Source organism: Sodiomyces alcalophilus, assembly GCF_042370955.1.
Source record: "Sodiomyces alcalophilus JCM 7366 unplaced genomic scaffold ACRALscaffold_9, whole genome shotgun sequence".
Lineage (NCBI taxonomy): Eukaryota > Fungi > Ascomycota > Sordariomycetes > Glomerellales > Plectosphaerellaceae > Sodiomyces > Sodiomyces alcalophilus.
The window spans coordinates 366,324-438,412 of NW_027263540.1; the positions used below are offsets into that span (position 1 = coordinate 366,324).

A 72,089-nucleotide genomic window follows, 5' to 3' on the forward strand; every position below is an offset into this window, starting at 1 on the left:
CTATAGGCGGCTAAGGAAATCCTTTTATTTTCGTGCTAACTATACTGATTTACGTATACGCTAGGGCTATATAGCCCGCAGGGCTTCTATTCTTACTAGTTCGAGATTAGATAATATTAGTCCTTCTATATCGGTTATGCCTTCTAAAGGAGTGTTCGTTATTAAGGGAGATAGTTCTTTAGCCCTAGCCTGGCTCCGCTATAAGGCTAAATAGGTCCCTTTAGTTCTTTAAAGCTTGCCGGGCTCTGGTCTTTTAACCTCTTTTATTCCCTTTAATACTAAACAAAGCACTTCTAAAGCCCTTGAACGTTCCTCGAATTCCTTTACTAAATCCGGAGCTTCTATAACGTCTACTAGTATCTAAACGTTCTACTAGTCCGGCTAGTCCTTTTATCGAATAAGGTACTTAGTACGTGGCTTGCCTCTTCACCTACGGGTAATTCGTTTATCTAGGATAGCCTTAATCTCGTAATACTTATATAGGTCTCGCTATTACCCTCGGTTCTTATCCTGTACGTCGACGGGTCTTATAGTGTCTAGTATCTCCGCGAACCTAACTATTTAGAGTTAGGCGATACTAATAACAGGGTGTATATTAAGAGTCTTAGGCAGATCTAATCGGTACGCTAGCGGCGATACTTATTTAAGGACCTTAAAGGGGCCTATCCGTTAAGCACTAAGCTTAGGGCTAGCCTTACCTAGAAGCGAGTATCCACGGCTAAGGCGGATATATACGCGGTCGCTAGGCTAAAACCGAATATTACGCTATTTCTTATTATATAGGCGCTTTATATATATCTATGCTATTACGATAATAAGTTTTATATCCTCTTAGAATATCTTATATATAAACTTAGGGTTAATATTACTAATTAGGTCGAGTAGGCTATTCGTTTTAGTACCGTATAGTATCTTATTTAGTATATAGCTAAGTATCTTTTTAAAGGCGTTATTTAAGTGAAACTATAAAGGTATAATCACTTTTAGCTATAGGGCGTTTAGGTTATCCGCTAGGTATATACGTATCCCGATCTTAACGGTTTAGTTCTTCCTTTTAAAAATACTATTGGTTTAGGGATACTAGGCCGTTAAGAACTTTAACTTAGTTCTAGCTACCCTTTATAGAGTGATCCAGAAGTCTAATAAGAACTTAGAGTCTTAATCCGAGATAATAGCGCGGGGAATACCTTAGTTACCTATCTAAAGGGCTTAAAAGAGCATAGACGCCTAGTCGTTAGCGGTATAGGTGCTATAGCCAGGGATAAGCAGGGAGGCCTTTAAGAACTTATCCGTGATAGTTAGGAGGGTATCGAATAAAGGGAAGCCTTCGCGCTGCTAGGGAGTCCCTATAGAGGGCACTTCGGGTAGCCCGATAATAAAGTCTATAGCGATAGTATAAAAAGGGATTAGGGGTGTTAGGATAGGCTATATTTCGTTAAGGGGAGCCTGCCGATCCGTTAAGTAGGTACGATATATCTTATATTATACGATATATAAGTCGACCTCCTTACGGAGTTATAGGATTACGAAGCGGCTAACTAAATCGTACTATATCCGTTTAGCTCCGAAATAATATCGGTTATCGTGGGCGGCTTAGAGGAATTTCTTATATAGGGAGAAGGGGATATAAAGATATTTTCTCCTATTTAAATCCACTTAGTATAGGAGACTATTATCTACCTTAAAAGGGACCTTAACTAGTAAGTTATAGTTAGTGGTTTAGGTAAGGATAGGTACTTACTTCGAGTCGTTAGTATATCCTTAAATAATCCTTTATCGTATATTATCCTTTATTTAGATCTTATTAACATAGTGTATAGCCTAGTCTTCCTAAATACGGTCTAATTCGCCTAGACCTTCGGCTAGGGGGCCATTAATAATAGGTAGCTAAGATAAAGCGTCGGCTACCACGTTTATCTTACTAGGGATATATCGATAATCTAACTAGAATTAGCTAAGAAACTCGGAGGAGAGGGTAAGCTTTATATTTAGCCTAGTCTTATCGGTACTAGATAGGACTATCGACTTTATAATACCGACGGTAGCGGCGAGGTCTATAAGGACTATAGTCGGGTTATAATAAACGGACTAAATAATAGTATAGGTTTTATAAACGGCCTATACTAGGCAGGCAACCTTAAGTTCTATAGGCCAGTACTTTTCTTTAGCGGCGTTAAGCCCCTTACTAATATAAAGTATTAGTTAAATATCGGTTTTCTTAAAGGTTCTTTTAGTAAGCTATTTAGTCTTATCGACTAACTAAAAGAGTATAGCGGAGAACCTATGCTTTTTAAAGGCGTCTAGCTAAATAAAGAGGATCTTAGTAGGGATATAGTGGAATAAGTAAGCGTCTAAGGTAAAAGCGCCGGTGATATTATAAAATATAGCTAACTCTTTAGTAATAGCTTCGAATATCGTGCGTCTAGTATACGCCTTATAGGTCTATCCCTTATCCTTCCTAATTTAATAAGCCTCGGCGAGAAGGGTCGTTTTCCGTTACTAAAGGGGAGCGATTAGGTAGGAGAATCGGGGAATAAGATAGCGAAGCCACCCTATTATCCTAATCTAATATTCTAAGGACTAAAGAGAAGTCGGAGGGCGAATCTTTTATAGAGCCTTAGTACGTTCTTTAGTATTCGATAGCCTAAGGGCGTTAACCTTAAATCCTAGTAGTTAAACTAACGGATATCTAATAAAGGACTTATCGGGAGAGATACTAATCCTTTTTTTACTAAATAAGGAGAGCACTATATTTAAATACTTAGTATAGTCGTCCTTAGTATCCGATATAATAACCATATTATCAATAAAGGCGGAGATAAAGTCCTAGTATAGGCGAAGGAGCTAGTCTATATAGCGTTAGATATACGCGGGCGAATTATAAAAGCCTATTAAGGCGACCTTTAGTCGTTCCTATCCCCGTTAAGAAATAATAGTAGACTGCTCGCGGTATAGTTTATATATAAGAAATTAATAGAAGAAGGCCTAGGCGTTAATAACAGAGATAAACTTCTTCCTTTAGAGTCGCTTAATAACCTTATCCTAGAGCGGTATCGGGTATATATTTAGGATAAGAACCTTATTTAGGGTATAAAGGTTAACTACTATACGGCCTTTATATTTACCTTTTACCTCTTACTATATAATAAAAACCGGAGTATTAAAGGCCGTTAGTACTAACGTCTATTCTATACGGTCCTAGTCATAGAGTCTATCCAGGGTTTAGTCTAGAAAGGCTTAGTCTTTACGGCTAAGCGGATATAGCTTCTAGCTAATCCTTTAGGTATACTACCCGTTAATTAGGGGAACGCGTATATAGTCCTTTTTATCTATATTAATAACGCCTTAGTCCGTCTAAACCTTAGGGTAGTTACCGATAATCCTAGTAAAGCGTCGCGCGAAGCGGGCTCTATAGTCGTAGATAGTTACGCCTTCTAGAATCGCTTTAATCGGGGTATCTAGGCTCTTAGCGATTCCAAGCTTCCCGCTAATAGGTAAATACCCTTTAAAGATATCGCCTTATCCTTCCGGACTTAGGGACTTCTCTATAGGCTTTAGCTGTTTTATTAGAATATCGCGGGCGTTATCCTGCTTTATATTAAAGTATCCGTCCGCGTAAAAGGGATCTCTATACCCTAGCTTACTACCCGGGGAAATAAGTAGCGGCTAGTTACTAGCGTTATAAATTAGGACGGATATCCCTTCGCTAAGGATATAGTTTAGTAAAACCTTAATATCCGGCTAGAATTCTATAGAGTCTAAGGTTATATTCTATTCTTTAAATAGGACGAATCCGTACTAGTACGGCGGAATAATAACCTTCTTAGTGGCTTTTAATCGGTATTTAATTAGCGAATATTTAGCGAAGATATATACCGGGATAATAAGACCTTCGTAGGACCTAATCTAGATAGCGTCCCGCTAGTTAAGGATATTAACCTTATTCGGATAGTTAAATTCCTGCCTAAGGAGTAGACCGGCTTCTAGGTTAGGAACCACCTAAGCCTTTACGTATAGCTATCCGACTCCGGGCTAGTCTTGTACTATGCCTCGTACTAGTAAGGTAAATAAAGCCTATCCGATAATATCTAAGGTACCTACGCCGCGAAGCGTTAATCTCTTAGACGTATCGACTTCTATATCGGGGAGGTAAGGGAGAAGATGCTAGCTTACGATATATTATAAGGCACCTAAATTAATATAAGCTTTAAAGGGAGCGCTATCTAGGGTTACACGGACTTAGACCCTTATATATATATATATAACTATACAGGCCGGCTACGGGGTCTATTACTTCTTATAAAGCGCCTTTAATTAACGGGGAGTCCTAACCGCCTTATTCCTTTATTAGGAATAGATAGGAACAGGACATCTCGTAGCGGAGGGCTTTATTATTAGATCTTATTTATTACCTATACCTAGTATATTATTATCGTACCTAGTAAAGATTATAGTACTTAGGTAGGAATCCGGGTCTATTAGCGACCTAGTATAGTTAATCACTACCTTTATTAGTCTCGGCTTTATCGTTTATAAGGTACTCGGAACTATTAGACTCCTTTTCGAAATAATATAGGTCCCCTAGTTCCTTATCGTTCTTATATCCTTTATCGGAGACCTTATTATCGATAATAGTATTTACTAGATCCCTGGATTATTCCTAGCGAAAGTTCCGGTTTCCGTGCACTAGTTAATCGGATATATTATTAGCTAAGAGCCGTTAACTGTATTCGTTTATATAGCGGTTTAGCGTTCCTAGGGCTAATAGGGCGCGGTTATTCCGGCGGAATTATCCTAGTCCTAGTCCTAGTAAGCGACGTTCAGAAAATAGCGGATAATAGTCCGGCGCTAGGGAATATTATTCGGGCTACGGCGAGTAGCGTAGAGCCGGGCTGCCGTGTCGATCCGGGTACTAGGGAAAGAGCGAATATACCTAGGAGGATTAGTTTAATATCGATATCCGCTTAATCCATGGTAGTATTTATTAGGTAATAAGTACCTTCTAGGCTTTATTAGTATAACTCCGGTACTATCCTAGTATTATACTAGCTAGGCTATTTATAAAATCGGTCGCTATAATCTCCGGTCCGGGATAAGGAATAGTATTCGCTAGGTTAGCGTCTAAGCGATCCTATATAAGGGCTAAATACTTACCTCTAGGTTTGTTAACCGCCTTCGCTAATCGGATTACCTTATTTATAAAGACACGGATATCGCGGCGGATAATTATATCGTTTAGGGTATATCGCTTACGCCTTAGCTTATACTCGGCTTCCTCTTAAGATAATCGGAACCTTTCCTATAAGGCGGTCGTTTATTCTATAATAATAGCTATTATAGTAAGGTACGAATATCGTCCCTTATTAAGACTTATAAACTATACGGAGGCCTTACTTAAGAGATAGCGGGCTAGTCCGCGGGGAAGGGACTCGCGGTGTTAGGCGCTTAGGCCGGTATACTAGTTTATTATATCGGTAAAGCGGAAAACGTTTATATAGATTAGTTTAGTTCCTTTAGTTTCGAGATCCTAATCGGCAGCAAAGTATAAAGGAGGCTTAAAGTAGCCTAGGTTATTAGCCTTAAATCGGTGTGTCCGATTATCGCGCTAGCTAAGGATAGCGAGTAAATCCGACTATTATATATATAGGTATAGTTCCGGGTAGCTAGCGCCTAATATATTCCTTAGGGGAGGACCTACCCCGGGGGGATTATATCCAGGGGGACTATTACCCGGAGGGGCTACCCGGTGCTATTAGTATTCCGGATGCCTACTATTCCCGGATTCGATATCCTCCGTCTTATTATAAGGGTAGTATATAATATCGGAGGGCGTAGGGCTTATACACTTATCGCGGTTACTTATAGTATCGGCTTAGTAACTTTCCTAGTTAGAGAATAGTATACGGTTATTAGGCGTTAGGGTATAGTCGGGCGTTCCTTTAGAAGGTTTAGCGTACTTTAACGAAGGGCTTTCCGCTATATCTTCGGGGAAACTTCCGACTAGCTATTCGACTATACTTATAGCGGGGCGGATTAAAAGCGATTCCGATCCCTTAACCTTAATCTTAAGTTCTACCGGTAAAGAACTATAGCCGGCGGTAAAGGGGGCTAGGTCTTTTCCTGTTACTACGCTACTACGGGGTATAACTATAGACTTATAAAGGTTAATATATTCGGGCTCCTTTTTTAGCTAATTATAGAATGCCTTTATAAAAAAGTCGTGATAGGTAACCCACTTAGTAGGATAGGTTAGCTAAGGGGGCAGGATAGCTTTAGAGACTCTTCCTCTTAAGGTTATAGTATAGCTAGCTCTACTAGTACCAGGGAGGTTCCCTGCTTACTCGGCTATAAAGAGGAGTAGCCGATATTTAGGTGGAAGAACCTTTTCGGCTATATCTAGATAGGCGTTCGCTATTACGGCGAGCGGATATACGCCTTTTAGATCCCTTAGCGTAGGGGGAGAGTCTAGGAGAACGGGGTAAGGAGCGTCGGTTATTATTAAGCGGGTTCTATAATAGTGCTATATAGTATTCGATAAGTCGTTTTAGATATAGGCCCGTCGGATAACTAATACTCGTAGACTCTTATACTTATCGCTTACTCGCCTAGTCCTATTAAAGGGGAGGCGCTTTACTTAGTAGACTATAAGTAATTGGTACCGCTTTAGCTACGTGTTCGTTTAGTACGTTACGTATAGCTATTTAACTAAACAGGGTTTTAGTACGCAGACCTCTATACCTCAAGCTAAAGGGCTAGTAAACGTAGTAAGGGGCGCGTGGGTAAGCAGTTCCTTATCGGTACTATTAGGCTATAGCTCGATAGTCGCTGCTTATCGGCTAGTCCTATTTAAGGGGAGGCACTTTATTAATAACGGATAGTTACTTACCCTAGGATCGTGTAACTAGAATAATCTACACGGTCGTTTAATAGGATTAGTACGCGAATCTTACTAAGATTAAATAATCTTATTCTAGTTATTACTATTTAATATACACTAACCGTATATATCTATAGCTAGCTAGTACTATAAGACCTATAAAAGGATTTAAGTTAGGTAATCTTAGGGTATAGTAAATAATATATTAATAGGATATATTATCTAAAGGAGAGGGCGAGGTTCCCGCTTTATATAGCCACAGGGAAACCTCGGTCTATCTAGGGCTTAGCTAGTATAGGCACTAGTTCAGCGTTATACAGACTTTAGTATTAGTATAATACTAGCACTAATCCAGCGCTATACGGGCTTTAGTGCCGGTATAGTGCTAGCACTAATCTAGCGCTATACGGGCTTTAGTGCCGGTATAGTGCTAGCACTAATCTAGCGCTATACGGGCTTTAGTGCCGGTATAGTGCTAGCACCAATCCAGCGCTATACGGGCTTTAGTGCCGGTATAGTGCTAGCACTAATCCAGCGCTATACAGGCTTTAGTGCCGGTATAGTGCGAGCACTAATCCAGCGCTATAGGGGCTTTAGTGCCGGTATAGTATCGGATAGTGGTGCGTAGCCTAGGTCTTAATTATCCAGAAACGTTTTTAACTACCTGCCGGCCAGAAAGCTATACATTAGCTTTTATACCAGGCGTCTTATATAGCTGGAAATTCAGGCACTTCGACATTAAAAACGCGTTGGTTTATGCCGATATAGATACCCTGATATACGCTATATAATGTATAGGCTTTAAGAAAGAAAACGGTTTGAAAAATAATAATATAACTCTCTATAAGCTTAATAAAGCTTTATACGGATTAAAACAAAGTCCTAGACTCTGGTATAATTACCTGGTTAACATATTATGTAAGCTAGGTTACCGGGTCTCTGAATATAATAACGGACTTTTTACCTTTTCTAAATATAATAAAATTAAAAGAATAGCAGAACGAGCTATTCCTTTATGCCACGTTAAGAATATAGTAGCTCTAAGCCCTTCCAAGAACACTGTAACCTATTTCTTTAAGGAGATATCTAAAGATATTATACTCAAAGACTTGGGTAAAATAAATTATAACGAGATAATATGGACCTATCGGCATATAGTCGGCCCGATAGCCACGTATAGACCGCCGAGCCGAACCTACCTCCATATATACGTTAAGAGACTAGTTTAATCCCTTAAGTTAAAGTCTTGGTTTAAAGTTAGCGCTTAGTTAATAAATATACTACGATTACTCTACGATACTAAGCTATCAAGCGTTTTCTATAATATCTTTTCCTTAACTAAACTCTACGGACTTTCCTTTTATTATAATTCTTTAACTTCCACACCTTTAAAGTAGTTAGGCCGAAGATACCACTAAGAAGGACTTAAGGAATAAGCGTCTCCCCGCCGGGGGGGGGGGGGGGGCTAGCGAAGCGGACGCCGGGCAGGAGGCGCCTATCGTACCTAAACTAATAATAACGGTGCCCGAGTAGGGACCGGATAAAAATAAGGGGTTATTAAATATACCAGTTACGCGTAGTCCTAAAGATTGTGGTTTATAGGTCGATCGGCGATCCGTCGCCGGCTTCTTAACGTTAACGTAAAAGGCGTTAATTATAATATTCTTATAGTATCTCTAATAATAAAGCGAGATTAATCGAGTAATTATAACGAAGCTTACTGAATAACCGGCGCCCCGGCGTCATTATAAAAACCCGCCGGTATATAATTATAAGCTAATTAAAGAGTTATTTATGGGTATAGAAATCGACGATTAGTTAGTAGTAATTAAGGCTAGGAATTAGTTTAGACCTAGTCTCCTAGTGCTATAGTAAATCGAATAGGCTTTACCGAAGCTCGAATATACCTTTTAGATATTCTAGCGGCACTATACTAAGAAGGTCGCTAACCCGAATTACAACGACTTTATGGCGTTTATTCGGCGACAGTATGTATCCCGGGATATATAACGGTATTATTACTATAAGGAACTTTATAAGCTACGAATAACCGGCGATATAACGCCGATAAAGCTATTTAAATAAGAGGATAACGTATATAGGCTATTAGGCTAAGAAATAAGCGGAAGCGACGAGCGTGCCTATAATTATTTTAGTTAGCTACTTTTACGTATTAAGGATAGCATATAAAAGCGGAGAACTAAATTAGATAAGGCCGTAACGATGGCTTAGGAGTTATAGCTATTCTAGGATACGAGCCTTATCGAGAAGGCGAGTAATAAGCGATCGGATAGCGGCTATAAAAGGACCTTATTAAACTTCTAGTATACGGATAGTCGCTTAAGCCGGGGAAGCACTCCGGCGACTAGTCGGCGTACGCCTGCTTAACTAGGTAAGGCAGACTTAACGGGGGCGCCGTTAACGGGTTAAAAGGCCTCGGGCCTAGAGCCTTCGTAAGCATCGCCTAGTACGCGTGCCTTTATAGGCGAGTACTATAACTATAATGAAAAGGGTTACTATTCTAAGGACTATTATAGTAATAAGGAACGGCGAATAACTGATAATAGGGCGGCGCAGGCTAGCGCCCGCGTTAATAATATACACGCTAGATATAACGACCTCGATAAGAATATTCGGGTTAGGGAACTGTATTTATTAGGAAACGAGTCAGTATAGATAAGGAGGCCGAGCCTATGCCGGATAACCGGCTAGGAATCGTAATTGGCTGGGTGGCGAGATTTATACCGATAATAATCTGTTACGGGAAGGAGATTAAGTTTAGTGTGCATTTAGATACTTATACGTAGGTGGATATTATTAGCCCTGTGTTAGTAGAACGGCTAGGGTTAAAACCGCTCCTAGAGGTCAAGACTCTAGAGATTAAAGGCTTAAATAGTAGCCCGGTAAGGGTTCGCGGAGCGTATAGCTTAGCTTTCTATTTACTAGACGTAGAGGGACGGCCACGGCTATTAAAAATGGTCTTCCTATATACGGATCGACCTAAGGGTACCCGATAATTACTGCTCTTAAATAATAGTATAGGTTAAGAAGGTATTATACTTAATACAGCTTACTAAATGTTTATCTACGGGCCGATCTTTATTATAGACCCCGAGCTATAGGCTTACCTGGTTATTAAGAAGCGGGTAAAGGTATATATTATATACATCGCTACCGCTACTATTATCGTACCGGGGAGGCTAGACGGGACTATTCTATTTATAGATAGCGATAAGGTAATATACGGACTAGTCGTCGAGCTACCCCTAGAAATGGCCGATTACTAGGATGTGTTTTCGGAGTAGGCCGCGAAGGAGCCGCCCTTACTAAAGGACGCCGAATACACGATTAACTTATAAGACAGGAAGGAACCGCTATTCGGGCCGTTATATCCCTTATCTTAAGCCTAGCTAGAGGAGCTAAAGAAGTATATCGCTAAAGGGATAGCGAGCGATTATATCTAATAGTCGATAAGCTCCACGGGCTTACCGGTACTATTTTTGCCTAATAAGGACGGTAGCTTACGAGTCTACGTCGATTATTAAGGGTTAAACGCTATAACGATTAATAATAGGTACCCTTTACCCCTAGTCGGCGAGCTATTAGATAGGCTTACCGGGGTAAGGTACTTTTTTAAGGTGGATATCTAAGATACCTATTATAGGATCCGGATTAAAAAAAGGACCGTTAAAAGATAGCGTTTATAACGCGATATAGCTATTATAAGAAGACGGTTATACTATTTAGGCTAATACATACTCCGGCTATATTCTAGGCGTATATTTACTAAGCGCTTACTAGTTTACTAGATATATATTATATTGCTTACCTTAATAATATCCTTATATATTCTATATTAAAGGACTAGTATATAAAGAACCTAAAAAAGGTTTTATATTAGCTTTATAGGGCCTAGCTATACGCGAAACTATTAAAGTACGAATTTAACTATAACCGAGTAGACTTCTTAAGGCTTATAGTAGCCCGCGAGAGTATCGCTATAAACCCGGAAGGGGTATATACGGTCACTAAGTAGCCGGCGCCCGAGTTATTCCATACTATCCAATTTTTCCTTATTTTTACTAAGTTCTATAAGAGGTTTATTAAGGGGTACTCTAAAGTAATAACGCCGCTAAGTATACTACTAAAAGGCGAATAAGCGGGTAAAAGGAAAGGACCTTTTAAGTTCCTGGATAATGCTAAGCGGGCGTTTGAATTACTAAAGGTTTCCTTTACGTTAGCGACTATTCTAGGATACTAGAATCTAGTACTAGATATAAGGGTTAAGACGGACGCCTCGAATAAGCCTATTTCCGGGATCCTGAGTTAGAAGTATAAGACTAAATAGCGACTAGTCGCCTATTTCTCGCGGAAGCTTTGTAAAATAAGGTAATAATAGGGTATAAGGTAATAGAAGCTATTAGTTATAGTAGAGAGCGTTAGGTATTAGCGCTACTATCTTAAAGGTATAGGATAGGCGTTCACGGTGCTAACAGACTATTGGACGCTTAAGGGCGTGCTAAACGCGCCGGCGCGGGACCTATATAGAAGGCTTAGTAGATAGATATACTAATTATCGTTATTTAACTTTAAGGTTTAATACCGCTAGGGTAAGATAAACCCGGTAAACGGCCTATTAACATAGCTGGATTATATAATAGATAAGACGCCGTATAATAATATATATCCTGCCTTATTATAAAGATTACGACTAGTTGGCGACCCCCTAATAAGCGTCCGTTAACGGATCGCGAGTATCCACCTTACCTTAACGAGTAACGCAGTAAGGATTGTATACGTTTAAGCAGCTCGGGCAACGTTACCCGAATATAGGCCTAGTATATATAAACGGGTATAGCGTCTATAAAAGAGGGCCCTGCCTAGCTTATAAGAGAAGGATAAAGGAAGGCTATAACCTCTATATTCTATTAATAATACCCGGCGTGTTATTATCGCTGCTATTACCCGCTCCTTAAGGGCGGAGGTCCTATAATAACACCATAATAACCCTAGGGCGGGGTATATAGGAGCGAATAAGATACTTAAGCTGATTTTAAGGACGTTCTACTAGGTAGATTTAGCGGCGGATATTCGCGATTACGTCGCCGTATATTCGGCGTGTTAAGGGGTATAGGTGCCACGATATAAGCTATACGTTTAGCTATAAACGCTCCTATTACCTATACATCCGTTTTAAAAGATTAGCATAGATTCTATTACGGGTCTACCGCCTATAAAAGGGGCCGACGGGCAAATATATAACGCTATTTTATTAGTTATTAACTAGTATATAAAGTACGCCCTATTTATTCTTATAAGGAAGGACTTAATAGCACACTAGTTAGCTGCGCTACTATATAGGGAAATTAAGTGCCGATTCAGTAGCCTAAAGGGTATAGTAATAGACCGGGATAAGCTATTTACTAGTTAGTTTTAGATAGAGTTTTACTATAAGCGGACGAACGCTTAGTAACTATCCACCGTATACTACCCGTAAACGGATAGTTAAACGAAATAAATGTATTAGTTATTAAAACCAGTGTTCGCCTATAATAATAGCGAGTATTCCTTACTTAGTATCTCGCTATATAAAGCGTTATATAGGTACTATCTATATATAGTGGAGTATATTCGACCTAAGGACGATACCCGGGTATAAGACGTTTATGAATATATTAAAAAGCTAGCGGAGGTTTAACGGAAGGTCCGTGAATACTTGGCGCGTGCCACGGAGTATTAGGCTTAGCACTATAATAAGCGCTATTAACTATAAAAATATAAGGTGGGCGATATTATTAAACTATCCACGAAGAACTTTCGATTCCGCTAAGGGTTAAAGCTAGCACCGCGATATATCCGGGTATAGGTAACTAAAAGGATTAGCGAGTAAGCGTATAGGGTTCGCCTTCCTACGTAGTATATAAGGATATACGATATATTCCCGGGATCCTTATTAGAACCGTGGAAAAGCCGAGTAGCCGTAAAGCTATCAGCGAAGGATCTCCCGCTTCTAAAGGCGGAGTAAGACAAATAGGAGGTAAAAGATATTATCAGTTACAACGAAAAATAAGGTAAGACGTTCTATTTTATAAAGTAGGCGGGTTAGCCGGTAGACTAGAATACCTAGGAACTAGAGGACCACTTAGAAAACGCTTTAGAGATCCGGAAAAGGTACTAAAAGTATAAAAACTATATATATATAACATAAGACGACTATAAGATAGTATAAAGCGCCGAAGGTTTATCGGATATAAAATAAAAGAACTTAATTATATGTTATAATACCCTTTTTCTTAGTAATAACTTAATAGACGGGGTTAAGCCCCGACTAGCTCTAAAATCCTAAAACTATTAGTATAAAGCTTAACGCTATTATAGGCGATTATTACCGATAAAGGCTTAGCGAATAAGAAAAAATTAATTATTAACCCTATAATTCGAAGTGACCAGATAATAAGGCGCTGGACGCATGACGCTGGCGGTTAGGCCGGAAGGGGCCCGAAACACCCTCGGTGTCCTTATCGGTGTTAACGGTAACTGTAGAGGATAAGGCGGCGGACGCGCGATGGCAAGGAGTACGAGTAGACTTATTAGACGGCGTTAGCTTAGTATTAGGGAGTTAGCGGACGGAACCGCTACAAGGAGTATAGCCACGATAAGTAGCTACCGGCTAGCTAGCGAAATAACGCTTAAGAAGAGGATAGCGAGGCTTATTAATAACCGCTAGCAGGGCGGCGAGACTAAGCAGGGCTAGGAAGGCCTTAATACCCTCCTAATTATCCTTATCGGGATAGGGGCGATAATATTATAAGAGGCATCAAGAGGTCTTGTCAATTCGTGTTGAGTCTCTGGGCTTCCTAACCAGTGTCTAGTACGAGCTTGTCACGTAAGCCATAGAGGCCTCTCGTGAAGAGGTTCTAGAGGCTTACGTATTGACTACCAGGTGGCTTCGTGTTTACGCAACGATTGGGCTAAAGTCAATTACCCTAATCCGAGGTGGGATGGCAAGTCCTATGATTAGTTCCAGACCTTCGTGGAGGAGCTATAGGAAAGGTTTGATTTGGATTATCGTTACTTTACTACTAAGAGGCAGAAAGTATACTTTACTAGTGGGTGTCTCCCGCCTTTAATAAAGTCTAGGTGGCGTGCCTACCAGCGGAGGGTCTATAACCCTATAAAAGGGGGGAAGCCCGCTCGATAGGTCGATATTCGTAAATTCCTTACTAGCTAGCTAGTAGACCACGATACTCGTGAGATATCTATCACGGAATAGCTCTTTTTAGATTAGTCTATATAACGCCCTAACTAGTCCTATAGCCAGTTCCTTGATCGACTAGACTCTCTGTTTAATAAAGTCTCCTTAGAGTTCCCCGATAAGTGGCGTATATGGCTTATTCTTATAAAGCTATAAAAGCCCCTTCGCGATTAGATCACTATTAGTAGCCTCCCTCGGGACTACGAGTACCTTAACGTTTTAGCTTATTAAGCCGAAGTTAATTTATCCCGGTTAATAGAGGTCGAGTTACCTGCCTCTAGCCGCCCCTTAGCCTATCGTCTAGCTTCCCGTTAAGGCGTAGCTACTAATAATAGCTCGCGGTTCTCTTAGCCCTTTACCTTTGCCCCCGCCGCCTCGTCCTCCTCTGCCCTATCTGCCTCTACTTCTGCTTAACCTTTTTCGAATAGTCCTCCTACTACCTTATTAATAGAAAGTCCCTCTTAAGACTCTGCTAAACGCTAACCGCTCTTAGAAGTCGAATATTACTATTATTATTAGTTCGGTTATTATACGTCTGCGTGCCCTAAATTAGCTAATTCGGCCTCCGCTAATACCTCCGCTTTTAATACGCCTAGTAGCAGTAATTATTGGCCGTATAATACTTATACTCCGCCTACCCGCTATATACCTCCGCCTTAGTTTAATACTAATAATTAGTATGTTAGTTTAAAGAAATAAGTCGTTAGTTAGGTCTAAGCTAATAACCTACTAGTAGCCCCCTAGGATTAGTCCCCGCCTAGCTCGCCGTCCCTAGAAACTAGGACCCTTAAGACTAAACTCCTAGTACGGCTAGGTGGTAATTAAAAATAATATCTTGCGTCTATGGATTATAGAGCCAGTGTTAACCTTATTAACCGCCACGCCTTACCTCTAGGTGTTAGCCTAACTAGCCCCCTAGAATATCTAAATTAGGGACTTTCCGAAGTCGAAAAAGATACCTATAGTTCTATTACTTTGTTTATTAAGGTAACCGATAATTAGGGCCGTACTCGTATATATCGCACTTTATTTCGTATTATCGACCTTACTAAAGGTTCTTAAGTCCTTCTAGGTATCCCCTAGTTAACTACCTATAATCCTTATATCGATTAGTCCGACCGCCTTTAGAATTTTCGTATCGATAAAGAAGACTTTGGATTAGCCACTAATAAAAGAGGGATAGTCTAAAGCCCTAAAGAAATCAAAAAAGAAAGAAAACACGCCCGCGTAATTATCCGATTAGTTAATTTAGTAGTGGCCCCCTAGGAGGGTGCCCTCTATATAGGCCGTGTTACTATTCCCGATTCTGACCTAGTAGCCTGTTCTGATTCTATTCCGCCCGCTAGTTCCGTTTCCGTTTTGCCCGAACCTAATATCCCCCTAGAGGACGTCACCTTTAACGCCCTCCCGAAGTTACCCGAGTCCTTTTTGCCCGAATAGTATCGAGATTTTTTAGACGTCTTCGATATCGTCGAGGCTAGTCGCCTCCCGGTATACTATAGGTGGGACCACGCTATTAAGTTAGAAGACGGTTAGACTCCACTATTTAGTCCTATCTATGCCCTTGCCGAAGAAGAGTTAGAGACTCTATAATAGTATATTAAAGACGCCTTAGCTAAAGGTTGGATTCGAAATTCTACTAGCCCTGCCGGTACCCCCGTACTCTTTATCCTAAAAAAAGGAGGTAAGCTTCGTCTTTATATCGATTATAGAGGACTTAATAAGATTACTTATAAGGATCGTACCCCTATCCCCTTAATTTATAAGATTTTAGATCGCTTATCTAAAGCGAAGGTATATACTAAGTTAGATTTAAAAGATACCTATTATAGGCTACGTATAAGAGAAGGGGATAAGTGGAAAACTGCGTTTCGTACTAAGTATAGTTACTTTAAGTATTTAGTTATGCCCTTTAGACTTTATAATACCCCTGCTAGTTTTTAGCGATATATTAATAAGGCACTACGCGGCCTTATAGATACTATTTATATTATTTACTTAGATAATATTTTAATTTATAGTTTAGGCGAGGAGACCCACCGCGTATATATACGCGAGGTCCTTTAAAGGTTAAGAGATTAGTCTTTATACACGAACCCGGAAAAGTGTGTCTTTAAGTATTAGGAAGTAGAGTTTCTTAGTTTTATTTATAAGCCTAATAGTATCTATATAGACCCTATACGGGTAGAAGCTATTCGCGAGTAGGAGGAGCCTAATTCCGTTAATAAGGTATAGGTTTTTATTAGTTTTACTAGGTTCTACCGCCGCTTTATTAAGGGGTACTCTAAAATAGCTAGGCCGCTTACCGACCTATTAAAAGGGGGTGGTTAGCTAGGGGTATTCACCCTTTCTAATAAATAAAGAGCGTTTTTCGAGAAGCTCCGAGATACGTTCTAAGACGCCCCCGTCCTTCGCTATTTTAACCCCCGTCTTCCTATTCAAATTAAGCTAGACGCCTTTAACTTCGTAATTAGCGTAGTTATTAGCTAACTAGAGGACCGTACTTAGCGACCCGTCGCGTTCTTCTCTTATAAGCTTCGAGGAGCTGAGTTAAACTACCTAACCCCTAATACTAAGCTTATAGCTATTTATAAAGCATTCTGTTATTAGCGATACTATATAGCCTATACCTAGACCCTAGTCGAAGTCCTTACTAACTATTTAAACTATCGCTACCTCTTAAATAAGCCTTATATTAAGGTATAGTATACCCGCTAGTTAGAAGAGTTAGCTATTTACGATTTTAAAATTCGTTACTATCCGGGTATCCAGAACCCTGCTAATAGGCTATCCCGAAAACCCTAATACGCCGCTAACCCCGCCGAAATCTATTAAGAAAGGCGCCGTCTAGTTAAAGATTTCACGAAGAAGTTCGTTATTAGCCTCCTAAAGCTCGCTAATAGGGAGAAGCCCACTCTGTTAAGTCTAAAGGAGGAAGTTATTAAAGCGTAGAAAGATAACCCCTTTTATTTGGCCGATAGTAAACTACTTACCTAGTAGACTCGGGACGCTAATAGTATAGTCTATTTTCGTGATCGCCTTTTTATCCCCGACGAGTCCGGTCTTTAAGAAGCAGTTATATAAGCCCTCTACGACGCCCCTACTACTAGCCACTATAGTATAAGCAGAACTAATAAGCGTATTTCCGATACCTTCTTTTAGGAGTTTATATCCTAGGATATTAAGAAGTTTATCCCGAGTTATCCTATCTATTAGCGCACTAAGCCTAGGCACTATAAGCCTTATAGCCGTCTTACTAGTGTACCTATTCTAAGCCGTCCTTTTTTAAAAAACTGGGTATAGGCTGATTGAAGCCACCGCGGGCCCTGTAAATACAGGGGCTTTCGAGAGAAGCGGAGGCTATCCTGGACTAGGCGCCTATATAGACGGCCTAGCCGGACTGTTTTACCCCTTTAAGAGATTTCTATTAACTTTATTACTAGCCTCCCCCCGGTTACTTACTAGGGCAAAAAAAGAGATATAATATTAGTTATTATTTACTGTCTAACTAAGTACGCCCTGTATATCCCTTATAGTAGTGGATTATTAGTAGATAGACTCGCCGACCTCCTATAGTTATACGTCTTTAGTATTTTCGGTCTCCTTAATAGGATTATCTCTAATCGAGGCTCCCTCTTTACTAATAAGTTTTAGACCACTCTTTATCGCCGTCTTAATATTTACTACCGGTTATCTACCGCTTTCTATCTATAGACCGACGGTTAGACGGAACGTTAGAATTAGAACTTAGAACACTACCTTTGGTCCTACTATTACCTCTAGCAGGACGACTAGGTAGAAAAGTTATCCCTCGCGTAGTTTATATATAATATAGCCTGGTATTCCGCTATTCGCTAAACCCCCGCCTTCGCCCTTATAGGATTTAACCCCCGAGGTCCCGATAAGATTAAGTTACCTAAGACCGGAGAAGTCCGCGCGGCCTAAGCCGAATAGCGCGCTAGTCACCTAGTGCAAAATCGTTAAGCTATATAAGTCCTTATCCAGCGCGCGTAAAGGACCTATAAACGTTATTATAATACCGGACGTATATATCAGCACTTCTAAGTAGGTGACTACGTGTTGCTTTCTTCGAAGAATATTAAGTAAGGCCGACTAAGTTATAAGATTTCCGATAAGTACCTTAGTCCCTTTAAAGTTATTAGTCTTATCGGTAACCACGGGTTAGCCTACCGGTTAGAACTCCCTTCGTCTATAAAGATTTATAATATCTTCCCTATTTCGCTTTTAGAACCTTAGGTCTCTCGCGATAGTAAGCCTTTACCCGTCCTTATAGAAGTTAACGTTAAGCCTTAAAAGTCGGACGAGTATAAAGTCGAAAAAATCCTTAGTTACCGTTATAATAGGAAACGCCGCGAGTATCTTATTAAGTGGGCCGATTATAGATTTAAAGATTATACTTAGGAACCTAAAAGTCACCTACCGGACTCCCTCTTAGAATAGTACTATAGTTAAACGCCGTATTAAGTTAGTTAGTCGTTATTAGTATAGGGTTACTATATAGTAGTAACACCGTTAATTATTAGTATCTTTGCGTCCTAGAAAAATAAAAAACAAAGAAATATTCCCGTCGTTTATTATATAGCACTTATAGTGCCTAATCCCTTACTCCCTTACTCCTAATACCTATCTTCCTCCTCGGCACGTCCCACTAAGTACTCTAGACTATAGGCGATACGTTAGGCGTAATCGGATATTTAGTCCCGCTATTCTTACTTAATTTAAGCCTTTTTCTCCGCCTCCTTAGCGGCCTTCTGTTCTGTATAGCGCCGCTTATTAGCCCTATCCTTAGACCCGTCCTTATTCTTTTCCTTAAACTTAGATAGCGCCTTACGTAGTTTTGTTTAGTTAGTCAGGGCTTTAAGCTGTTATATAGTTAGCAGTAGTAGGGCACCACGTTTAAGTTTAATATACCCGTTTATAGTTAGTTAAACCGCCGTCTTCGACGGCCTTTAGTAAAATCTTCTATAGCCCGGTGGCTGCCTAAGCGGTATTAACGGAGAGCTAGTTTCCTTTTTATTAGCACCCACCTAGTAGTCTATTAGAGTAATAGACTTATAACTTAGTAATACTTCGATTTACGAATTTAATAATATTAGTATTTAAAAGATACCGCCACGCTATCCCGGTAGGCTAAGAACTTAATTACCCGTTAGGCCTTATTATCTAACTTCAGCTTTAGCCACTAACGGGCGTAGCGGCCGTATAAAGTTAAGGGCTCTAGCCTATCTACTAGTTTATGCATAATACGAGGCTCGGGAGCCTTATTAACGATATTATTATCGCTATTATGGGTGGTATTCTAGTGGCCACCCGCACCGTTATCTTCCTTACTAATAGCGGTATTATTATTAGTATTAACCACGGCGGCATCGCCGCCCCCGCCCACGACACTATCCTTATAGTGCTCGTCGTTATATCCTCTATTAGCGCTACTTATTATAATATCAACATCCTCCTACGTAATTAGTTTATTAATGCTATTGCTGATATTATCGTTGCCTACCACGTAGGACTTTTTAATCGCCTTGGCGACCTTACGAGCCTTCTTTTTAGCTAGCTTACGAGCCGCTTTCGCGGCCTTACGATTAACGTCGGTGACGTTAGGCATAGTGACTTTTATTATATTAGTAACGGTCACGTATAGGGCGCTATCACGGCACTTATATTAAGGATATTAACGGAGATATTATTATTATTATAAGAAACTATCTCTATGTTAGTTCTATCTATTATATTCTACTACCCGGCTACTAGGAACGAATTCGAATGCGATAACCGAGTCCGCAAAGTCAATAAAAGACTTTAAGCTATATATATAGCTTTATACTACTAGCAGGGAATTAACTTATATATATAGTTATCTATCGATAAAAAATTATAAAGACGGACGATAACTAAAAAGAAGAAGAAAAATAATAAAGTTAGGAATTAACGAAATATTCTTATAGATAAGTTAGGATTTGCCTATGGGTGCCTGGCAGCCTGATCTCTTATAGAATTAGCTTTATTTATATATTATGGCTTCCCTTTTTAGATGCACCTTCTCTTTTTAGATATTATAAGTTATAATTATAGGCCTTTAGTAGGTAAAGGAGTATTATATAGGTTATTTAAAGATCAGACGATAAGTTAGGAGTTTATAATAGAATCCTTTAGAATAGTTCTTAGTGGTGGTCTCTTTGCTATCACAGGATCTTTATGTTTATAATATTAGCCGCCAGTTAGGATCTCTTAGAACAATCTTCTTTATTAAGTCACTTTATTCTCTATAATCACGTTTATCTATATAGTGTTAAGGGAATCTTTATATTTATAAGCTTTATTCTATTTTCTTTTTATCTCTTGCTTTTATCTCTTATTCTTTAATGCTTGCTTTAAGAGTAGTGTTACTCTATAAGTGGTATAAAAGGAGGTTCCTAGATTAGGCGGAGTTCTTTATATGGAAGAGTGGCCGGGCTAAGGGAGTCGTTCTTTTATATCACCTCTAGACCTCTATTACTCCTAAGGGCAGGAGTTAAAGAAAGGGGGGGTTAATCTATAAGAGGCATTAAGAGGTCTTATTAATTCATGTTAAGTCTCTAGGCTTCCTAACCAGTATCTAGTATAAGCTTATCACGTAAGCTATAAAGGCCTCTTATAAAGAGGTTCTAAAGGCTTACGTATTAACTACCAGGTAGCTTCGTGTTTAGAGAAGGCTTATCGTATATTCAGGATACAAGAGCTAGCTTAGAGTATATAAAGGGGGTGGTAGTCTTTATAGCAAGGCTATCTTATTTATAAAGGTCCCTTAGTTACTCTAAGAGGAGATTATATAACTAATACCTTCTTATTAAGTGGCACCCAGAGGTCTATAAGTAGAGACCTCTATGCCTATATCTTCTCGAAGGAACTTAACGAATAATCTTAGTATAATACCCCCTCCCTTAGTCTACTAGTAGGCCTCCTTGTTCGTCTTATGATAGCTTCCTTTACTCCTTACTTGAATCCTATAATAAATATATACTATGTAAATCGGTAAGATAGTGCTAAAAGAACGTGATATCCTATAAATTATTTTCGCGGGGAGGGCGAATTTAGTCTAAAAGGACTATAGGATTCTTATTAGTAACGCGGCTAAGGCGATACATAGACTTTAATATCATAACTATAAGCGGCTGGTTATAAGTTGTTTATAGAGTGAGGCCAAATAATTAAAGTATCTAAAGCTAAGGAGAAAAGAAGGAAAAGGGGAAAACTCTATAGGTGCTTACGATCTAAATATAATATCGTGGCGACCCACTAGGAATATTATATAATTGGTCGGAAGATCCGGTGCTTTACCGGATTATCTTTACGGGGTTAACCCGTAATATTAACCCCCTCCCCCCTCGGTAAGCTGTTAATATTTGGTATATATTCGTGAAGCGTTATTATTTAATGAAATAACGCCTTTTTATCAATTAAATAACGACCTCTGGTAGGTCTTTAACCTTAAATAACCTCTCTGTTCGTTAAAGAACGCTTAAGGCGAGCCTGTATAGTTATACAATTAATTAATATTCCCTATAATAATATTATTATTGTTTATAGGCGGGTCGTAAGGTCGTTCGTATAATATAAGGAGCCCCTATAGCGTACCTTTCCTAACTAAGTAACTTACTTATACTAATAATACCGACTTCGGCGTTACCTCTATAGATTAGTTTTTCTTCTCTTCTTTAATAATATCTATTACTATCCATAGTACGCTTTCCATCGTCCACCACTCCTTTAGATATTATATCACCGCGCTAACCTCTTATCTTTTTTATAGGAGATATTTAAGTTTTTAGGATTATCTCCGGCCCCTAAGGTACGTCTTTTCGTTCTTCTTATAAGCATTATATAATATTTACTAACTTATATATATAATATAGGGGGCTGATAATAATAATAATAATAATAATACCGGCGAGGAGGTACCTACTTCCGCCCCGGCTAGTAAGGAGATTACCACTCCTGCCTCGGCTATAGACCGCCGCGCCTAGCTAGCCTAGGCGGCTAAGGCTAAGAGTAAGGGTTCCGCAGGCAAAGCTTCCGTGGTGGTTAAGAGCCCCGCGAAACACGCTAATAGAATAAAATATTCTTCTAAAGGAACCTATAAGGTCTTCTGCTACGCTTATATAAAGGTAGTTACTAATAGCTAGGATAGGCGGCGTTACTGTAACTAGTCGGGACCCGGAGCGAGGATAGGCGATCCTAAATACTATAACTACTTAAAGGGCGGTTATAAATACCTTCCTCCTCCGCCTAGGATAACTAGTCCGTTGGTAGCACTCCTAGAGGCAGCGAAGGTAGTTATCGATAACCCCGTCTATAGTCCTAAGGCGATAAAGGCGCTCGTAGCAGCTTATTCGGTCTTTTAGAAGGCGTCTAGAGTCTTAAAAGAGGCTTCTAGCACTCTATAGGAGGATAGGCCTATCTCGACGCCTATTAACTTAGGAGCCGATAAGCCTTACTTATCGGTATATATCACCGCCCCCCCCCCCCCCCCCCCCCGGGGCCCCCCGCGGGGACTCCTATATTATAGTAGGTAGACCTGCACCTATAGCGGCGCCTTCTATTATCGTTACGCCTATTCCCAGCGTGACGATTGCCTATACGGGGGTAGAAGGCCTACGCCGGCTTAACCGGTTGCTATAGGTAGTTAAGAACGTTATAGGGGTTATAGCCGTTAAGGTAAAGGACGTTAAGTCCTTTAAGGGAAAGAAGACGGATAGGCAGGCTAAGATCGCGAGGATATTCGTAATAACGTTAATCTTAACGCCTAAACCCGGTAGCTAGGGGCGGGGCTTATCCCCCCCGACTTAGTTAATATAGACGGTTTTACTATTATTCTAACCTTTATTTAATCCTTACCGCCTTTCTTATAACTGTTCTTCCTTTTATAATATTCGCGGGGTCCGTTATTAGTTTTAATTAGGCTATACTTCTCTTTATAGCGATCTAAGGCGCTTAAGTCCTATAGAGACTCTATTAGTTCCCAAGATATCTAGGCGTATTCTTCTAACTTTACTAAGGCTTCTCTTACTATACCTCTATTGATATTATACTCATAATAAGTAATAATGATAATAATCATAAGTATAATATCTAAGTCAAAATAAACAGTATATAGTTATAGCTACATAACTAGACGTCTACTTTATAACCAGCTTAACCTATACCATAATACTATACGTATTATACATGTATATATACTTAGGTTATGATATATATTATATATATACACTAGGCATCGTAAATACGATATCTCGGTTATTACTTAAGCTAATAACGTGGCGTGATAACCGTCGCGTAGGCTGTTGACGTAATAGTCGCCACCCAATCTTTTAGGGTCTTTTGCTAGCCCCGGATCCAGGAAGAAATCCCAGAAGTCAGTTCTATACACATATATAACCTACGCGTTTACGTAAATAAGCAGTAATCCTACGATTCTACGAATTTAATAGCTTTTACTTAATATTCCTCTCTTCCGCGCGTACAGCCTACTACTCGTAGCCTAATTTATTAAAAGGTTATAAGCCCGGGTTAGTAAAGAAGGAAATCTACTCTTTTCTACCCTATTATTCTACTTAAAATACTAAAAAAGACTCCCTGCCTTTTTAGGCCACCTGCCTTTTTAGGCTATCCCTTTATCCTCCCCCGGTCGTAGATCCTTATCTCCGAATATACGAAATCCCTTTATCTTCCGAAGACAGCTAATCGAATCGAACCGTTTATTCTAATACCACGGTTCAAAGCTCTTTATTCTTCCTAATACGGTCGCCAAGAGTCGTGCTAAGAGGCTAGCTCTTTATTCCTGTTCCGGAAGCACTATACGATCGGAATAAGACTCTTTATTATAATCGGATATACTAGTCCTTTATTTATAAAGGGACTTTTTAAAAAAGAAGGATAACGAATACGTGGATTAAACGTAGCTGCTTTTATAGTTATTATAGCTCCACGAAAAATAGCTATATTAATTAAGCCATTTAACCTACCGCGCTGCCTATAATAATAGGATATCGTAATATGGTATATAAGCTTTTAGTAAAAAGTCCGCCCGTGGAAATCCTGTTATTCGCTTTATACGAGCATCGCTTTTCTTCGCGCCACGAGATCTATAAATAGCTTTACCGTTTAGACCCACTTTTGGACCCACTTTTCGAAGCTAGGCTAATTAGAATCAGACCTTTAGCTTAGTATTCTTTGTTTCTGTCCTTTATCGATAACGTAACAGAGAAAAAGGAAAAAGCAATAAAGAAAATAATAAAAACAAATCGTTAAATAACTTTGTTAATTTTAACCTAAATAAATAATAAAAATTATCGTTCTGCTACTTAAAAATGGCTTTATAAGAGACTATCTAAGATATCTTAGTCCGGAAGTCACAGAGCAGTTCTATAACTAATAATAATAATAATAATAATAATAATAATAATAATACTAACCTTAATATTAATTAGTTAGTAGAAAAGATCTATAAAATATAAGCAGAAAACAGTATTAAGCTTGATCTGAATTTCTATGTTAATAGCGGGGCTACGGCGTATATAATAATAAATAAAAGACTCTTTTCTACTTATAATATAAAAGAAAGAACTGTTTGTTAGGGTTGGGTAAAAGAAATAAAAATATAAGGTAAAGGAGACTATATAATAAAATTCCGGGATCCTAGGAAGCTTCTGCTTTTAAAAGAGTGTCTTTATATACCGGAAATAGGTACGAATATTATTAGTCTCTCTTATCTTAATAGTAAAGCTCGCGGTCTTTCTAAAAGCAAAAAGCTCTTATTATTTAATAATAAAGAGCCCCTCTTTCTTTATATAACGGCTCTGCTTTATAACGGGCTATACTAGGCTATAGCACGGGCACTATTATACGGGGGGGTTAAGTCTTAGAAAATAAATATACTAAATACTAGAAAAAACATAAAGAAACTGTTATAAAGAGGTATTCTACCTAAAGAATAGTCTTAAGACTTAACTAGAATAAAGAGGTTTTAGAGGTTTAAAGAATAAGTTTTAAAGAAACTAAATAAATAAAGAAATATAAGAAAGGGGTTAGTTAAATCTTAATAAAGAAATAATATAATAAAGAAACCTTAACCTCTTTAACCTTAAGAAGAGCTTTATAAACAAAGAGACCGTAATAACCGTAAAAGGACTACTTCTATGACTAAAAACATAACGCTATGGCCTAACAGGATGGGTTATATTAACCCTATTACCTTAAAAAGTCTTTATACTAATACTCTTTAAAAAGATTATAATATAACTAATAAAGAGTTAACTAAAATATAGAGCTATAATGCCTATAAGAACAGTAAGTCTATTATACTTACGAATAAAGATTTAGTTAATAAATATAAAGACTTTTCCTATTTAGAAAAGGTTTATATAGATCTTTATGGTCCGATCGAACTTCTTTCTTATAATAAAAAGCGTTGGATTTTATTTATACTAGACCGTTCTACCCGGTTCCTATAGGCATAACCGCTCTTAGATAAGTCTGAAACGATGGTAGTTATAGCTATAAAAGAGTGGAAAGTCTAGGTAGAAAATGATAATAATAATAATAATAAATATCTCTTCTTTATTAAAGAAGTAGATATAGATAGTGGAAAAGAATTTAATAACGCCTTTTTTAATGCCTCTTCATAGGTATAAAGCATAATATAAAGCCACCGTACACTTATAAAGCTTAAGGCTCTGTTAAACGAGTTATAAGAACTATAATAGAAAAGGTTTAAGCTCTTCTTTTCCACTTAGGGCTGCCTCGATACCTTTAGGGTAAAGCTATGCTTTTAGCTGTTTATATATATAATAGATCACCTAATTCAGCTCTTAAATATAAGAGTACCTTTAAGCTTTTATAAGGTCAGAAACCTAATATTAATAATATACGGGTTTAGGGTTCTATTATTTATTATAAAAATAACGACACGAATATAAAGAAACTAGATATAAGAGCACTTTAAGGTGCTTTAATAGGTTTTAATAACTATAACTATAAGGTTTATAACCTAGTAACTAGAAAAACTAGTTGGTTTCGAGACGTTTATGTCTTAGAGAATCAGTTTCTTTACTCTTTTTTAGATAACTATAATAATAATTATACGCCTAAAAATAATAATAACCTCCCTCCTTATATTAATACTTAGGTATATAATAATCAGGTTTCTAACCGCGGGCCTTATTAACCCGTTAAGTATAATAAAGGAATCACTTTTAGTGAAAATACCGCTTAATTTTTATAAAATATTCCTTTACGCGTTTCGAAACGTTCTGTTAAGTCTATTTAACCTAAAGAAGAGAATAATAATAATAGATATAAGAGTCTTTGTCTACGGGTAGCGGGCTGTTAAGTTCTAGCTATTAATAATAATAATAATAATATAAACTATAGGCCGGCTAATAATAATAATAGTAGCTAAAGTACTAGGCTAGAAGTCTAAATACCTTTAAAACCTTTAAAACCGGACTATAAGGATTTAATATCCACTAATAATAGGGTATTATACCTTATAAAAGATACTATACTTAGAAACCTATAGTTTTAAGAAAATTCCCTATTTCTTTTAACTATAAATTCGATTAACGAACCAGCTGCCTATAAATAGGCTATAAACTGCCTAGATAAAAATAAATAAATAGACGCGATAGTAGCAGAAATATCAGGACTTAAAAAAAGGAAGACCTAGGACTTAATAAGTATAAAAAATATGCCTAATAATTATAATAAAATAAAAAAAGACTACCACGTACTAGGAGGTCGTTAGGTCTTTAGAATCAAATATAATAGCTCTAGCAAAGCTATTTAATATAAGGCTCGGTGGGTTATTCAGGGGTTTAATCAGGTTCTAGGTCTTAATTATCTAGAAACCTTTTTAACTACCTACCGGCCAGAAAGCTATAAACTAGCTTTAATACTAGGCGTATCACGCGGCTGGAAATTCAGGCAGTTCGACGTTAAAAACCCCTTCGTTTATGCCGATATAGTTACCCTGATATACGCTATATAACCTATAGGCTTCAAGAGAGAAGATAGCTTAGAAAATAATAAAAATAATAATTATATAACACTCTATAAGCTTAATAAAGCTTTATACGGGTTAAAACAAAGTCCTAGACTCTGGTATAATTACCTAGTTAAGATATTAACTAAACTAGCTTACCGGGTCTCTGAATATAATAACGGACTTTTTACTTTTTATAAATATAATAAAATTAAAAGAATAGAAGAACGAGCTATTCTTTTATGCCACGTTGACGATATAGTGGCTCTAAGCCCTTCTAAGGATGCTTTAGACTATTTCTTTAAGGAGATATCTAAAGATATTATACTTAAAGACTTAGGTAAAATAAATACCTTTCTAGGTTATATAATAAATATAAATAAAGAAAACAAGACTCTGTTTATAAATTAGTTAACTTATACTAATAAGATACTTAAAAGGTATAATAAACGAAGTCTAAAAAGGGTTAACACCCCTTGTATACACAAGAAGGTCCTAGTACTAAATCCTGAATAAGCGTTAACTAATAATATAAATAAATACCAACAGGAAATCGGGGCTTTATTATATCTAGCCTTACATTTAAGACCAGATATAACTTACGTAGTTAACTAGTGTTCTCGCTATATAAGTAATCCCTCGTAAGACCACTTTACTGCGTTAAATCGAATCTGGGCTTATATAAATATATATCCTAATATCGGTCTTTTATATAACTATAATAAAGAAGACCTTAGTATTTACGGTTATTCTGATACCAGCTTTTCAGATATAATCGAGGATAGAACCTCGACTTTAGGATATATTTACTATATGGGAGTAAATAACCCCGTTAGTTAGACCTTAACTAACCAAAAAGTCGTTGCTTTATTAATAACAGAGGCCGAATATATGGCTCTTACAGAAGCTTCTAAAGAAGGAATCTATCTTTATAATCTATATAAAGAAATACTTCAGAATCTAGGTCTAGATTCTAGTACAAGAGGCATTAATAATAATAATAATAATAATAATGATAATAATAATAATAATAATAATAATAATAATAATAATAATAATAATAATAATAATAATAATAATAATAATAATAATAATAATAATAATAATAATAATAATAATAATAATAATAATAATAATAATAATAATAATAATAATAATAATAATAATAATAATACTCTCGAGATTCCTATTATCTTAATAGATAGTGAGAGTGTAAAGAAGCTCGCCAAAAACCCTGAATTTCATTAACGGGTAAAGCATATCGATAGGCAGTATCACTACTACAGGCAACAGCTACAAAATAATAAAATAAAAATCGTATATATAAATACGAAATTTAATATAGCTAATATAATAACTAAAGGTTTCGCAAAAGAGACTCATAATACTCTTTATGGTTATATAAACCTGGGTTATAAGGATAATACGTTGCCTGAGTATGATTTACCGCCTTATAATAATATTAAAGAATTAAAATACTAGGTTTTAATACTTAGTATTCTTAGTTCTTTATAAGGGGATATAACTAGGTTTTTTACCTTCGGGTTTTCCTAGATATTAAAGGTTTTTCTGAATTTTCCTTTGCATAATATACTATAACAATAACAAGGGTTTTTGAATTTTCCCTTGAATTAAAATCAAGAGGTTTTTTAAATTTTTCCTCTATGTATTCTAGTCTTAGATAGACTAGGATTACTGCGCTATAATATAACTATAACCATAACTATAATCTGACTAAGCTGCACTTATTATATAAGAGTCAGCTTACGGGGGGGTGTTGATATTATACTTATAATAAGTAATAACCATAATAATCATAAGTATAATATCTAAGTCAAAATAAACAGTATATAGTTATAGCTATATAACTAGACGTCTACTTTATAACCAGCTTAACCTATACTATAATACTATACGTATTATACGTGTATATATACTTAGGTTATGATATATATTATATATATATACTAGGTATCGTAAATACGATATCTCGGTTATTACTTAAGCTAATAACGTGGCGTGATAACCGTCGCGTAGGCTGTTGAGGTAATAGTCGCCACCCAATCTTTGAGGGTCTTTTGCCAGCCCCGGATCCAGGAAGAAATCCCAGAAGTCAGTTCTATACACATATATAACCTACGCGTTTGCGTAAATAAGCAGTAATCCTACGATTCTACGAATTCAACAGCTTTTGCTTGATATTCCTCTCTTCCGCGCGTACAGCCTACTACTCGTAGCCTAATTTATTAAAAACCTCTACCCACCTACCTATTCCTAGCATATAGGATTTCTTTTACTATCTATTCGTCTTCTTCTAGACCGTCACGAATCAAGCCAGGTTAGGAGTTATATAAAACTTAACTAGGGAGCGGGTCCTCGCACGCGCGTTATAAGAGGTCTACATAGAACCTTAGGTATATATTTAAAGGTACGTCTAGTTCTACTATATACGGGTTAATAACCTTAGTTACCCTATACTTTTAGTATAGCTAGCTTAATTTACGCGAAGGTTATAGGGTAGAGTAGTTTATACGCGAGAGCTATATAAGGTCGCCTTCTCGGAACCGCTTAGCGGGGATACGATACTTATTCGCTAACTCTTATTATAGCTATATAGCTGCTATCGCGGCTTAGCCGAACTCTATAGCTTCTTAGAGACGGCGGAGCAGGTTATAAGCCACAAACTCCCGAGTATCGCTACCTAGTTCTTTATGAATGTGGATCGTGTCGATATAGTATCCGTGTTCTAGGAAGAACGGGCTTATCGTTATAGTCGAGCTCTCCCGGTTATTTAATACTAGTTAGGCTACGGGTAATAACTTATCCTAATCGTCTTAGATATAGTAAACGAAGGCTTAAAGGTATACCTATACCTCTTAATTCGCTTACTCGCTACCGTTATCGGTCTAGAGGTAATAAGCTATACTTAATTATTATTCGGTTCTAGCTAATTTATAAAACTATCGCTAAAAGCGATTTATCTAGTTAGAACTCTTATTACTTATAATTAAACGAGGTATACAGTGGAACCGAAAGTAATAGTATAGGAACCGTTTAGCGTAAGCTTCCGCTTTTATAGAATCTATCGCTTTAAGGGTAATAGCCTTTATAAGTTGATCGGTTATAACCTATAGGTACCTACAGATTTTCTCTTTAATCGGAGTTAGATCCGTTATAAAGTCTATTAATAGGTCGCTCCTTATTAATTTAGGAATTATAAGCGGTTTTAAAAGCCCTCGTTAAGCGTTCCTCTATATATAACTCTAGTTATAGACGTCGTAGTTACGTATAAACCTGCGCACGTCTTTATTTATCCCCGGCCAGAAACAGCGTCTTACTATAAAAGTAATTATATTATCTTACCCTAAATAGCCTTGAATGACAGAGTCGTGTATAGATTAGATTACTCGTATTTATTATATACTCCCTTTTTAAGCTCCCGATACCTATAGGCGGTCTCAGAACGTTAATAGTCCTTATAAGGTGATCCCGTATTCTGTAATCTAGGCTCGGAGACCTAATAAGGGAGGGAACTACTAATCGCCCTTAGATACGGCTTACGTGGCTTAGCGATACCCGTTATCCTCCTTTACTATAGTATCCTATAGCCATTATAGCTTATCGTCGGCTTCGAATACACGCGGGTTCTTATAAAGGTGGCGGATCTTTAGGGGAATTAAGGTCTCTAGGATTAGTTATATATACTATACCTATTCCCGTTTATCGGAGAAGTCCTTTAGTTCGTCTTATACTTTTCGCGAAAGAGTATCGGCAGTATAATTATCGGCACCCTTACGATATTTCAGCATAAAGTCGAACTAAGGTAGCTCCCCGGCCTATCGGCTTTATCTCTTATTAAGTATCTATGAGAGCTTGGATAAAGTCTATAAGCTTAACTGGAAGCCGTAGATTGAAGACGGAGACAGTGAAAGGGGCTTGAGTAATAGAAGGCTAAGTGAATTAAATAGAGTAATATTCTATAGTACTGATAGTAGAATATGGTAATAAATACAAAAGAAGAGTAAGAAAAGGAATAAAGGACGCAGGAGAGGAAGCAGATATATATAGACAAGCAGTATATAAAGAGACTAGTCTTATAGTAGTAATAATAAGCTTTGCTTATTATGTAGTAGACTAGGTTATTACGTAGTGGACTCTTTATTATATAATATATTACGTAATAGACTTATTATTACGTAATATATTATATAGTAGATTTTTTTTATTACGTAATAGACTTTTGTCTCTGCTTGTATCTTGTATCTCTGTATTACTAACCACCTATATTAATAATCAGGTATTAAGATAGGTAGATGTAAGAGGCATTAAGAGGTCTTGTTAATTCGTGTTATCAGGTTCTGGGCTTCCTACTAGTGCTTAGTACGAGCTTATTGCGTAAGCCATAGAGGCCTCTCGTGAAGACGTTCTAGAGGCTTATATGTTAACTACTAAGTGGCTTCGTATTTAGGGAAGGCTTATCGTGTATTTAGAATATAAGAGCTAGCTTAGAGTATATAGAGGGGGTGATAGCCTTTATAGTAAGGCTACCTTATTTACGAAGGTCCCTTAGTTACTCTAAGAGGAGATTATATAACTAATACCTTTCTATTAGGTAGCACCTAGAGGTCTATAAGTAAGGACCTCTATACCTATATCTTTTTAAAAGAACTTAATAAATAATCTTAGTATAATACCCCCTCCCTTAGTCTATTAGTAGATCTCCTTAGTTATCTTATAATATCTTCCTTTACTTCTTACTTAAATCCTATAATATTTTATTTATTCTCCCCTTCTATACAGGTATAATAACTATTAAAAGCTATTAGTAGACTTTAATTAAACACCTTACTAGTTATACTCCTAATAGGAACTCGCCTTTTATCGTAATATAGGCCCTAAACGCCGTCCTCCTCTTAGTCCTAAACTAGTACCCGAGAGCTCTAAGCTTAGCGACCCGCCTTCTAACCCCGAAGAATCTAACGGTAACGCCGTTATAATAGCCTCCTATCCTTTGCCTCCTAATCTATAGCCCCTAGGTACCCCTAGTTCTGTTACTATTACCACTATACCGTCTCCGTATTATCTAGCAGAACGGCTTTAGCCTACGCTTATCCCTTAGACTTAGGGAGAGCCCTTAATAGCGGCTTATCCTCCCTTAATTAAGTGTTCTAACCTATTATTAAGAAGTCTAAAAGGGAAAGGAAAAGAGGCTTCCTTACCCCCGGCTAACCCTAGGCCCCGAGCTTAGGTCCTACTTAATTATTTAGTCGGGTATTATAGCCCTTAGTAAGAGGATACTCCCCCTAAAGAGCTTACCGATAAATAACTAGAAGCTATCCTATTATGGATCGCTAACCGAAAAAAGCGAGAAAGACGGGAAGAAAGGCTGCTTCGCCTATAACGTGGAGAAGACCTAGATAACGACTATCCACTATCCGACTACCGGAAGCGTCGTCGCCGTTAAGACCCCTTTTTGCCCCCTAGTCAAAGTCGTTTATTATTACCACGGCGCGAGTATAAGAATTAGGCTAGAGTTAATTACCCCTAGCTAAAATAGGATAGTAAGTCCTATAATTAGTTCTGGACCTTTATAGAGGAGCTATAGGAAAGGTTTAATCTAGATTATTACTACTTTACTACTAAGAGGCAGAAAGTATACTTTATTAGTGGGCCCGCCTTTAATAAAGTCTAGATAGCGTGCCTATTAGCGGTAAGCCTATAAACCCCGTAAAAGGAGGGAAGCCCGCTTAATAGGTCGATATTCGTATATTTCTCGTTAGCTAGCTAGTAGACCACGATACTCGTAAAATATCTATCACGGAATAGCTCTTTTTAGATTAGTTTATATAATGCCCTAACTAGTCTTATAGCTAGTTCCTTAATTATCTAGACTCTTTATTTAATAAAGTCTCCTTGGAGTTCCCCGATAAATAGCGTATATAGCTTATTCTTATAAAGCTATAAAAGCCTTTTTGTGATTAGATTATTATTAGTAGCCTCCCCCGGGACTACGAGTATCTAAACGTCTTAGCTTATTAAGCCGAAGTTAATTTATCTTAGTTAATAGAGGGCGACTCGCCTACCTCTAGCCGTTTAGTAGCCTATTATCTAGTTTTCCGTAGAGTAATAGCCACCGCTAGTGGCTCCCGACCCTCTTAGTCCTCTGCCTCCGCCCCCGCCGCTTTATCCTCCTCCGCCTTAGTAACCACCGTATCTGCCTCTACTTCTATTCCGCCCTTTAGTAGTCCTCCTACTATCCCGTTTACCGAGAGTTAGTCTTAAGATTCTACTAAACGCTAGCCTATCATAGAAGTCGAATATGATTATTATTATTAGTTCGGTTATTATAAGTCTATATACCCTAAGTTAGTTAATTTGTCTCCCGCCAATACCTTTAGTTCTAATACGCCTAGTAATAGTAATTATTAACTGTATAATTCTTATACTCCGCCTACCCGCTATATGCCCCCGCCTTAGTCTAATCCTAACGATTAGCCTATTAATTTAAAGAAATAAGTCGTTAGTTAGGTTTAAGCTAATAATCTATTAGTAGCCCGCTAGGATTAGTCCCTACCTAGCTTGCCGTCCCTAGAAACTAGGACCCTTAAGACTAAACTCCTAGTACGGCCAGGTGGTAGTTAGAAATAATATCTTATATTTATAGACTATGGAGTTAGTGTTAACCCTATTAACTGCCACGCCTTACCTTTAGGTATTAACCTAACTGGCCCCCTAGAACGTTTAAATTAGGGACTTTCCGAAGTCGAACAAGACACCTACGGTTCTATTTCTTTATTTATTAAGGCCACCGATAATTAGGGCCGTACTTATATATATTGCACTTTATTCTATATTATCGACCTTACTAAAGGTTTCTAAGTTCTTCTAGGTATCTCCTAGTTAACTACCTATAACCCTTATATCGATTAAGCCGACCGCCTTTAGAATTTCCGTATTAATAAAAAAGACTTTAGACTAGCTATTACTAAGAGAGGGATAGTCTAAAGCCCTAAAGAAATTAAAAAAGAAAGAAAGCGCGCCCGCGTAGTTATCCGATTAGTTAATATAGTAGTGACCCCCTAGGGAGATACCCTCTATATAGGTAGTATTACTATTCCTGATTCCGACTTAGCTATTAGTTGCGATTCTGTTTTATCCCCTACCCGTTCCGATTCCGTTTTACTTAGCCTTAATATCCCCCTAGAGGACGTTACCTTTAACGCCCTCCTATAGTTACCCGAGTCTTTTTTACCCGAATAGTATCGAGATTTTATAAACGTTTTTAATATTATTAAGGCTAGTCGCCTCCCGCCGCACTATAGGTAGGACCACGCTATTGAGTTAGAAGACGGTTGGACTCCGCTATTTAGTTCTATCTATACCCTTGCCGAGGAAGAGTTAGAGACTCTGCGATAGTATATAAAAGACGCTTTAGCTAAAGGTTAGATTCGAAATTCTACTAGCCCTACCAGTACCCCTATACTCTTTATTCTAAAGAAAGGAGGTAAGCTTCGTATTTATATCGATTATAAAGGACTTCATAAGATTACTTATAAGGATTATACCCCCCTCCCCTTACTTTATAAGGTTTTAGATCACTTATCTAAAGCGAAGGTATATGCTAAGTTAGATTTAAAAGCTACCTATTATAGGCTAAATATAAGAGAAGGGGATAAATAGAAAACTACGTTTTATACTAAGTATAGTTACTTTAAGTATTTACTTATACCTTTTAGACTTTATAGTACCACTACTAGTTTTTAGCGATATATTAATAAGGTACTATATAGTCTTATAGATACTATTTATATTATTTATTTAGATAATATTTTAATTTATAGTTTAGATAAGGATACCTACCGCGTATATATACGCGAGGTCCTTTAAAGGTTAAGAGATTAGTCTTTATAAGCGAATCCGGAAAAGTATATCTTTAAGTATTAGGAAGTGGAGTTTCTTAGTTTTATTTATAAGCCTAATAGTATCTATATAGACCCTATACGAGTAGAAGCTATTTATAACTAGGAGCAGCCTAATTCTATTAATAAGGTATAGGCTTTTATTGGTTTTACCAGGTTTTACCGCCGCTTGATTGAAGGGTACTCTAAGATAGCTAGGCCACTTACTGACCTATTAAAGGGAGGTGGTTAGCTTAAGGTATTTACCCTTTCCGATAAATAAAGAGTATTTTTCGAGAAGCTCCGAGATACTTTCTAAGACGCCCCCGTCCTCCGCTATTTCAACCCCTATCTTCCTATTCGAATTAAGCTAAACGCCTTTAACTTCGTAATTAGCGTAGTTATTAGCTAACTAAAGAACTATACTTAGCGACCCGTCGCGTTCTTCTTTTATAAGCTTCGAGGAGCTAAGTTAAACTATCTAACCCCTAATACTAAGCTTATAACTATTTATAAAGTATTCCGTTATTAGCTATACTATATAGCCTACGTCTAAACCCTAGTTAAAGTCCTTACTAACTATTTAAACTATCGCTACCTCTTAAATAAGCCTTATATTAAGGCATAGTATGCCCGCTAGTTAGAGGAGTAAGCCGTTTATAATTTCGAAATCCGCTACCGTCCGGGCGTCTAGAACCCTATTAATAGACTATCCCGTAAACCCTAATACGCCGCTAACCCCGCCGAAATCGATTAAGAAAGGCGCCGTCCTATTAAAGATTTTATAAAGAAGTTCGTTATAGGCCTCCTAAAGCTTACTAATAAGGAGAAGCCTACTTTACTACGTCTAAGGGAGGAAGTTATTAAAGCCTAGAAAGACAACCCCTTTTATTCTACCGATACTAAACTACCTACTTAGTAAACTCGAGATACTAATAGTATGGCTTATTTTTATAATCGACTTTTTATTCTTAACGAGTCCGGTCTTCGAGAAGCAGTTATATAGGCTCTTTATAACGCCCCTATAGCTAGCCACTATAGCACTGGCAGAACTAATAAGCGTATTTCCGACACCTTTTTTAGGAGTTTATGTTCTAAGATATTAAAAAGTTTATCTCGAGTTATCCTATTTATTAACGCACTAACCCTAGGCACTATAAGCCCTATGGCCGTCTTACTAGTTTGCCTATTCCTAGCCGTCTTTTTTAAGAGATATCGATTAACTTTCTTACTAGCCTCCCCCCGGTTACCTACTAGGGTAAGAAGAGCGATATAGTATTAGTTATTATTTACTATCTAACTAAGTACGCCCTATATATCCCTTATAGTAGTGGATTATTAGTAAATAGGCTCGCCGACCTCCTATAGTTATACGTCTTTAGTATGTTCGGTCTCCCTAATAGGATTATCTCTAATCGGGGCTCCCTCTTTATAAATAAGTTTTAGATTACCCTTTATTGTTATCTTAGTGTTTACCGCCGATTATTTACCACCTTTTATCTCTAGACAGACGGTTAGACGGAATGTTAGAATTAGAACCTAGAACACTACCTTTAATCCTACTATTACCTTTAGTAGGATACCTAGGTAGAAAGGTTATCCCTCGCTCAGTTTATATATAATATAGCCTGGCACTCCGCTATTTACTAGACCCCCGCCTTCGCCCTGATAGGATTTAACCCCTAAGGTCCCGATAAAATTAAATTACCTAAGTCCGGAGAAGTCCGTGTTATATAAGCCGAATAGAGTGCTAGTTACCTAATATAAAACCGTTAAGCTATATAAGTCCTTATCTAGCGTGCGTAAAGGACCTATAAACGTTATTATAATACTGGTTATATATATTAGCACTTTTAAGTAGGTAACTACGTGTTACTTTCTTCGAAGAATATTAAGCAAGGCCGGCTAAGTTATGAAATTTCTGATAAGCACCTTAGTCCCTTTAAAGTTATTAGTATTATAGGTAACCGCGGGTTAGCTTACCGGTTAGAACTCCCTTTATCTATAAAGATTTATAACGTCTTCCTTATTTCGCTTTCAGAGCCTTAGGTCTCTCGTGATGGTTAGCCTCTACCTATCCCTATAGAAGTTAACGTCGAGTCTTAAGAGTCGAATAAGTATAAAGTCGAAAAAGTTCTTAGGTACTATTATAATAGTAAACGCCACGAGTATCTTATTAAGTAGGCGGATTACGGATTCGAAGATTATACTTAGGAACCTAAAAGTTATCTGCCGGACTCCCTCTTAGAATAGTACTATAGTCAGATACAGCGTTAAGTCAGTTAATCACTATTAGTATAGGGTCGCTATATAGTGGTAACACCGTTAATTATTAGCATCTTTATATCTTAGAAAAACAACTAAAAACAAAAGAAAAAACGAAATCCTTATATCGTTTAGTGTATAGCACTTATAGTACCTAATCCCCCCCTTATGCCTTATTCCCACTGCTCGTCCTTATGTTTAGCCCGTTACACTAGGTACTCTATGCTATAGGTAATCCTCTAGGCGTGATTATCTATCTTATTACGCTATTCTTGCTTAGCTTAAGCCTTCTTTTCGGCCTCTTTAGCCGCCCTCTGTTTGGGCCGGCGCCTCTTATTAGCCCTATCCTTGGCCCTGTCCTTGTTCTCCTCCTTGAACTCCAATAGAGCTTTGCGGAGTTTCGTCTAGTTAGTTAAGGCTTTAACCTATTATATAGTTGGTAGTAGGAGGGCACCATGGTCCAAGTTCGATATACCTGTTCTTATTTAGATAGGCCCCCCTCCTTGACGGCCTTTAAGAGAATGTTTTATAGCCTAGAAGCTGCCTGTATAGTAGCGACTAAAAGCTAGTCTATACTTGTTAGTAACCGCCTAGTGGTCTGTTAGAGTGGCAGACTTATAACTTGGTAATGCTTTAATCGGCGGATTTAATAACATTAGTATTTCGAAGATACTATAACGCTATCGCGGTAAGCCGCGAAGCGGATTTTACCTTGGCTCTTATTATCTAACTTTAGCTTTAGCCACTAACGCGTATACCGGCCGTATGGCGTTAACGTCTTTAGTCTATCCACTAGTTTATATATAACACGAGGCTCGGGAGCCTTGTTCGCTATATTATTATTATTATTATAGGTGGTATTCTGGTGGCTACCCGTACTATTGTCCTCGTCGCCGATAGTATTATTATTATTGGTATTAGTTATAGCGGTATTACTGCCCGTAATAGCACCCTACTGCGGCTTGTTATTCTGACCGCTATTAGCGCCGCTTATCGTTATATTAATATTATCCTGTATACTTGATTGATTAATACTATTACTGGCATTATTATTGCTTACCCCGTGGGACTTTTTAATCGCTTTAGCGATCTTACGAGCTTTCTTTTTAGCTAACTTATAGGCTGCCTTAGCGGCCTTGCTCTTAGCGTTAGTGATGTTGGGTATAGTGACTTTTGCTATATTAGTAACGGTTACGTATAGGGTATTACCACGGCACTTATATTACGGAAAGTTAATCTAATTATAGAAGCTGTTGTTGTTGTGTGTGAAATGGAGGACTATTTCTCTGTTAGTTCTATCTATTACTTTCTACTACCCGCAGAGCATTAAAGAAAAATTACAAATTACAAATTACGTTACAAATTATATGTAATGTAATCTAATTTTTCCGGAAACAATTACATTACATTACATTACATGTAATTTGCAATGTAATTTTGTAATGTTAGTATAAAAATTACATTTTTATACTATATATAAAGCTCTTATTTTAGAGTATATAGTATATATATATAACTATATTTATAAATATATAATAAAGCTATTACTATTTACTCTATATTATATATATATAAAAGACTATATTATATATATCTATATATAATAAGGAGGGATAAATAACTCTTAAGTATATATTAATATATATACGATATAGTCTTATTAGTCTAAGTAAAGACACGTACTACTATATAATATATTAAGAGAGGATATAATAATAGATAATATACTATATACCTATATCTTCTTATTTACTGTTTTCCTAAGTCGTCTTAGTACGAAGCATACGTTCCTTCTTAGTCCTATAATAGCGGCCGCCCCTTCGCTTATACCACCGTAAGTGGGTAGTTAACTACGTCTTAGTTCTAAACTTAGTACTTCCATAGTAACTATATAAAAGCCCCTATTTAATTAGTTATAGTTAGCTATATTGTACTATAGTATATATAAAGAAACTTACCGTAGTAGTGGCACCTTGTACTGAGTTCTGTGGAGGTATTTCGGCACTACTCTCTGTATCGGGACAAGTATTCGTATACGAGATAGGTTCTAAAGACAAGGAGAGTTCCTATAATAATATAACTGATTAGTATATATAAATATATAGTTAAAGGAGTATAAGGTACTCGTGGAGAATATATAATACCTCTTGAGTCTGCTGCTGCGTATCTAAGTCTTGAAGATTCAGAAGTTCCCAAATTGGGTCGTTATATACCGTGGTACCTCCAAGACTAGTATAGTCCAGTGAGAGAAGAGTGGGGTTAATTTCCGGATTAGGAAGAGTTTCCGAGGGCCTGATAGGCTGTGTGATAGCCGAAGGTGGAGCTTGTTGTAAAAGAGAAGCAGATATAGTAGAATCTACTAACGAAGAATTATTGTTGTTAAGCAGCTAAAGGTCTAGGTACTTAAAAAACCATTCTTTTAGCCAGGCAGGGCCCGTATTAAGGGCCTGCAGTCCTAGCTCGAAAGGGGAAGTTATCGTTGATTCTAGAGATAAAAAGGAAGCCCTAAAGCTATACTATTAGCTCTATATATATTCACTTGTTCCTTTATTAATTCTAGCATTACTAAGGTAAGTACACTATACTAACTACTGTTAGATCTGACTGCCGTAAGGTAATAATTACCCCGCCTTATAGATTACCCCTGTACGGGCCAGTAGCCTCAGGGATATATTAATTATCCCGCGTTATAGTCTTATAGATTACCCCTCTACGGGCTAGTAGCCGCCGGGATATATTAATTATCCCGTGTTGCAGATATCCCCTGTACGGGCTAGTAGCCGCCGGGATATATTAATTATCCTGCGTTATAGATTACCCCTGTACGGGCTAGTAGCCGCCGGGATATATTAATTATCCCGCGTTGCAGATTCCCCCTGTACGGGCTAGTAGCCGCCGGGATATATTAATTATCCCGTGTTATAGATGACCCCTGTACGGGCTAGTAGCCGCCGGGATATATTAATTATCCCGCGTTACAGATTACCCCTGTACGGGCTAGTAGCCGCCGGGATATATTAATTATCCCGCGTTGTAGATTACCCCTCTACGGGCCGATAGCCACCGGGATATATTAATAATTACACTTAAAAGCTTATTCTACCATATGCTAATACTCTATTATAATAAACCAGTTATTATATATTATAGTTTACTTTATTATGGTCCTATATTAGTATACTTATACGGAATATTCTATATCTGATATATATTAATCTAACTCTATATTATAGCCTAAATTCTAACGTACTTTATGGTTTAGACTATTGCTTAGTATATACACTATAGTATAGCTTAGACTATAGCTTAACATATAGACTATAGTATAGCTTAGTATATAAACTCTATAGTATAACTTAGGACATAGCTTAAAATATAGACTATCGTATAGCTTAGGATATAAGTTAGTATATAGACTATAGTATAGCTTAGAATAGAGCTTAAGGCATAGCTTAGATTATATCATAACTTATAGAGTATTTTCTATACCCTATACATAGTATCTATTGTAGAATCTATATATATTTTATTAGTATACTATAAAGATCTAGGAGTATAAATAAGTTACTCTCTGCTCTATATATAAATTATATTTCTCAATTTCTTATACTACCTAAGATATATATACTCTATATCTACTTACATCAGCTTCTTATATTACTACTTACTAACTAAATAAGTTACTATACTTATAAGCTCTTTGATTTTCTAACCTTTTACACTTAGATAATGGCCTCTCAGGACACTTATGCAGCTTCTGTAACTAGTTCGACGTCCGAGGATCAGCAGTTCGATACACCTTCGAATAATAGGGCTACGTTTAATACGCCTTCGAATACAAGAGTCACGATAGCCCCCCCTGCTAGAAGATTTACCGAGGATAAGGAAAATAACCCTATTTAGGTATAGAAGCCTAGTAAAGCATATATACTAGTTAAGGGGCTTTTTAAGGCAGAAGTAACACCTATTAATCCTAGCTACGAACGTCGAATTTACCTTAAATGCCAGATACCGAACTGTAATCATATAGTTACAGTTAAAGCTAAGCGATTTCAGGCTACGAATACTGTCCAACACTATCAGAATAAGCATCGTTATATAGCTATATCAGAGGCTAAAGAAGCTACTAAAGCTATATATAAGTTATACTATATTTAATATGTTATATTATACTTAAGTATAGTTATATAACTAATACTAACCTTATATGGTTAATAATATTCGAACCTCTGATTCAGAGGGCCCTAGTCAGCCATCGGATATAACTAGTTATTTTAATGAACGTCCTCGCCAGAATACTATTATCGGTTTTAATAATTCTATCGCTCTTCGCAAGGTTATTCATTTTATAATCGATAATAATCTTTCGTTTCAATCGGTGTCCTCGGAGTCGTTTAGAGATCTATTATAATATTATAATATATAAGATATATACACTCTATATTACCCCCCCCCTTCTCTCTCTCTCTTTATATATATATATATATATATATATATGTATATATATTATTTTTACTAATTAACTATAATACAGGCAGGGACCAAAGCTATATTATTCTAAGCTCGCGACAGCTATTCGACAGGTATTCGATTCGAAGCTAGATACTATTATATATAAGATCGCAGAGGATATAAAACACTATACACAAGTATCAATTCAACTCGATATTTAGACGTCGATTAACTCGAAGAACTACCTAGGCGTGATTTACAACTATATTAGCCCGAGGTTTGTTTTAGAGTATTTTCTTATTAGTAAGACCTCTTAATATATATATATATATATATATAAGTATATATATATACTAATACTATTAACTAGGATTTAAAGAGCTATAAGACACGCACTCTGGTATTAATATCCTCGACGTATTTAATAAAGAGATTATAGAAAAGTATAAGCCATCTTATAATTCTATTTCAAGGTATTATAACCCCCTTTTATATACTCTTATATATATATATATTATATACTAATATAACTATAGTATGACGCGGGATAATGGAAGTAATAATAATACCTTCCTACAAAGCATTATTACACAATAAAAACCAAAGAATCTACAGTTTTTCGATATTCGTTGCATTTATCATATTTATAATCTCGTTACAAACGATATCATAAATAACTTTACAGTATTTAGTACGAAAAATAACGAGGTTTTAGAGTTCCGGAATCTATCTATAGTCAGCAGTCATACGCTTAAAGTTCTGACTAACAATCAACCAAGAAAGGTTCAGTCTTTAATAAATAGTAAGTTTATAAGCTCTCTATATATATATATATATATATATATTATCTATGTTTAATATATACTTACTTAAATAATAATAGGTATTCTAGGGGTTTTAAAGAAGCTTATTATTACTCTTAAGAATAATAGTAAGCTTCAAAATGAATTTAAAGACGCTCTTTCTATTACGAAAACCAAAGGCTTAATAGCAAGCAACGATAACCGAACAAAAATACCTCTATGTATATAATAAGACTCTATTAATTATAATAAGTTTATATAACTATAGTATATATACTAACATTATAATACTAGGTAACGATACGCGATAGAACTCTATATATCTTATGCTACATACAGCAATCGTGTTACGGCCTGCTTTATTCATTTTATATAAAAACACTAATAATCCGATTATTCGAACTAGTTTTCCAACTGAAAATCAATGGCTTCAGCTAGTATATCTACGCGATATACTATATACTCTTTATCCAGCTACAATAAGGCTACAGTCACAGTCATCTATTACAAGCAATTTAGTTCTACCTTTAACAGGTAGAATCTATAGGGGCCTAGAAGAATAATTAGAACTCCACTAAAGTAACTATAATCAGGTCGACGAGGTTAGTTTTCCTTTTTTATATATACTATATTAACTACTATAGTTATATACTAATATATATATATATATATATATAGAGTGGAAAAGGCCTAAACCCTTATGCAAAAAGCTTTATACAAGCTATTAAGGCCGACCTTAATAAGCTAGAAAAATATATACCCCGCCGTATTTCCTCTTCGAATTATAGGGTCTTCCGACCTTATATATTTAGTGTTATTCTACATCCACGATTTAACTACTCGTTTTTATTTCGAGATACGAATATTAGTACCTTTAATCTTTTCGCCTTTAAGCAACAGATATACAAGGATCTCGAGGAAGAATATAATACGTAAGTCTAAGTATTATAAACTACTTATTAACAAGCATTTAATAATTAAAGCTAATTTATATTATCTAGGCTACGAAGAGAAATTATTAATAAACAAAACAAGGACAATGAGGTCGATTTTAAACTAGGCTATTCGAATAAACGAATCGAGATAGTCGATTTATCTTCTAGCTCTTCAGACTCGGATAGTTCTGATTCGGAAAAAGATAATTCGATTCGGCGAACTAATTTTAATATCGAGATAGGGGCAGCTACAGCCAAGGGAAAACTTCCTTATAATAATCCTAGGCCTAAGCCTAGTATAATATGACTAGACGATCTTTTCCCTATACAGTCAAAGCAAATAAATCAAAAGGCTCTAGTCGACGAAATAGCTACCTATATAGGAGAGGCTCAAGCTATGGATAAGGTATATATAATCTCTAGCTACTACACCTTTTATAACCTAAGTACTAATATATACATTTAATTTAGATCGATCCTCTAGAGTGGTGGGCTAGTAACGAAGTGAAGTATCCTATACTCTCAATTATAGCCCGCCGATATCTAGCAATCCCGGCTACGACAGCTGCTATCGAGGGTAATTTTAATACCTCGGGTAATATTATATCTAAGCGTCGAACGTCTCTTAAAGCCAGTACCCGCAAAGAACTAGTTCTACTAAAGAATTGGGAATTTAAAGATAGTATAGGAACGAAGATGTATAACGACCTATTCGACTATAGGCTAGAAGAGGATTTATATACAGAGAAAGAAGAAGACGAAGAAGCTGAAATAGCAGTAGCGTCGAGTTTTATAGTTGATGACGAAGATATATATAACTAGATTTAGTTATATATATATATAGAAGCAGTTAAGGAGTTTTAGGGGTATATTAGTCTATATTTCATTCTTTATCTAATTTATCTAGAATATATATATACCTACTATATTTTATCTAAATATGAAACTCTAGATATATTATTAAAAGAATTTATTAAGATAGTTAATCTAGATATATATAGTATATATTTGTATATTCAATCTTTAATAACTATAATAGGCTATAGTATATATAATATATAGTTATATAGCTAGTATATAGTATATTATATATATAGAAAGTATATAATAAAAAATGTAATTTTTCCCCTAACATTACAAAATTACATTACAAATTACATGTAATGCAATGTAATGTAATGTGATTTGTAATGTAATTTTGTTAATGCTCTGACTACCCGACCGCCAGGAACGAATTCGAATCCGATAACCGACTTCGCGAAGTCGATAAGATTCTTTAAGCTGTATATATAGCTTTATGCCACTAGCAGAGAATTAATTTATATATATAGTTATATATCGATAAAGAAATTATAAAGATAGACGATAACTAAAGAGAAGAAGAAATATAATAAAGTTAGGAGTTAACGAAAAGTTCTTATAGATGAGTTAGAATTACCTAGAAGTGCCTGGTAGCCTGATCTCTTATAGGAAGTTAGCCTTATTTATATATTATGACTTCCCCTTAGGAAGCACCTTTTATCTTTATGTGTTATAAGTTATAGTTATAGGCCTTTAGTAGGTAAAGGAGTATTATATAGGTTGTTTAAAGATTAGACGATAAGTTAGGAGTTTATAATAGAATCCTTAAGAACGGTTCTTAGTAGTGGTCTCTTTGCTATTATAGGGCCTTTATATTTATAATATTAGCCGCTAATTAGGGTCTCTTAGAATAATCCTCTTTATTAAGTAACTTTATTCTTTATAATCACGTTTATCTATATAGTATTAAGAGGAAGATTTGTATTTATAAGCTTTATCACTTTTTCTTTTAATCTTATGCTTTTACCTTTTATTCTTTAATACTTACTTTAAGGAGTGGTGTTATTCTATGGGTAGTATAAAAGGAGGTTCCTAGATTAGGCAGAGTTCTTTAGGTAGAAGAGTGGCCGGGCTAAGGGAGTCGTTCTTTTTTATTACCTCTAGACCTCTAGTACTCCTAAGGGCAGGAGTTAAAGAAAGGGGGGGTAATCCATAAGAGGTGTTAGGAGGTCTTATTAATTCGTGTTATTAAGTTCTGGGCTTCCTACTAGTGCTTAGTATAAGCTTGTCGCGTAAGCTATAGAGGCCTCTCGTAAAGAGGTTCTAGAGGCTTACGTATTAACTACTAAGTAGCTTCGCGTTTAGAGAAGGCTTATCGTGTATTCAGAATAGGAGAGCTAGCTTAGAGTATATAGAGGGGGTGGTAGCCTTTATAGTAAGACTACCTTATTTACAAAGGTCCCTTAGTTGCTTTAAGAGGAGATTATATAACTAATACCTTCCTGTTAGGTGGTACCTAGAGGTCTATAAGTATGGACCTCTATGCCTATATCTTCTTAAAAGAACTTAATAAATAATCTTAGTATAATACCCCCTCCCTTAGTCTACTAGTAGATCTTCTTGGTTATCTTATAATAGCTTCCTTTACTCCTTACTTAAGTCCTATGATAGTAGATTAATATAAAGAAATATATCTTTTTACTTTTAGTTCCGCTGCCTATAACTATAAAGTAGTTAGTAAAAGCAGATATTAATACCCCCTCGGAAGCTAGACTATCTAGCTTAGATTAGCTTAATAGCTGCTATAGGAGGTATTAGAATTATTTTCCTTTTTCTTAATTTCTTCTCATTGGTTACAGTAAGTTTAAAAGCAATTTATGCTTATTAAAAGTGTTATTAACTTAGGTAAAAACCCCGATACTGGGAAGAATATCGTATATTTATAGTAGGAAAAGCCTATAAAGGTAAAAACCTACTCATTTTATAAGAAAATTCCTTTTATAGGAATAAAAAACCCATAGTGTTAATATTATACTTATAATAAGTAATAATCACAATAATTATAAGTATAACATCTAAGTTAAAATAAATAGTATATAGTTATAGCTATATAATTAGACGTCTACTTTATAACCAGCCTAACCTATACTATAATACTATACGTATTATACGTGTATATATACTTGGCTTATGATATATATTATATAAATATACTAGGTATTGTAAATACGATATCTTAGTTATTACGGAAGTTAATAACGTGGCGTGATAACTGTCGCGTAGGCTGTTAATGTAATAGTCGCCACCCAATCTTTCAGGGTCTTTTGCCAGCCCCGGATCCAGGGACAAAACCCAGAAGTCAGTTCTTTATACATAGCTACACATTCGTGAAACAAGCAGTAATCCTACGGATCTACGAAATCAACAGCCATTTGCGTGATTTTCTTCTCTTCCACGCGTATAGCCTACAACTCGTAGCCTAATTTATTAAGACATAGTAACCCTGATTATGTTCTTTAATTAACTATTAATATTTTAATTCAGTTAATAAGGTAAAATCAAGTTTCTTATACTCTATAGGAAGTTCTTTTGTAGTGCCTAAATGTATATAGCCACTAAGAGTTTTATGCTTTGGAGCAGCTAAACCCTTAGTTAATATATCCGCTATATTATAGTCCGTTTTAATATATACGGGCTTAATTTTCCCGTCTAAGGATAATTGACGGCAGTAATGAAATTGCCTATTAATATGTTTTACTCTTTTATGCCATTCGGGATTTTGGGTTATTTTCTTTGCTCCTTCGTTATCGATTAAAATAGTAAGAGTTTATAAGGGTATATCTAACCTAAGGCCTGTAATAAGGTCTTGCTATAGGTTATAGATATACACGACTTCCTTATAGGATTCAGTTAAAGCCATATATTCGGCTTCTGTAGATAATAAAGCTATAGTTTTTTATTTCTGTGAATTCCAGCTTATAGAATTATTTAACCCTATACAGCAGGTATAACCGCCTGTTGACGTTCTGTCTTCTGGTATATTAGACCAGTTAAAATCAGAATAACCGAATATTTTAGGGTCTTTATTATAGTCGTAAAGTACTCTAATATCAGGATAGGTATTTAAATAAGTCCAGATCCTATTTAAGGCATAAAATAATCTTCTAAAGGATTGCTTATATATCTTGTACACCTATTTACTACGAAGGCCAGATCGGGTCTAGTATATAGTAATAAATATAGTAGTGCTCCTATTTCCTATTAGTGTTAATTTATATCGGCTTGGCAGGCGGTTTCCTGGTTAGGAAATAAATATATTTTTACACTAGTAGGAGTATTAGCCGGTTTAAGGCTTTGCTTTTTATACCGCTATACTATTCTAGCGGTATAGGCCGTTTGACTTATATAAATTACTTTCCTTTCGGAATTAACAGTAACTTAATAGCCTAAAAACGTACTTAAGGTTCCTAAATCTTTAAGAGATATATCTTTAGATAATTCTGTATAGAACCAATTTACAGTCTTTTCTCTGGGCTTAGTATAATTATATCATTAACGTGACATAGAAATAAGGCTTTTTCGTTATCCTTATAATACGTAAAGATTCTATTATCTATAGGTGATACCTTTACTTCTAAATTATTTAGGATTTTAGTAAGGTATTAATACCATAGACGAGGGCTTTGTTTTAAGCCGTATAATGCCTTATTAAGCCTGTATATTCGACTATTAGCCTTATTTTAGTTTTTAAAACCAATAGGCTATATAGTATAGATATTTTTAATATCTATATTAGCGTGTACAAACGCATTTACAACATCTAGTTATTCAAATTTCTAACCGAGACGCACTCCAAGGATAAGGGCTAACCTATAGCCTTCTGGGCTACAGGTAGTACTAAAGGTTTCGAGGTAATCTATACCGAGTAACTAATTAAAACCTTATATAACCCAACGGGCCCTATATCTTATAGGTTTTCCCGTATTATCGTATTTAACTTTATAGACCCACCGCCCCCCTAAGATATATAAGCTGCGTTTTTCCTTTTCTGGAACTGTATTAACCTTAATAATATTCCAGGTATTTCTGTTGTTTAATTCTTGAATCTTAGCTTCTATAGCCTCTATCCAGTAGTCTTTTTCAGGGCTTTTTAAGGCTTGTTTGTATATAGCTGGTTCAATTGTAGTGTTTGCAGTTAAGAGTATACACTTTATAGTAAGCTGCTAAAACCTTCCTAATAGGGGACCTTCTGATAGATATAGTAAGGCCTTACTTCTTTGATCTGTAAATTGATCTAAGGACTTAGAGATAAAATCCTTATAGCTTTCCTTGTTAGTATAAGGTGGAAGCACTATTTCTAGATTATCTAGAGGGTTTGTGGAATACTTAATAGCCTTATTATTACCTTTATAAGAGGTTAATGATTCTATTTATAGTGGGTCTTTTCTAGGATTTATAGTCCCGGTTAGAGCCCTATTACTACTAAAGGAGCTAGCCCGTAAATCGTTTTCTTTTTAGATAAAGGTATTTTCTATAGGATCGCTTTAAGAGGAAGTTTTAGTCTGATCTGTTGGTATAACTAAATCAAACTCCTCGCGCTGTGTTAAAGATTTTAAAACCCGATTTTTAATAATATATACATCTCGAACCTAGATTATTCTTGTTAAATCAGAATTATATATTTTATAATTATAATTATTAAAGCCTATTAAAGCACCACGTAGATTTCGTGGGTCTCATTTTTTAAGGTTAGGGTCCGTATTGCGATAATGCGTTAAAGACCCCTATATTTTAATATTTAAAACATTAGGCTTTTTATTATTCTTTAGCTTATATAGCGTTTTAAAGCCTATAGCAGAATTAGGGGTTCAGTTATATATATAACCTGTAGTTATTGCTGCTTCTCCCTAAAGATAAAAAGGTAGCTCTAAATAATAAAATAGAGTCCTATTTTTGATGATTATAATCACTATTACGCTTTTAATAGAGCCTTAAGGTTTGTGTGTATAAGGGGGTTTAATATAATATATAGCGCCTATAAAAAGACGTTTAAATGAATGATTAACGACTTCGCTTCCCCTATCGGTATCTACTTCTTTAATAGTGGTTTCAGATATATTTTTAACTTATAACCTTTATTCAGTAATAGCCTTAGTAATAAGTTCTTTAGATTTATTATGGCCCCTGTAGCGCACTGGTGGTGTCTTGGTATATAACTACGAGGCGGTTAGGTTAGTTCGAACCCGGCTAGGGGCATGCGTAAACTTTTTACGTTACTCGGCTCTGTTCGCGGGTGGCCCTTATCTGCCTTAGTAAGCACGATAAGGGTTGAATAGGGGGGGCCTAATAACCCCACTGCCCGGCTTATAGCCAGTTAATAATAGGCGCCGGCAGCTCTGCCGCTAAGGCCGACAAGCCCGTGTCGTTAATTAGAGCAGGTAGGCCATAGCGTAAAACAGGACCGGAGCGGATTAGTCGCCTGTTACGTATATAGAGATAATACCATACTCCGGAGCACATGAAATTATCACGCCGGGACCTACACGAAACATAGGAGCTACGAACCGTACGTTATACTATATACGAGGCCGTTTATAAAAATATAAAAAGCTTAAACATGGGTCTAGGATATATTAAATTCTATAGATAGGGTTGCTGGCTTAGATAGAATTGGATTGATTACTAAGGGTCTGTCTTAGTAATTCATGAATAAGAGAATAATAGGGACGGAGATAAAGGAGTTTGTGGTGCTTATATTAGTGGCTTTCTAATACGAATAGTGTTAAAGATAGCGGTCGTATAGCGCTTTCGCGGCGGCCGTGAATATGGAACGAATTTTATTACTATAAGAGGGAAGGGGATTTTATCCGAAGAGGTTTTCCCCCCTTTTAAATCTAAGAGGGACTGTTGCCTAGGAAGGCTAGCCTAGGATTAGCTAAGCGGTAAACAAAGTAAGAATAAATAAAAGAATAAATAGATTTTTCAGGTAATAGAATAATCTAAATATATCTCGTTAATCGGTCTTAAATTAACAAGATCTAGCGTTTTCGGTTATAGGTTATAGGTGTAATAGGGCTCTATAGGTCTATATATACACGCTTTAAATAGGTGTATACCCTGTTTTCATTAACCGAATACCTAGTCGCTAAAGTAATAGGTTTTACGCTTTTATAGGCATACCAGCTATTAACCTTTTATACCTCTTCTTTAGATATAGATACATTTTTTAGAAGCAAGGTATTTTATAGTAAACTGCTTAAAGCCTTAGAAATGATATGGCCTAGTCGGTTATGCCATAAAGATAAAGTATCTTTTAAATAAAGGGATCTTCTTTTTAGATTTCTTTTTTTTTGTTTTTAAAGCTTATTGTTAGATATAAGTAGCTTAGACTTTTTAACACGTATAGCCCGTATAGCTGTCTAGTAAAGACCTTTATATAATAAAGTAGCAGTATATTTTGATAAAGTCTTATTATTAAAAATTACTACTCTTTTATTACCTATAAGCCCTTGAATATTTTCGGTGTCTAAAATAGGAAGACTAATAATATTAGTACCTAGTTTGGGAATATATAAATAGTCCCTTAAAAGAAGCTGTTTATTACTATCCTTACATTTAACTCGTGCATCTCTAATTTAAGTAATTAAAATACTGTTTAGTCGGCCCTATTTAGCTATTCTGGACATAGGTTTAATTGAATAAATAATGCCTTATTAGATATAACGTGAGACGCAGCTCCATTGTCGATAGAGAAGTTCTATTTAAGGTCTAAAGGGCTCGAAGATAACTGAACTTCGTGAATCTTTTCCACTATTCGATCTATATTTGAATTAGTGAATTATGGTTGATATAAAGAAGATTAATGGTTTAACACCTCTTCTTTATCGTGTGGTATATTTATTTTTTCTATATGGATAGGTAAAGGATATGTATCCTTAAAAATAATATTATTATTAATACTGGGTTCTCTAGTATTAATAGTAGGGCTTTGTTAACGTTATTATATGATATTAATAACTTCGGAGTTATTAAATCATCTTCTTTGTCTGGATTTTAAGATATAAGGGTTATAACCTTTTACTCTTTTTTAGATAACCAGTCTGCTTTAGATAGAAGATTTAAAATCTGCTGATCTCTTTTAGATAAATTAACGGATTTAGATCTGGTATTTTTATCCTTTTATTCTTTAGAGACTTTTTGCTATTTACCCCCTCTAGATTTACACTAACTCGGTTTTGTCTTAGGGCGTAATTTAAAGTAATCGGCGGTATTATAACTAGCTTTATTATAGTAGTTATAGTGTTTTCCCTTAGTCTTCTTCTAAGGTTTTAAGGACTTTTTACGTCCCCTATTTAAGATCAAAGTAGTATTAGAGCGTTCCACTTTACGGGAGGCGTCGATTAACTCGTCTATAAGTCTATTAAAAGAGTATTCTTATATATTATAACGTAAGGCTTAAGTTATTTAGCTAGTTATAGAATTATATTTATTATTAAGACTATTTAAGATCCAGGCAAAAATAAGCTTATCTAATAGTTCTATATTACGGGTCTATAGTACTACTATCTTTTCTTATACCTTATACAGAAAGCTTTCTAACTTAGAGAAGTTAGATACCATAAGGTTAAATAGTGAACGTAAGAGCTCGTAATCAGCCTATAAGCCTTTAGCTTTATATAATTCTTTAAGCATTTCCTATATTTCCGTGTAGGGAGTTAAGATTATAAACTTGGGTTAAAGGTCTAGCTAATAAGGTAGATAAAATATCTCCTATAACTTTTAAGGACTCTTCTCTTTATTTATTAGAGGGGTTAGCCGGAAATAGGGCTATAACCTTTTTTAGAAGGTTTCCTTTTCGAAAGAAGTAAGCTTTAATATTAAGAGTCCACGTTTCATAGCCTTCTCGACCTTAGAGTTTAGAGATAGAAATATCTTTAATATCTTCGTTATTTCTTACTTTTAAATAAATAAAGGCCTTTATAGTATAGTGCTAGTATACCTAGTACACGGTTAAGGTAACCAGGTTAGTTTAAATCCGGCTAAAGGCGCACGTAAAAGAGGAACCCCTTTTCCTTTTTTACGCTACTCGTCTCCTATTCTAGGGGGCCCTTATCTACCTTAGTATATACGATAAGGTTTAAAGAGGGGGCGTATTAGACACACCTTCCGCTCGGCTTCGCTAGTCGTTAATAGATGTTACGGGGGAGTTAGTCGCCCTACCGTGGAAACAAGAAGACGGTATCGCGCTGTCCCTAAGCGCGTGAGTAAAATACGCGGTGTCTCTTCCACGATACGGAAGCAGCCTCTTACGCTATTATATAAGCGTTCTGCGTAGGCACGTAGCCTATATTAGCTTTACCTATAGCTATCTAAAGAGCAAGGGAAGCTTAGAAGCTTTAAACCCTAGGAAGCGTATATATAAGTCGCCCGAAGTAGGCCTATTATCAGAGACATTCTATTTAAGGGAATCAGGTAGGACTTAGAGGCGTTAGGGAATATATTAAGAACCCGGAACCGGTCTTAAGGTTAACCCTAGGGATATTTAGGACCGAGTTATATTTTAGAATAGTTAAGCTACCCTAAGACCCTATAGTCTTAGAGCCTTAGGTTATTATATATCGATCCTAGGGAGGATAGTCACTAGTCCTTAAGTAGGGTGTTTCCCGTTAAGTCCTGAGTTAAAAGGGCTTAACGAATAATCTTATAATTATTCCCCCCCCTAAGGTTAGCTTCGTAACCTGTTTTTATTATAGTCTTAACGACTCTCTTTACTTCTTATATAAACCTATAATATTTTATTTATTCTAACCGTTTACGGGTTTAATAACCGTTAAGAGTTCGAAAGACTAGTTATTTTTTAAATCCTACTACTAGCCCTAACTAGTACCTAAGATACCCCCTAAGCGTACCGCCCTTATTTATACCCGGGATACTTCCCCCGCTGTTAAAGGAGCCGAAGCCGGGCTATTAGGCGCTAATCACGAGTAATCCTTTATACCCGAGTTAAAGGATAAAGATACTAACCCTAAATTCGAGATTCGCGGATAAGCTAACCCGGACACTTATAATCCTATAATAGGACTATTACTCGACTAAGGGACCGCCTAAGTTATCCGAATAGGACCCTAATTCGATATTAAAGACCTTAAGAGCCGCCCCCCCGGCACTCTATTATCGGGGGAACTCGATTTCCTGATTAAGTACTATAAGGACCGCTAAGCCCGTAAAAAGAAAGAGAAGCGCCTCCTTACCCTTTAATAAGAGAAGGACCCCGATAGCTCTAAGCGTATTCCCCGAGGGGATTCCCGTAAAAGCTAGTATAAGGTCCTGTAGAAGCTCCCTAAATAGGACGGGTAGTCTTATAACTAGTTTTAGATATTTATTAAAGAAATTGGAAAGCGTTTATACTTAATAAGGTTAAGCTATCCAAAGCAGAGTAGATTTATCTTACTTTTACCCTACTATTAAAGATTATAAAATCCCGATAGTATACCCACTATAGGCGTGTCTATAGGAAGACTAGAGGTGCTACCTAAGAGGACGTTAAGACCTTCTTAACCGAGTAATTAGTTAATAATATAACCCGTAAGATATCTATAACCGAGAAGCTATTCTCGGAGTAGACTATATAGAAACCTAACTAGATATACGCTAAGTTTATTAATAGGCTAGACTCGTTATTTAATAAGGTATCCTTACCCTTCCTTAATAAATAGCGTATATAGTTAATCTTAACGAAGCTTAATAAGCCGCTATATAATGAGATCGTGGCCGCCGGTATTCCTACCGATAATAAGGTGTTAGGTATTATAGCCTAATAGGCAGAGATTACTCTTTTATTTAAGAATAAAGAAGAGACGCCCTAGAATAATCGCCTAAGGCAGCCCCGCGGCGAGAAGCGTGGGCGTAATAGGGCCCCTAATAGGGCCCGTACTATAACTATTTAACCCTTTATACCTCCCTAAGGTTTCGTGGAGTTAATTAAAGTAGACGATATAAAAGCCCCCGGGCTTCCTAAGAGGCGCTATTATAGCGGCGTTATATACTTTAGTTATAATAAAAAGGGTTATTACCGGAAAGAATACCTAAAGGAACCCTCTAAGTTAGGTTAGTTATTAGGATACTCTAATAGTTAGAACCCGAATAACCTACCGGTTAATATAAGGCACCCCGTTATTAAATAGGCTTAGGCCTAGGAAGGGCCGCTGTCTTAGCTATTCTTCGCTAGTGAGGGCGCGATTAAGGCGAAGTTAGAGTTACGATTAATCGGTGGATAGGGCCGCCGGAGCGCTAAGCTTAATAAAGGCGCTAAATTAACCTAATCGACTAAAACGCCCTGCCTCCTAACCACGGTCCCCTAGAACCACTAAAGCGACTTAGATAGGTTATCCCTAGGGTCGATATATAGTTAATCGGGTCCTGTAAGATGTATATTAAGGTCACGGATAGTTAGGACCGGACCCGGATATATCCGATTAAGTTTAAGGTATTAGATATAGACTCTAATAGGTCCTATATTATCCGTAGTATATTATAATTAGTAGAATAAAACCCTATTACCTTTTTCTAGTCCGGCGAATAGATATATTAACTTTAGCGGGAGGACCTTTAAGGGGTCCCGGGTCGAAGAGAGTTAAAGAAGGCGAAGGAGTATATATAGCTTATTATCCGCCTTATAAAGTCCGGTGCCCCCCGTATCGGCCGAGTTATTAGTATAAAGTGGAACGCTACTAAGGAAGAAGAGGATATATTACCTAATTGTCCTTTAATCCCTATTTATTAATTAGACCTATTAAAACCTATACCCCTAGTGCCCCCTAACCCGACCTAACTAAATAAAGGGATCCTATAATATCTTAATCCCGGACCGTATTAAGAGTTACTGGATAAGGATAAGTTGGAGAATATTATCCCCGAGCACTATTAAGAGCTTTTAGATATTTTCGATATTATTAAGGCCGGTCGTCTACCCGCCTACTAGCGTTAGGACTATATAATCGAGATAAAGGAAGGTAGGTTACCCCTATTCGGGCCTATCTACCCCCTAGCCGAGTAAGAACTAGCCGTCCTTTAAGACTATATTAAGGAGGCTATAGCTAAAGGGTGGATTCGCCTATCGATAAGCTTTATAGGCGCCCTGATCCTATTTATACTAAAAAAGGGGGGATAGCTATATTTATATATAGACTATTAAGGTCTTAATAAGGTTACCAGTAAAACCTATACCTTATTTCCCTTAATACACGAAATCCTTAACCGCCTCGCGTCCTCTATGGTTTATACTAAGTTAGATCTTAAGGACGCCTACTATCGCTTAAGAATTCGAGAAGGGGATAAGTGGAAAACGGCTTTTAGAACTAAGTACGGACACTTTAAGTACTTAGTAATACCCTTTAGTCTATATAATACCCCCGCTAGTTTCTAGCATTATATTAATAAAGCCTTAAAGGGTCTTATCGATACTATCTACGTTATATACCTAGACGATATCCTAATCTATAATAAGGCCCTTAGTACCTATCGCGTGTATATTAAGGAGATCCTTACACGCTTAAGGGAATAGTCCCTATTCGTAAACCCTTAGAAGTGCGTGTTCGAGATATAAGAGATTAAGTTCTTAGGCTTTATATATAGCCCTAATAGTATCTTTATAGACTCTAAGAGGGTTAAGGCTATTAAGGATTAGGAGGAACCCACTTCCGTTAAGAAGATTTAGGTCTTCCTGGGTTTTACTGGTTCCTACTGACGTTTTATTAAAGGCTACTCTAAGGTCGCTGCCCCTTTTACGGACCTATTAAGGTTAGGGGGTAGACCAGGTACGTTCTAGTTAGGGGATATAGAGAGGGCCGCCTTTAAGAAGTTATAATCGTTATTCTAGTCGGTACCCGTGTTATAGTATTTTAACCTAGCCCTGCCTATTTATATAGAACCTAACGTATCTAACTTTATACTAAGCGCTATAATTAGCTAGTATAAGGACTAAACCTAGCGACCCGTGGCATTCCTATCTAGGAAGCTAAGGGGACCCGAACTAAACCATCTAACGCTAAATACCGAGCTAATAGCGATTATCGAAGCGTTCTGGTAATAGCGCTATTATTTAGCGTATAGTTAGACCCTAGTAAAGGTATTAACTAACTACTTAAACCACTAGTATCTACTAAATAAGCCTTAAATTAAACCTTAACACGTCCGTTAGCTAAAGGAGCTATTAAGCTTTAATTTTAAGATCCGGTACTATCCGGGCGTTTAGAACCCCGTAGATAGACTCTTATAAAAGCCGTAGCTCGTTATAGATTAGGCGGATCTTGAAGCGGAGCGGTAGAAGCCTGTTAAGGGATTTAGTAAGAAGTTCGTTATTAGCCTTATAAGGGCCCGAGGTATACCTAAGCCTTCGGGTCTATCTAGCCTAAAGGACGAGATTATCTTTACCTAAAAGGACGATCCCTTTTATATCTCCTTAGTATTAAAAGATAACTTAACGGACCTATAATCCTATAACGGTTAGAGTACGGTTTACTTTAGGGACCGTCTCTTTACGCCGAACTAATTAGGTTTACGCGATAAGGTCCTCTAGGCATTTTATAACGCGCTTACTACGGGCTATTATAGGTTAGGTTAGACGATTAAAAGGATTTCCGAGTCCTATTACTAGGAATATCTCTTATAAGACGTTAAGAAGTTCGTGCCTACGTATAGTATCTATTAAAGAACTAAGCCGCGCTAGTATAAGCCCTTTAGGTACCTAGCACCTTTACCCGTACCCGAATAACCGTTCTAAGAGATCTTAATAAACTTCGTGGTAGGCCTCCCCCCTATAACCGTATAAGGAAAGAAAAGAGATTTTATCCTAGTCGTGGTATGTCGATATACTAAGTACGCGATCTATATCCCCTATAGCAGCTCTTTAACAGCTAAGGGTCTTATTAGTATCCTATAGGTGCACGTTTTTAGTATCTATAGCCTACCTAATAGTATTGTTTCGGACCGAGGGTCCCTATTTACTAGTAAGTTCTAGACTACCCTATATAGTATCCTAAGCGTTAAGCGGCGGTTATTAACCGCGTTCCACCCCTAAACGGATAGCTAGACGGAACGATAGAACCAGAACATAAAGCATTTCCTATAGGTATTTAGTGCCTTATAATAGGACGACTAGGTTAACTAGCTACCCTTAGCCTAGTTTACCTATAACACCGTATAGTATTCGGCTATCCGGTAAACCCCTTTTATTACGTTAATAGGTTTTAACCTACGCGGACTATATAATATATAGATATATAAGTTAGGCGAGGTTCGTGCCGTTATAGCTAAGTAAAGGGTAAAGCACCTTATATGGAATCATAGGGCTATAAAGGTCTTTATTAGGAAAGCCTAAACCACCTACGAATAGTATTATAACGCCGGCTAGGCGGCCTATCGTTTTAAGATTAGCGACTATATACTATTATCCTTAAAGAATATTAAGTAATATCGCCTTAATAAGAAACTATTAGATCAGTTCCTTAGCCCCTATAAGATTACCTCCGTAATAGGCTAGTATAGGCTCGCCTATAAGTTATAGCTCCCGGAGTTAATAAAGATTTATAACGTTTTTCCGATCTCGCTCCTTAAACTATAGAAGTCTTAGGATGGCAGGTCGCTTATACCCGTGGATGTTAAGGTTAAACTATAAGAGTCGGATAATTATAAGGTGGAGGATGTGCTGGCTTATCGCTATAACGGGAATAGGCACGAATATCTTATTAAGTACGCCGGATATAAATATAAATATAATATATAGGAACTATAAAGATATCTCCTTAACACGCTTATCGAGGAGTATTATAATTAAAAGGGTAGGATTAGTTAATAGTATCGTCGGCGCCCTGCGGGGACTTTTCTTATTAAGGTCCGGAAAAAAAAAAAACCGGAAAAAGAAAAATCAAAAGAAAAAACGCTAACGCCCCCCCCCCCTTAACTCCCCCTAGTCCGAGCCTAATAATAACCATAAGATATCCTTACTTATTCTTTATAGCCGGTTGTTTTATAAAGACCGGCTAACTTCGAATTTTATTTAATTAATTAGCCTAGACGGCGGGTAATAGTGGCTAGGTAACCCTTAGTGTTAATAGGAGTATCGCGGCGCTTCTGCTCCGCCTCCTCTTCCTCCTCCTAGCGATAATAAGCTATAGGGTTAAACCCCTTATTATCGCGGGCGTACTTCTTTATAGCCTTAAGGGCCCGGCGTACCTTAATTTAGACCCGAAAGGCCCGGCGCTTATATATATTAGCGGTGGTCTTTATAAAGGTATTAGGCTAACTTATAGATATCTAGTCGTCTAGACTATTACCGCCCTATACAGCCACTACTGAAATCTTTTATAGCCTCTTAGCCGCCCGCTCCGCCTATAATAAAAGCTATATATCTAGTTAGTAACCTTAGGAGCGGTTAAAGTAAAGGGGACTATAGCTATATAAATATACTAACTCGTAGTCGCGGCTATTACTATTATAGTAGTAATAGTATTTATTAGATACCTTACTGCTATAGTAGGGCCGTATAGTAATAGGACCGGTAGCGGTATCGCTACGTAGCACTAGGAAACCTAGTACGCGAGCGCACCGCCTAGAAGGAGCACGAAGCTTTAGGCCCGACCTAACTAAGATAACGGGATATACCGGTATTTCGATACCGCTATTATCGCTAAAGTCTAAGGGTCTATCGCTAGACCCGTTTATAGATAAAGCGAACTCCGATAATAACGACTTAATAGAGTTAGCTTCCGTATCGTTAAAGAGGGTGGCTTTATCGGCACCACCGCTTATAATAACGTCCTGACTAGTATAGTTAAGGACGCCCTCTAGGTTATTAAGGGGCTTAAGAGCGCCCTACGGCGAATTATTACGCCCTAAAGGGAGAGGGCGGGTCGACTTAGTAATCGGAGTAGCCGTAGTAGCCGGCTTCTTAATAGTCCTAACTGATATAGCTTATTTAGCTAAAGTAGCCGCTATACCCAGCTACTTAATAGCTTTATCCTCTAGGAAGGAAGAAGATAATAAATCCGAGGACGAATCCGATAATAAGTCCGATAAAGAGTTAGACTACTACTACTACTACTACTACTACTACTAATACTACTACTACTACTAATACTACTACTACTACTAATACTACTACTACTACTAATACTACTACTACTACTAATACTACTACTACTACTACGTAGTAGCCGCTATAACCGCGGCCTTAGCCTTAGCCTAAGCCTTCTTAGCGGCCCGCCGTGCCTTCTTTCTGGTAGTCCTAATTAGAGGCAGGATATTCCGACTATACCATTTGGATATTCCGACTGTAGTTCTGACATGGGCCCACTTTCTTTCTATTTCGGAATAACAGACACAGCTACGGTCGTAAACCACTCTAACGCCTTTTGACGCCTTTTGACGCCTTTTGACGCTTTAAATCAATTTGATCGCTTAGATTAATTAAAGGCAGTAACTGAAATGATTTTTTTGACTGCTTAATTAAAGCCGATCATAGAAAAAATAGCTCCGCGACCTCCGCTAGCAATAACAGCTCCACGACCTCTTCCACGACCTCTTCCACGCCCACGCCCACGCCCACGCCCACGCCCACGGATATCACCTTATTATTATTATTATTATTATTGTTCTAAGGTAAGGTAGTAGAAGCGTAATCGCGTTATTGATTAAAGCAGATTAAGGTTGCGCGTGATGATGGCTTAATGGGTTGAATTAGCGATCGTAACTTTGTGTGTGTGTGTGTGTGTGTGTGTGTATATATATGTGTGTGTGTGGTCTAGGACGTAAAAGTTAATTAGTCGAAAAAGTGGATCCACCGGAACTACAGTCGGAATATCCAAGTGGTACAGTCGGAATATCCTGCCTCCTTAATTATCCCCTTATCGATAACCTTAGGTGCCATCTTAGTGGACTTAGTACCGACCACGTCAGACTTTTTACCGGTCTTACCGGACTTCTTAGAGGATTTACCGGCTATGCCGGACTTTTTAGGCTTATTAGCTAAAGCTAGGGGCGCTATTATATAATAGTCGTCTGCTCTAATACTATAAGTTAGCCTAAGGTCTACGCGAAGGGGATATAATACTTATATAATAATGATAATAATAATACTAATAATAATAATAATATGCTATAATATTAGCCGAATCCTATGCCGCCCGCGATCCTATACGCGATATATAGAACCACGTAGAGATAATATATACCCTAATAAGGAGTTAATAGGATAAGTTAATACCCTTAATATAAACGGGGATAGATAACTTACCGTTAATAACGATACTGTTATTATTATTATAGATAGGTAAATAAGAAGGGGTAAAGAAGAAAGAAAATAATAAGATAAGTTAGGTAGATAGAAAAGTCCTATATTAGAATAGTCTTATAACCTAATATAGGCCCTACTTATATTATTCCTTCCCCTTTTACCCAGATACGACTACCTACTACGGGTTTCTACGATACGGTTATTTAGTTAATAAAGGGCGCGCCTTAGGTGCTATTATAGTATACACGTCTACGGATAGGCTTTATTATTATTAATATTTATAATAGATATCACGCCTTATTATTACCCGGCCTTGAGCTAAATAAGCCGCGAGAGGGCGATATAGGAAATAAAGCTAGTTCTTTTATTATTTAGGACTATAGTATAGCGGGCCTTATTCTAAAAGTATTCTTTATATAGGCTTCTTAGGTCGCCTTAATAATAGTAGTAGTATAAGGGGATTATAAAAGTAATAAGGTTTACGATTCACTACCGACCTAACGTCTGCTTTTAGAGTTATGGTTTATTCTGACTAGAGCCTTTTATTAGATAGGGCCCCGGTTAAAGCGCTTAGGGCTTTATTATAGTATAGTTATAGTAAGGGAGATAAATAAGGGAGACCCAGGAGAGTTATGCTTTATCTAAAGATAATTAGGCCCCCCGGTTAATAAAGACTATGGTTATACTACGCGAAATAGATAGGATTAATTAGAGGGTTAGGTTAGGTTAAAGGGACGACTAGTTTAGTTTCAGGAGGAGGAGGAGGGAGCTAGTGGCCCTGATAGGTGGAGTTTAGGCCGGCCTGCCTATCCCTAGGTCGGGGAGGATTAATGGACAGGCCGGACTAGTAACGGTTACCGGCTCCCGTGGACAGGAGCCTTAGAAGGAGGGGCGTGATATCAGGGACATTCTATTTAAGGGAATCGGGTAGGACTTAGAGGCGTTAGGGAATATATTAAGAACCCGAAACCGGTCCTAAGATTAACCCTAGGGATATATAGGACCGAGTTATGTTTTAGGATAGTTAAGCTGGCCTAAGACCCTATGGTCTTAGAGCCTTAGGTTATTATATATCTATCCTAGGGAGGATAGTTACTGGTCCTTAAGTAGGGTGTTTCCTGTTAAGTCCTGAGTTAAAAGGGCTTAACGAATAATCTTATAATTATTCCCCCCCCTAAGGTTAGCTTCGTGACCTATTCTTATTATAGTCTTAACGACTCTCTTTACTCCTTATATAAACCTATAACACCTATAGGGGTTAGCCCTAGGGTATACAGGAGGCGTATAAAACCAACCAAGACAACTATACGCGCGCCGTTAATTCGAGTATATACTCGGCTTTAAAGACGCTACGGGTTATGTTATAGGCTTCCTAATATAGAAGCCATGAGTTTCGTATTAATAGCGAGTTAGTAATAGGGCCCCCGCGGTACCCGTATAAGGCAGTAATCCTAGAGGAGGAGAGTATAAGGGTTTTTATCTAAGTCTTATACTAGTTCCCTAAGTCTTATACTACGGTTTTCCTCCTTATAGTCATAAGAGAAGGACCGTATAATTAGAATTCTGACTCCTAGCTACTTAGGTAGGATAAGGATAGCGGAGTAAGAAATAATAAAGCAATAAATAAATAAATAAATAAATAAATAAATAAATAAATAAATAAATAAATAAATAAATAAATAAATAAATAAATAAATAAATAAATAAATAAATAAATAAATAAATAAAGATAGAGAATAACGTTAGTTTTTGATAACACGAATAATAGAGGAATTAGAAACTAAAAACGGTATTTAAAACGGTTAATTGTTATAGATAATATCTGATATATAAGACTTTTACTTAACTATAGCTAAGTATATATACTACTTAATTCTAAGTCACTGTATATATAAGGGTATAGTAATATAGTGGTAAAGATATACCTGTTTTATACGTTTAATTCCTACTCTTATTAATACTTATTTTTATGTTTTTATGTTTTTCTGATTTTTTCTTTATAATAGGTAATCAGATCGATTCGAAGGGTAGTAATTTAAATAACCCCTATTAGTCGGAAGAGGTAATTAAACTAATAGAATAGATCGTGGAACCGATAGAACGGAACCGTGTAACCTCTGTTAGTCGGAAGAGGTAATTAAACCGATAGAATGGATCGTGGAACCGATAGAACGGAACCTTATAACCTTTATTAGCCGGAAGAGGTAATACCACCGATAAAAGGGATTATGGATTAATAAATTAGAAACGCGACCGATAGAAAAGAACCGTATAAAAATAATTCCTAAAGAGACAATCCAGGAGAGTAGATACCCGGACCTAAGTTGCTTTAGGATAAAAGTTAATCCTGATTATCGTTAATAAGATCTATAATATCTTTAGACTCGTCGATTAGGCTGTTTTTTAGCTAAGGAAAAGGATAGGTAGGTGGCATGGAAGGATAGCGAAGTTATTGATTTCTTTTATTCTGTTTAATATTTTACTGGATTTCTGTTACTTTAAAGAACGGTTCTTAGTAGTCGATAAAAGGTCGAGGATTTTTATTTAGGATATAATAAGGAGTTAAGAAATAGGTCTCCTTTTTATAAATAAACTCTTATTACCTCTTTTCGAGATAGGATACTAACTAATTATTATAAGGGAGAAAGGAGAGGTTATCCTTATAAAGACAAGGCGGGGAGTCTAAGACTATTAGTCGAAAGAGTCCGTTTTGATTCAGAAAATACTGACTACTACTAAGAAGCTTAAGTAGCGAAGCTCTTGTATTAAGAGCGTAGCGTTTAAGAATTAGTAGGAAAGGAATTTCTTCTTCGTTATTTTTAAGATGGATTTCGAGCTTTAAGTAGTGAATAAAGGGATTTATAATACCTAGCGCCTACGTGTATCCAAGCTTACCGGGCTTATAACCTGTAAGACTTTAGATAAAGTCTATAAGCTTAACTGGAAGCCGTAGATTAAAGAAGGAGATAGTGAACGGGGCTTAAGTAATAGAAGGCTAAGTGAATTTAATAAAGTAATATTCCATAGTACTGATACTAGAATATAGTAATAAATGCAAAAGAAGAGTAAGAAAAGGAATAAAGAACGAAGGAGAGGAAGTAGATATATATAGATAAGCAGTATATAAAGAGACTAGTCTTATAGCAGTAATCATAAGCTTTGCCTATTATATAATAGACTAGGTTATTACGTAGTAGACTCTTTATTATATAATATATTATGCAATAGACTTATTATTGCATAATATATTACGTAGTAGATGCTTTTATTACGTAATAGACGTTTGTATCTGCTTGTATCTTATATCTCTGTATTACCAACTACCTATATTAATAATCAGGTATTAAGATAGATAGATTAGTCCAAAGATATATATCTTTCTACTTCTACTTCCGCTGCCTATAACTATAAAGTTGTTCTTAATAGCAGATATTAACAGTATCTTCTTTATTATAAAGTAGTCTAGGGCCGTATAGTCGGATAGCATTATAAAGCGATTATAACTTAGGAGCTCGGCTTTTTAATACGTTAAGTAACTTATAATCGCTAACATCTCCTTATTATAAACAGGGTAGTTATATTTAGCTCCTATAAGTCGCCGCGAATAGTAGGTAACCACGTAACGATATCCCTATTTATTTTCTTAAACTAATATACCTCCTAGTATAAACCCCGAGCAGTCGGTTTCTATAGAGATCTTATTACTTAAGACCTATTATTGTAAAATTGGCTCCTCCTAAAACTTCTTCTTAACTTCTTCGAACGCCGCCTATTCGTCGGGACCCTAGATAAACGCTAGGTCCTTCTTTATTAGTCTTATTAGGGTGGCCGTGATATAAGCGAAGTTCTTTATAAATATACGATAATAGCTTATACAGCCTAGGAAGCTTCGGACTCCCTTTACTAAGATCAGAGCTTCCTATTCTCGGATCGCTTTTAGTTTATTAGGGTTATATCAAACTCCCTAACCGGCGGTAACTATAAACCCCACGTACTTCACGGTCTTTACGCTAAACTCGTACTTTACTAGGTTAAGCGTTAGTCCTATATCGCTTAGCGATTATAAAACCAGGTTTACCTTCTTTTTATGGTTATAGAGGGATCTATTTAAGTAGATTAAGATATTATCAATATAGGCAGTAATAAAATCGTCTAGGTAGCGCTATAGCGTCTTATTAATATATCGTTAAAAGAATATAGGGGCGCCATTTAGTCTAAAGGGGTATACTAACTATTTAAATAAGCCGAATCGGGTTCGGAATACCGTCTTCGCTTTATAGCTAGCGGCTATTCGGATCTTATACAAGGCGACGACTATATTGAGTTTTATAAACCACTTAGCTCCTTTTAGGTTTCGCAGTATCTTAGTAATTAGTAGAAAAGGGTAATAGTCTCTTTATATAATCGCGTTTAGGGTATAATAGTCGTAATAGAACTATAGCCAACCTACTAGCTTCTGCACGAATAGAACTAAAGCTCTAGTAGCGGAGCTACCAGCTTATATAAACCCCTTATTAATAAGGTCGGTAAGAGTTTTCTATAGGACTAGTAGCTTTTCTCTGGATATATCATTAAAGGGGACCCTAGGGCAGTTCTAGCCCCTTACCATTAGGCCCTCGTATTAGATTCACTTCATGGTTAACTCTAGGCCGATAAGGAGGTAGGCTATTTGCTTATAAGTCGGAGAATAAATCGGGAAGTCGTCGTAGGATCTCTTTTAGAATATACTTCCGAGGGTCGATTAAAAACTTACCTCGGAGGGCCTTATTAATATCCTTAATACTAACTATATGGAGCGCGAGTTCTTCTTTTCCGAACCGTTATTTTCTTTATAACCAGCGTATAATACAGGTAAATACCGACCCGGTCACTATTTAAGCCCTATACACTACTCGGATATTATCAGGCTCTTCTTCGCCCTACAGTTGGATATCTATCCGTGCTACTCTATAATAAAGGCGGCGCCTCTTTACGTAGTAAGTGATATTATTATATTTTGTCTAAGGCTTTTCTAGGAATATATCGTGATCTAATCCTGGTATTATATAGGCGAATAGTCGTTATATATATCCACTAATCTCGCGATTATATATAGCGATACCAGAACTCTTAGTAGACCCTATAGTATCGGAGAACCCTAAGAAGGGTCTTTTAGTCTTATCGACTAATAGAAGGCGGAGGGACTTTATAAGATGTTTGCTTATAGCGGCGTAATGGTTATATCCCGTATCTATAAGAGCAGTAATTAACTTCTTATTTATCCGCGCTTATAAAAGCTAAGTAACTACTTCGTGACTGAGATATAACCTCTTTCCAATCCCTTTATTCCTTTATAGTAGGCTCTAGTACCTGTTTTCATACTAGAGCTATTCTTTTTCCGAGTCTTTATTATTATCTATAACTCCTATATAGGTTATCTTATTATCTAAGGTTACCGGGACCTTAGCTATGCGGCCTTCCTTCTAATCTTCGGCGTCCTTCCTCTTTAACCGGTATGTCCTTGTAAGGCGTCCCTTCTTCCCGTTATTATAGCACTCTCTTATCTCTTTTCTCTTAGTCTATACTCGATTAACTCCTCCTATCTTTATGTTACTATTATAGTCGCGGGCATAATTATTCTCATTATTACTATTACGGGGTATTTCTTAACTAAAATATGGCCTTATAGCGAGGGCTCTAAGTATCTAAGCAATACTATATACCTTTACTACCTAAGCATAGTAATTATTTAGGAGTTTTATAGTAATAAGAGCCGCACGGAGGTGGCTACTAAGAGCTCCTTCTAGGAACGTGATCTTCGCCGTATTGTCCTATTAACCTCCGCCCGCGATAGCTAGCTATTATTCGAAACCGGGTTTAAAACTACTAAACGCTTAGTCTTTATCTTATTATAACGCTTATAGGCCATTAGCCGCGTAAAGTTATTTATTAACGTCCTTATATATACGATTAAGGTAATTAAGGAAGTCTTCGGGGTTATAATAACTATCGGTTCCGCCTACCGCTTAAAAAGAGGTAATAACATGGTAAGGGGCTTCGTCTAGATAGGCCTTAATAAAGTACCACTTTTTACGACGGCTTTAGAAAAGGTGTTAATCGAATAGGAGCTTCTCGCGTATTTTAGATAACTAGCTTACGTACTCTAAGCGTTTACTGTTAAACTTCTATAGTAATAGGAGTAATAGGAGTACATTAGTTTATTGGTTTATATCGGGTATCGGGTCGGGCGTGGGTATCAGGGTGGGCGTTTAGGAGCCTTATATAACCTCCTCTAATACAGTGGCTAGGCGCGGTATAGCTATACGTTATTAGTTTTATATCGCTTATAATAGTTATTTAATAGCGTTCTGTTATTCTTAGATCTAGGTGGTTAAGGTAGCGACCTAGGTCTATAAAGGGTTAATAATCTCCCCCCTCTACTCCGTAGCCTCGGGCGACTCGCCCGCTAGGCGTGTCGGAGCGCCGGGAGGTAGATCGAACTAGTAATCTATCTCTATAAACGCAGCGTATAGGTTTCGCTAAACTTTGGATATATAAGCGGCTAGTTATAAGTTATTTATAGAGTAAGGCCAAATAATTAAATTATCTAAAGCTAAGTAGAAAAGAAGGAAAAGGGGAAAACTCTATAGGGGCTTACGACCTAAATATAATATTACGGCGACCCACTAGGAACACTCTATAATTAGTCGTAAGATCTGGTGCTCTACCAGATTATCTCCACGGCGTTAACCCGTAATAATGACTAAACGCAGAGAAGTAACCTTATCTAAAACAGTTACTAATTCGATTAATACTTAGTAACCGCCGAACGCCTAGTGAAAATAAAACTTATTACCTTAATAGGATAATAGTCGCTATATAGGATATCCGCCCGGAACTATTTATAGGTATTAAAGATACGTATATAGGTATATTAGCGCTAAATCCGCGTTAAATCGTTATTTTTATTAAGTATACGCTTACTATAATTCTAAAATAGGTAAGCTTATTAAAAACTCCGGAGTCTAATAAAACGTTTAGCACGAAAAACAGGAAACCCCAAAAGATTATCGATTATACGGCGGTGTATTATTATTAGTTATAAGCGTAGGTAATATAACGACTAGCGCTTACTCGGCTATTAGATTTATTAAGGTATTTAACCTCGATATAACTACCTAATTAAGTAATATAATGCCAGTAAGGCGCCTTATCGGCGATAAGGCCGAATTATCCCTAAGCCTTATTAAATAAACGCTTACTTATAGCGATAACCATTTATAAGAAAACGTCTGATATAATGGCGGCGAGATAACGGCGAAAAATATATAAAAATTAATAGAAGGGTAATAGAAAATTATCGCCGAATAAGTGGCGGTTATAATAGTAATAAGATAGTTATAAAAGGAAAATCAAAATACTATAAGGAAAATAACGTAACGGAACTATATACTTATCGCTAAACGGTTACCTAGGCCAGGCATAATATCCGCGAAAGGTTAGATGACTATAAGCAATAATAATAAGTATCGCGGAGTTTGTATAATAATATTCGGATAAATTATAACGTATATAGTCGGCGATGGAACGCCGATAAATAGATAAATAGGACAGGCCACACTATTTATTCTATAGGCTTTTAATAAGGGCTTATATAGAACTAAATAGAGAGATAATTAATCGCGATAAACGCCTAACTAAGGGCCCGTTCGATAATTTCAAACCCATTTTGAAGAATTTCAAAATGACCAAAAAATGCATAACTCATGACCCACTAATGTATAAGGACCCCGTTTTGCATGGTATTTTCGTAATAAACGCATTTTTTATGCTAACCTCTGCTATACCCTTGTTATACCTCTGTTCTACCCCTGTCATGGAAGTACCACCCCAGGCAGGGATCTTCCTGTTAAAGTTCTTCAAAACGAAGACTGCTTTTGGTATAGGAAAGAGTTTTAAAGCAAAAAGGAGCTTTTCACTTTTTAAAGATCTTTAAAACGATAGGATCCACATACAATCAGCCGCGCCATCGTAGGCAAGGCTGATATAATTAAAGCTATTCCTAGCCACGATACTATATACGTCTCCTGTAAAGGTTACCTACCTACCTAGGTAGGTAGGTATAGAGTACAAAGTATAAAGTACGTGCTGATATTCTTTAAGTCCGGTATATTTCTAGGGACCCTTCCACGACCTCCTCCACGTTAAAATAGAACCTAGGTCTACTATATCGATATACAGTGGGTAAGCAAAAGTGGCGATTAGAAATACCCCACCAACTCGTTACAGCGCGTTTTCCTCCTTTAACACCATCAACCCTTTAACTTCAAAAATTCGTCAAAAATCAGAAAATGCCCCTAATTACGCCGCGCGTTAAACATTCGCCTTATAAACGGACCCTGATTACGCACGCCTATTTTAGTGGGCTCAGTCAAAGGGAGGTAGGGATCAAATTTAATATATCTCCAGGGTCGGTATCTGGTATCGCGCGCCGCTACGAATCATAAATATCAGCCCGATTAAAACCACGGTCTGGCCGCCCCTAGGCCCTTGATACGTACGAAAAAAGACGTATCCTACGTACTATCGGTACTAACCCTTTTATATCACCTACTGATTTAAAGACTGGGCTAGGCCTTATATGCTTAAAACACACTATTATACGATACCTTTGTTTATAGGGCTTCTAGCACTCCCGCGCGCTACGTTGACCGACCCTAACCCTAAGGCACGCGCAAATACGCCTAGAGTAGTGCGTACGCCACGCCTTTAAACCCCTAGACTAGTAGAAACGGGTTATCTTTTCGGATAAAACCATAGTCGCGCGCGGAGAAGGGCAGAGGCAGAAATAGGTTTTCTGCCATACTATAAGTCAACTTTATTAAGAGTTTATACCTTTACTAATAAATTTATAGGGAAAGCGACTTTAATAGGATATTATTTAGCCTCGTGATAAGCCTACGCGCTATTCGTAGATGTTCTGGGCCGGCTTTTCGTATAATAAACGCACTGAATTAATCGCCCTTTATAGCGACCCTAATACGCCGCGTAGAGGCGTTACGGTAGCCGTTATTAAGCGCACGCTTAAAGAAGCACTTCCTACGATATGCGAACCGGGCAGCGTATTCGTTTAAGATAACGCTGCCGTACACAAGGCGCGCCTCGTTCAAAATTGGTTGCTGCTATGGGGTCTAGAGAATAAGGTTACTATCCTGGATTAGCCGCCGTATTCGCCTGATCTTAATCCTATCGAAAACCTGTGGAAAATACTAAAAGAGAGGATCTATTTACGGAATCCTAGTCTAGCACGGATAGGCTCTACGATAACGTCGTATAAATTACTCTGCTGGGCCGTGGAGGAGGTGTGGAACGATTTTAAAGAGGAGCTTCTATAGGCTCTAATTAAGTCGATACCGCGAAGGGTTAAGGCTTATATCTCGGCTAGGGGGTGGTATATAAAGTATTAAAAAGATATAACTAGATATTCCTTTTATACGGTTACTCCCCTCTATAAATCTGATTTTTCCGAAATTTTAGAAGTAGTATTCGTAAAGTTATTTGTATTTATATTCGAAGGGTTAAAATAAGGTTCTCGTGATGATATTTGAATGTGGGTCGCCTAATCGCCACTTTTGCTTACTCACTGTATATAGGAGCCGTTATAATATACGCAGGAGTAGTCACGATATTCTAAACCAGTAAAATCTAATAGTTTCTGTATATAAAGTAAGTACTTCTGTATTTCTATATAAATGGGTATATTATGGAAAAAGACCGGCGTTAAATTAGCGTCTTGGCTGCGATGTACCTTGCATAATTCTATTGAAATTCTTTAAAATGGTTTTGAAATTATTAAACGGGCCCTAAAGGCATCACAATAAGACAAGTCGGTGGGACTAGATGTATTAGGAGGGGGGGGTAGTATAACAAGATAATTGCGGACCTATCGGTATATCGTCGGCCCGATAGCTATAGACGGACCACCGATCCAAACCTAGACTTATATAAATGTATATCCTAATATTGGTCTTTTATATAACTATAATAAAGAAGACCTTAGTATTTATAGTTATTATGATAGTAGCTTTCTAGATATAATCGAAGATAGAACCTTAACTTTAGGATATATTTACTGCGTGGGAGTAAATAACCCCGTTAGTTAGACCTTAACTAAATAAAACGTCGTTGCTTTATTAATAACAGAGACCGAATATATAGCTCTTATAAAAGCTTCTAAGAAAGGAATCTATCTTTAAAATCTATATAAAGATATACTATAGAATCCAGGTCTAGAATCTAATATAAGAAATAATAATAATAATAATAATAATAATAATAATAATAATAATAATAATAATAATAATAATAATAAGGCGATATCCGTGGGCGTAGGCGTAGGCGTGGAAGAGGCTATAGAAGAGGTTACGGAGTTATTTCTTCTATAATAAGCATTAATTAAATAGATACGTTTATCCATTAAATATTCTAATAGCAGGAGTAGGTTCGATATATAACTAAGAAGTGACAGGGAACTAGATATTATACAAAGGCCTAGAATAATAGTAAATGAATACGAAATAGAATCGTCTTAATCGAGTAGTTAAAATTATTTTAGTTACCGCCTTTAATTAATCTAAGTAATTAAATTAATCGATGTAAGGCATTTAAATTGATCCAGGGCATTTAAAAGTGTTATAGTTATTTAAGACTGGAGCTATATCTGGTGGTCCGAAATAGGAAAGGTATAGGTCTATATTAGAACTATAGTCGGTGTTACAAACAGCGTATAACTTAATTCCGTTAAAATAAGCGATCGATCTATTAATTTAATGGACTCGATGGTAATGTCTAATCGTAGTGCTAAAATCCTACCCTTATTCCTGCGGCAGATCTACTCTTACTTTCGGGCCCGGAATAACCCGTTCCGAACCTGCCTTAGGCCAGCCTATACGACACACCCCCCTAATTAATTAACTATTCGGCAGTTACTTAGTTAAAGTTATTTATAGGCTTCTTCTATTGATATATCCCCTTCTATAACGTCCACCTAGCTTTAATTAAATTTCTCTTCCAGCTCTTCTAAATACTCCGGTAAGATCTCCTCTAGCTTATTTATATAGAGACATCTCTATATATCCATTACTCACACCTATTTCCTTAAGCTTATAAACCTTTCCCTAGATAGCACCTTCGTTAGTCTATTAGCGATTATATTAGCGCTTATAACGTAGCTGACTTTAATCCTTCCACACTATTACGCCTCTCGTAACTAAATATTATAAATATTCATATACTATAATCGTGTATTTAATTAAACGATTTCCGCTATTAGTAGACGTATCGTTTAGCTATTATTGTATCGTATCTTTAGTCGTGGATCGTCGAACATTATACCTATCGCCTCTAATAACCTCTTCGTGAAAATCCCTTCCTTTACACCCTATATAAGCGAGGGCAGCTCCGCCTCTACTATTACTATTATCACCGTTAC

At 36.8% G+C, this 72,089-nt stretch overlaps 3 protein-coding genes across 3 annotated transcripts; 2 read left to right on the top strand and 1 right to left on the bottom strand.

The window, feature by feature from the left end:
* Positions 1–20,720: 20,720 nt before the first annotated feature.
* ACRALDRAFT_2022936 (uncharacterized protein) lies at positions 20,721–28,422 on the top strand (the record flags this gene model as incomplete). The annotated part of the gene is made up of 2 exons (XM_071020116.1): positions 20,721–20,727; positions 28,145–28,422. 2 exons carry the CDS (start codon positions 20,721–20,723, stop codon positions 28,420–28,422), a joined length of 285 nt encoding a protein of 94 aa, XP_070871298.1.
* Positions 28,423–39,187: 10,765 nt separating this feature from the next.
* On the bottom strand, positions 39,188–39,637 carry ACRALDRAFT_1070440 (uncharacterized protein; the record flags this gene model as incomplete). The annotated part of the gene is made up of 3 exons (XM_071017768.1): positions 39,188–39,238; positions 39,296–39,403; positions 39,482–39,637. Coding segments are annotated over 3 exons (315 nt in total), but the record flags the coding sequence as incomplete, so codon positions are not given.
* Positions 39,638–44,016: 4,379 nt separating this feature from the next.
* On the top strand, positions 44,017–44,196 carry ACRALDRAFT_1016800 (uncharacterized protein; the record flags this gene model as incomplete). Its single annotated transcript, XM_071014735.1, has 1 exon — positions 44,017–44,196. A coding segment is annotated over one exon (180 nt), but the record flags the coding sequence as incomplete, so codon positions are not given.
* Between the last annotated feature and the right edge of the window lie 27,893 nt (positions 44,197–72,089).